This window comes from Amblyomma americanum, chromosome 5 (assembly GCF_052857255.1).
Source record: "Amblyomma americanum isolate KBUSLIRL-KWMA chromosome 5, ASM5285725v1, whole genome shotgun sequence".
NCBI classification, from domain to species: domain Eukaryota; kingdom Metazoa; phylum Arthropoda; class Arachnida; order Ixodida; family Ixodidae; genus Amblyomma; species Amblyomma americanum.
In genome coordinates, this window is record NC_135501.1 from 150,353,329 (window position 1) to 150,425,417 (window position 72,089).

At 48.9% G+C, this 72,089-nt stretch overlaps 1 pseudogene; it reads right to left on the reverse strand.

The window, feature by feature from the left end:
* Positions 1-31,549: 31,549 nt before the first annotated feature.
* On the reverse strand, positions 31,550-38,831 carry LOC144134259 (uncharacterized; annotated as a pseudogene).
* Between the last annotated feature and the right edge of the window lie 33,258 nt (positions 38,832-72,089).

Here is a 72,089-nt window from a genome sequence, read left to right on the forward strand (position 1 = left end):
GCAGGAATACTGCTTTGAAGTTGAGCACAAGTCAGGAAAGACACATCTGAATGCTGATGCACTCAGCCGCACAGCTGCCGTGGCAGCTATAGATGAGTTTGTCCCCGTAGTCGACCCCGCCGAATTACGCACAGAGCAGTGCAAAGATCCTGACCTGAAGCGAATAATCGAAAGCTTAGAGGGCGCACCGTCTCACCCCGAACAGCTAGGTTATTTCATTGGCAAAGACGGCACCCTGTGTCGGCGCACGAGGCCAACCAGGAAAGGGAGACCAGAGAAAACCGCTTGGGAGAGAGTCGTCATACCTCGGTCGTGGACAGAAAGGGTTCTTCGCGCGTTTCACGATGCGCCATGCGCCGGTCATTTTGGCGTAGCGAAGACACGCAGGCGTGTGGAGCGTTTGTACTTTTGGAGTGGCATGCGACAGGATGTTAGAGACTACTGTGCGAAATGTCATTCCTGTCTCGAAAGAAAAACACCTAAGGGACGAAGACCAGCTCCAATTCAGCCGTTCCCTGAGGTTTCGGCTCCCTTCGAGCGGACAGGTATGGACATAATGGGCCCATTGCCCACGACCACTTCCGGAAACAAGTACATTTTAGTATTTGTCGATCACCTTTCAAAATACGCGGAAGCGGCAGCACTCCCAGATCAGAAGGCAGACACGGCTGCAAGAGCATTTGTCGAACAGATCGTGCTCCGACATGGACCCCCGAGGCAACTCTTGACAGATCAGGGAACGAACTTCGTGTCGCAGCTAATGAGGAGAGTTTGCGAGCTGCTTAAGATCGCTAATAAGCAGACAACACCGTACCATCCGGCTTGCAACGGCGCGGTGGAGCGACTGAACCAAACCGTGGCCGAGTTCCTGTCGCATTTTGTTTCGCGCGACCAGCGGGACTAGGACTTGTGGCTCCCGTATGCAATGTTTGCCTACAATTCCGCAGCACACGAGAGCACGGGCGAATCGCCATTCTTTCTTCTCTACGGCCGAAACCCGGACCAGCCTAGTGAAGTGCCAGAGGGCCCCCGTCGTGTCCCATACGCTTCACTGGACGACTATAAGGTTGAGCTAGAATCGCGCTTGCAAGTGGCGAGGGACATCGCAAAGGAGTCCTTAAAGAAAGCGGCGAAGCGCAGGAAGGAGGTGCACGATCGCAGTGCTAGAGACGCGCCGTTTGATGTGGGGGATAGCGTGTACATTGAAAACTGCCAAAGGCAGATTGGGCTAGCTCGTAAGTTCCAGACGAAGTGGAGAGGACCGTGCGAGGTTGTCGAGAAGCTTTCTCCGGTAAACTTCAGAGTCCGAGACGTGAACCGGCGCTTGATAAGGATACACGCAAATCGCCTCAAGTCGGCACCGGTTCAGTTTTCACGAAATGAGGAAAGGGAAAGCGCGGATTTGGATGGGGACAGAAGTGAAGCGGAGCGCGCAGATAGTTCGCAAGAAACGCCCTCTCCTGCATTTGTTCGGCAGGCGCCGGAGGTGACGGCCGGAATGCCACCGGATTTACTTCATGCATTGCTAGAAGAAGCGCGCGAGGTTGCCGCGCAGATAACGCCAGGAGAGGCTCCTGCCACGAGCCCTCGCGAGTCCCAAAGCAGACAAAGGGTCACAGACTTACTTAGTATGACTCATGAAGGCCGATATCCGCTGCGAAATCGGAAAGCTAAGTCGGACTAATGGCGTAAACAGAGCGGAGTTGTGAACTGGTTAGAATTGTGTAATGCCGCAGCTCATAACATTGCTATGTCTTTAAACCTTTCTGTCATTAACTAACACCTTCACAGGAGAGCATGCGGAGCGCATGCAGAACCTGCCCTACTTCCTTTCGTTATCTATATTTTTGTCTGTGCCGTGATCGTGCTAGAAGTGGGAGCTCCTTTGTAACTGTGGTAAATTTATTTCGTCCAGTTTGGACTAGAAAGGAGAGGCTTGGGTGCTGAGTTTCATGTTTATCTGTAAAAGAAGATCAGTGCTGCCCCTGGAGACACCAGTTATGACAGCGGAGGCATATGGTGTTGTGCAGTGGTGTTGAGTGCAGCGAAAAGTGTCTTGTCGGACGCACTGTGCGAGGCGATTCAGAAAGACAAGGAGAGCTGCATGGACTCAAATGTTCGGAGAACATTCTTCTGGAGGGTGAGCGAGTGTGACGTTCCTTGTGCGTGCTACGAGGTTCCGCGTTCGACGGCGCGGCGTAGACGGAGACCCAGATGACAGCGGCATCATCAATTACCCAGCCATGCTCGTTGAGAGTGACGACCAGAACGAAGGGGTTTAAGCCCAACCGGACCCAACCGGATCCGCCGCCGCCGCCGCGGGGAAACGGGCTTTATCCTCCCCAATTGCCGTGGCGGTTCCAGGGGCGGCCCTCCCGAGCACATCCCAGGACAAGGGAACTGTCAGCGGGCCAGAGCGCGCCTTACCTTGAGGAGCGAGTGTCAGTTGATGGATGGAGAATGGAGGCCGGTGACCCGCGGGAACTGTCAGCGGGCCAGAGCGCGCCTTACCACAGCCGACGCTATGCGCTACCTCGAAGACAACCTTCTTTCCCTCGGACTCAGCACGTGAGGGGGGCGAGACCATAAGTGCGGTGGTATGTTTGTGCGCCCAAGTGAAAGCCCTAGCCCCCCTCCTTCCCCTCCGGCGTGGGCGTCCTCACCCTAGGGAGTGTGGAGAAGAGGATATAAAAATCGACAAGCAGTACGGAAGGGGGACGCTCAGGACGACATCGTTCGCCAAGAGAGCCTTCAGCGCCGAAGCCCGACGGCGTGCAGCTTCTGCCAGCAACCGCTCGAGCCCAACTCCGGAGCCACTCCATCGCCCCCATGAAGTCGTCGGCACGTAAGCTCGGACGCCCCAGCCTCTGAATCTTAATCATGTATAATTATTGAATATATCTGTTTGTTTAAACTGAGCCATACGGTGTCTCTTTGCCTCTCCGTCCCGTGTGGACCTGCGCATTATGGGGGTCATCACATATTTTACTCTTCTGTTCTCTACTGTTTTCAAAGTACTGCAGATAATTTTCTTTTGCAGGATTTCAGCGCGTTATAATCAACGCAGTGCATAAAGAATGCACTGCATTTCGGAGTGCCTTGCCACTCGCTCGCTTTCATTCATTCCAATCGTCGCGCTCATCTTTCGTGCCGTTGTTTAGAACGGCGAGCAAGGTCGCTTGGTGGGTGAAGTGCTTCAACCACTTCTGGCTAGTGCCTGATGCATCTGCTGCTTTTGATGTCGGCTGTAGAACGTTGCTGGCTGTTATGACGTTGTGAAATTCAGACATAAAATCTCGCAACAGTAGCGTTTGATTGTCGTCGGTGTTAAATCACCCGTCAGTAAGGACGGGAGAGTCGAAACAACCCGTGATGCCCGTGCGGCTTAGCTGAAGTGCAGTGAAGTCTGTCGATAGTTAGTCACGAGGAAGTCACACACACGTTGACGTCGTGAAAGCAACGCGACAGCGCGAGAACTTCACTGGTGAGGAGCATCCTGGATGAGAAGGTGCACGTCGCAAGATGATGGATGCGTTGCGAGCTGGAATTACGGAGGGAAAAGTTCGCAACTGGCGTGGTTACTTTGCGAAGCTTACAGCAAAGTTCGGCACTAATCCGCCAAACGGAGACAACATAGACACACACGTCTGTAACTTTGGCTACAAATGAATGGACTATTAGAGTTCGAGAAGAGTGCAGCTCTTGCCGCTGGAAATGCGGCCGTTGGTTTTCCTCCAGAGCAATGGGAATTAAAGCGACGACGTATATGAAATTGAAAACGGCGACGGGAAGACGAGCCAAGATGGCAACCAGAATCTACGGGCGCGGCGTTGCCAGACCTCCAAGCAGCTTCGCATATCTTTTACTGTAAACTATTGTCATTACTTATTAACAGCAATTTTTTCTCATTGAATTTAATTAAACTCGAGATTTTTAGGAAAGTAACTAGTAATGTAATTTTTTCTCAAGAGTAATTTTGTAGTTTTTGCTTGGGAGGTCGAAACTGATTCCACGAGATGCTCTTTTCGTTCGCTGCTGGAAGAATTCCTCGATGATTGGCAGTCGCGTTTCCGGAAGCCGTGAACACATAACCAAGCCTAGGGTTAATTCTCCAAATGAAGCGCCCTTCGTTGACAAAATAAGACCAGCTCTAGTGCCATCCAGAAAAGGGGCGAGGGTGTAGGAGTCAGAAGGGCTTTTCGGCCCTAGTACACATGTTAAGTGTCCGAGGAGGACGCGTTTTCAGTTAACCAATGCACAGCGTCTGCAACGAAGCCAGCTCCCTCGGAGCCGTCTGGGCCGTAAATAGTTCCAGGACATAGCGGGACCACAGGCCGCCATACAATGTCTTGCCACGCAACATTGGACGAGGGAACTTCTGAATCATTACCCTGTCTATACCTTATACAGTCTTTATCCTATAACAGCCGCGACGGCTCATAGGCTATGGCGTTCGGCTACGGAGCCCATATTCGTGGGAATTCGTGGGACCGAACCTCGGTTGCGGCGGCTGCATTTCGATGGGGACAAAATGAAGTCACGCACATGGGTGATCCGCCGAGCCCGGGAGGAGGGCAACGATATACGAGGGCAGCTTTGCATTAATATAAGAATGTATATGTGCCCCTATCGGCGTAGGCATGCAGGGCAGCCAGCCGTATCACGGCGTCCGAGGTTGCAGGGCAAGGGTGAGACGATTGGGCAGTTTGCTCACTATCCGTTGGGCAGGTGTGATGACGACGCAAGGTCTCGCGACCTAGGTGGCGCACCTGTCTCCTAGGTTGCTCTCTGGGCACCACCTGCCGGACTCGTACGACACCATATTTTGTGGACAACGCTAGGTCTTAACGCTACCTCGTTAAATCTACAGAGCGCGAAGCATAACAGCCTCCTTAAGCCTTGTCATGGAGCCAACCGCTCCGCGGGGGATGCAGACCGCTTTGGAGCTAAGCGAATCAGTTCGGCGGGGCCACGATGTCTGCCTCCCCGTCGGCGCTCGGGGATAGTCGGAGCGTGCTGGGCGCACCACAGAAGCGGGAGTGGACCAGGGCATTACTGGGCATCCTACGCCGAGTTTTATAAACCTATGTAGAGCAAGGGTGAAAAACCCGTGGGGAGAGTCGCACGGTGAGGGGGACCGGCGTCCCTCACCTAGCGAGGACCTTTCTCGAGCTGCCAGGATGCTTTTTTCACCCGCACCAAACTCCAGTGTTATGTCCTGGTAGAGACTGTATCGAAATTGTTTTCGCAAAGCACGGTATGCCCTTCCTTCAGACAGCCTTCTTTCCCGTCACTGACCGCACAACGATGATGAGAATTGAACCACCAGTCGCAACAGCCTCTATTACAGTCGGATACAACTCAAGCACAAAGCGGCCTTTCCGCAACGAAGGACGCACTTCCACTATTCCGGGCGACTATTCCCTTTTAACCGGCCCTGCCTGCATTGTCACGCTAAATATAGCAGGGTCATGGGAATTGGGCGACGCCATTGGTTGGAAAGGGGTCCTTTGTCGGGGAAAAGTCGCTTTGTTCTTGAGTTGTATTGAAATATAGTTTGCGTGTTTACGTTCTTCTACTGAAGTGTACCTCGACGACATTCTTGAACTGGTTACGGCTGGAGTTGCTTTCCTTGCGACACAAGCGGGAAGAGGCGCGGCAAGCCGCTGCCGGCACAGATTGCGGCAGCGAGCTCCACGCCGGCATCGTTCTGATGCCCAACCATACACCATGAGCGCTAGCTTGAACATGAAGAGGATAAACAAAACAGGAATGCAAGAAAGCAAAAACATTAAGTTATGCAGAAGAAATATAGGCTCGGTTCATAAAAACTTCCTCGCTATGGCTTTTGCAGCGTACAACATAAAATCTAGACACTATGCTCCTTTAGCTGAAATATGCCAATTTTTCTGTTTCCATTTTCATTGGCTTGACGTTTCATCTGACGCTCGGTTTACAGAGTGATCAAAATTAAGCTTTAAATATTTCCTAAGGTTAGGCGTTCAAAATAAGTTATGCGACCACGGTGGTGCATTGTTACAGATGAATTATGACACTTTTAGCATACCGTGTACAGCGTTACCGTTACCAGAGTAACGGGATCCCGCCCACTGCCAGTGAGAACGCGCCGATTGGTCCCCATGCGGGAGGCATGCGTGCAGGTGCTGGGTACCTGGCGCCATCTGTCGCCGCCGAGGCGATCTGCAAATGAGGATTGGCGGTGGGCGGTGGGGTCTACGGTAACGCTATCGGTAACACGGCACACGGTAACAGTTAGGAGAGCATGTTTCAATTTAATCTAAGTTGGAGTCGAATTTCTTGATAATTCATCTGGCTAGAATTCTGTTAGCACGCCGCGTGTTCCGCCATTCGCCTACAAATGTATTTTCAGCTCGATTCGCGTAATTGCACATGCAAGGCGGTGACGATCGGCGCCGAACCCCTATCGGCATGACGCGTAGTTTCCTGTTCAAACAGCCCGTAACGATGGGCGAAAGCGATAACTGTTTCAGTTTCAGTTTCGGCTATCGAAAGAGAAGAAACGCCCGAAGCGACAGCTGCATCAAGCTTGAGAGATGTTTCGCGTCGACGGCCGCTGCCTTGCATGTGGAATTACGCGAAATTAGTGGAAAGTTTGGTTGCAACTAGCTCAAAACGCGTGCTCTGGAAGAATTCTACCAAATGGTGTATAGAATAGAAATGTGACCGCCTCTATGTTTCGAGTAAAAACATTGACGCTAGCCAGAATGGCGAAAAGTTGATTAATTAATATACGTGGGGGAACTTGGTGCCTGACGGTGACAACTATCATCCCATTTTGTGTTCCCGGCCGCATATCTAATTGCGCAGAGGAGCATTTCACGTCTTAATCAGGGCATAATTTCATTAAATGAGTAAAATTTTAATGTTGATCGCCGTCTATATGTTTGCACTAGGGAGAAAAGTTGCACCAAGGGTAGAGACAGTAGTGCACGTCTTCCCTCCACTCCCGAACACGCATGAAGTCATTCACAACCGCTTAACCACGCGACACAAAAAAAGTCGAGTTTTCTCTTATAATGCTTGCGTGAGTGGAAACTCGTCCTAATTGCGATCAGCACGTTAACAGAGCTTCATTAACAGCCTGGTCGAGGTTTTAGGCGCCGTGCATGTTGCGTGTGCGCTTGTAATTTGGGCGGCTACTGGGAAGAGCAACGCCGCAAACGTACGAAACGGATCACTACAGCATCACGAAGAGATCAACTAGAAACTACCGCTCGTCCATCACGTGACTTGTGACACCATGTGATATGGCTGTGTGTGGAACTAATTTCCCATGATCCTCCACGATTGTCACGTGAGGCGCAGAGAGTAGCGTCGAAATCTTTGTTCCCTCCCGAAGGCGGGTGTATGTCGCCGTGTGACTCGACCTGCTGCGCACTCTCCGACCGTGAAACCAGCATCAGTAGCCGTGAGTTCATTTCTTTTCGATTCAGTTGCATGCTACGCTATGTATTTTCGACACAGTGTTGGATAGTCTGACCTACTGCGAACGAATCAGTTGGATTGAAAAGGATTGGCTCGTAGAACACTGCATAGCCCTCATTGCCTGCAGTCACGGTTGCACCTACCCTCGACCCCCTCGCAAGAATGCTCGCCGCTTGCGGGGTGCTCCGATCGGCCGTCGTCCGTCTGATGAGCTGCCGAGGGAGGCGGCTGCGTCCTCGTTCCCTCTGCTGCGTAGCTGCCGCTGCTCTGATCGTGAGCTGCTCCGCGTTCGCGTCGGGTGTGCGCGGCCCGCCGAGAGGCGGCTTCCCCCCTTCGTGCTGCAGCGAACCCTTTCCGTGCGCACTGTTTATATTAATAAATATGACACGCTATATCTGCGTGCATTGTGCCGTGATTGCGACGCTCTACTCAAGAGTTTCCGTGAGTTTCTCTTACTCAGGGACGGCGCCCGCTCAGCATGCGTCGTCCATGCACTTGACTCTCCGTTGCGCACACCGTGTCCAGTACTGTTCGTGTTTGAAAGCCTCTTCGCGTGCGTCTTCTTGATGAAGCGGTCTCAGTTGTCATATCTCTCTATCCTCCTCCACTGCCGTGCATCACCGCACGTTCCTTCTCTTACCTAATAACCCCGTGTGTCGGGAAGGCTACCTGCATTTTAAAGTTCTTGCTGGATAGTTGGTCCATTTTCGAGAGAAATCAAGGCAGCGCAGTTACGACGAGGAGAAGAGGCGGTGAAACGAACGTGCCCGTGGTGTTGTATTCGTTTCTATGCTTCTTGTCCTCGTACTACTTGAGCATAGATAAAATTCCTCGAGAAAGGCTGACTTACGTGCAGACAGCGGAAGGGAAACGAGGAGCTCATACGACTTACTTACTAAGAAAGCGAGCACTCACGAAAGCAAGGAGAATAATGGAATCTTGTATTGTTTTTTATTTATGGTTTTGATCAATGTGAAATTAGTAGGTGTGTGCGAATAATTGAAAATTTTGAGTATCGATTTGATTATCCTTCTATTCGGTTATTTGAACGAATCAAACGGTATATTTAAAAATTAATTGAAACAAATCGAATATGTTCTTAACTCTTCGAATAGTTTTCCAACAGTGGCAGGAGGTTCGAATAAGGGCGGCCGTATTTTTATTCGACGACACGGCCTAGACCGACTCAGCGGACCATCCTTCCGTAAAAACTATGGCGGAGCGCCTCGACGCAGTCCATTTTTGTTGTGGCGTTCATGATGCTTGTGCAAGGCCTCTCGGCGATCCTTCCGTAAAAACTATGGCGGAGCGCCTCGACGCAGTTCATTTTTGTTGTGGCGTTCATGATGCTTGTGCAAGGCCTCTCAGACTGGACGACGCGGAAAGGTTGAGGCAAATTCAGAAAAACCTTGGCTTGAAGCTCGATCTCGGAGGCCATGGCTCATACGTAAGTGCCACTAGTCTCAGTTCTTGCGGTGCGGCTCTAGGGCCGCCGGGTACTCACCGGTTTTCTAATGGGTACAAGGGTTCCTCCGGGCTGGTGCTCGGCTCTTCTGGAGTGCAATGCTTAAGAAAAGTGTCCTTGACCAAACCAAGCAAATGGTAGATTTCCTATGACTTGGTTGTCTTAGATTTAATATAATAGCGACTTCGCGCTGCGATCTGTTACTTGAGATGAGTGTTGCATCTTTTAGCAGCAATAAAGCCCTAACTTCATAGCTTTTAAACAGATGGCACCGTACACGAGCAGTGCCACAAGTGTCGCTTCAATGTTTCGAACGATTGCTCGTTCTGTGCGAATATTCGCACAAGCAGCGAATTTTAGTTCTAATATTCGATTCGGTATTTAGCTAAAATATTCGTGCTCCTTTCAAAATGGTTCGTTTTGGAAAGAGCACTATTCGCACAGCCCTAGAGATTAGTAGTTTATTATTTTATCGCTTGAAGGTAGTTGATAAGGAAGTAGACGAAGAAACGACCACATGCTGCCGGTAGGATCCTAACCCACGACCTCCGAATTTCGCGTCCGGTCCTCTACCAACTGAGCTACGGCAGCGGCCGTTCAGTCTTTTACTTTTGTTACTATTTATTTGGGTGTAACCTGAGGCTGAGAGTGTTCACCAGTGCCACCCACGTACATGCCAATTTTCTCGCGTTAACACTGCGTTGGTCGCTGAGTGTTTTCTTTTATTTTTTTGATAAATCTAGAATCCTTGTTTCAAAGCAGAGACCAATACGCCATTAGCATTCAGGGAGAATAATAGAGCGCTCATACCGCACTTACTTTTGGAAATACTCATTTTTGTTCACTTACAATAACAAGATGAAAGAAACATTATTCCTCCCATTGCTACTGGTGCCTGATATTCGACATGCCTGTAAAATTCGTACAGAATTGCTCGCGCTCCTAACAACAGATTTCAAGCCTCAGCCTAGGTTAGTAACAACATTCTAAAGAAATATTTTATTTCATTACTTCGTTCTTTTGTTGTGGTGTTAATCTAATCATGTGAGTAACCTGTCAGATGTACGCGGTGTTTTCAGATCAGTAATGTAACCTACGTATTTGTGTGCCAATAATGCTTTTTTAAGTGTCTGACTAAATTCGCTCTTTATTAGCTTTCCGTTCTCGGTGTATACTTACTTACTGTTCCAGAATGTTGCTATTCTCCTGTTTTCGCTTGGTATCCTTGGTTCGCAAGTGCCCGTCCTGTTACAAATGCCTAGTGAATCGACAGTATGTCGCTACCAGTGAGAGAAAGGAATTGCACTGCGCGGTACACCTCGCGGGCTTGCGACCCGAACTTTTCGCACATGCTAATGACTTTTTTCCTGTCCTGGTTTTACTATGCCAAACCCTAGAAAATTGAAAAGAATTTTCTGACGCACTAAATCACCGACCTTGAATTGAAAAGAGAAGATAAGAAATTCTAACAAAACATATCACACCACACATTTCACTCGAATCGTAGGACGCGCGCATCACTGTCCCCCTTTTAACTCAATCACAGATGTATCCATGACACAGCGCCACATGCCTTGGTGATCCGACGACCTTCGGACATGACTAGACGACTTCATATTGCTTTCTGTTTTAAGCGGATCTAACTGGGAACAAAAGCTTTCAATTAAGCTGGGTTGCCTCGTGCCAACAAATATTTCAATGATCTTTCTGAACAATTCACTTTCACATACAACCGCCATTCACTTCACGATAAACTGGTAAAGCATTTCAATGGTTACAGAGTGTACTTCTTTATTGTTTCTGACCAGCTGTTGCGCCTTAGTGGCTTTGGCGTTCTGCTTTCGAGGCATTGGTCGCGGGTTCGGTCTTGGCCGTGGCAGCCGTATTTCGATGAAGGCGAAATACAAACACACCCGTGTGCTGTGCGATGTCAGAGCATGTTAAAGGGACACTGAGAAGAACTCTATCATTTTTTTTGTTAGCAAAATCTGATAGTTCGGCATTTCATGACTTTGTTGCCGCTTGACCGGGCGCGAAAGATGCAGTTATTTCAAAGAAATTTGATTCGAAGATGAAAAAGTTTTTCCCGCCGCTCTGATTCAAACTCGGGGAACTCTTATGGCGCCACGGCAACTCTTAGGACGTCTCAGAACGGAGTGACGTCAACGTGACGTAAACGCAGACTCCGTGATTTCTGACCGCTAGCGGTGCGGTGCGCAAACCTTCTTTTGCCAGCCTCAGAGATTCGTGGTTCCATGAAGTAAGGAAAATTCCTCCAAGGTGGCGCCTCTTGTCCTAGGAAGTCATCACGCTTGTACTTGCGAGATTGGCCTGTGGCGGCGACACCTGTATTTTGGTTCTTGCTATTTTCTACATTACAAGAGCTTTGTTTTCAGTAAGAGTGGCGTTTTTGTGATCAGGAGCTGCTATTCTATCGATGCAAGCCTACTTCGATTTCTCCTCAGTGTCCCTTTAAAAGAAGTCCAGGTGGTCTTGATTAATCGGGAATCATCCACTACTGCTTCCCTTCATAGCCCGTGTGACACTTCGGGACGTCAAACGCCACAATTTACAATTTACGTTTGTTCATGTTTTCGGTCTATTTTATTTTCGTTTTTTGCCTTTTCTTAGCGTTACTCTGCGACAACGTGTGTTCGTGCGAGTTAAAAAAACCTTATCTCTTCTATGCAATTCGCATATATTTATTTCAAACTAATTCTTTCCTTACCGTGCGAAAAACGGACCTATTTCCTGAGCTTTCATTACATTCTGTTGATTCAAGAGCTTAAATATCAGAGGGCTTAAAGTTTAATCCAAAATATCAAAATCATGATATGAAGATAATCATTGTGGTAGAGCATCCTCCTCGCATTCGGGAGGTGCTGGGTTCGATCCCCAGTGCCGCCGGGTACCCACCGGTTTTAATGGGCACAAGATTTCCCTCGGCCTGGTGCTCGGCTCTTCTGGGTGAGATGCTTGGGAAAAGGGTCTTGACCACCGTTGCTCTGATGGATCAGCGATAAGTTCCGCCGTCAACAACGTTAAATTCGCCTCGTGCGGCAGAAGCCCATTTGTGGCCCTTTTCAATCCTAAATATCAAAATGAAGACAATAAACACCCTCACATAATAAGAGCTTGTTAAAGTGTTTTATTTTTATTAATGAAAGTTTTAAATAAAGTTTGAACAGAACCTGGAAAGATATGCTTGTGTCCAAAACGAAAAAGAAACTTAAAGAAGTTGTAAAATAAGAATATCTTCCTATGGCATAGACAGTACTTTTGAAAAAGAAATCAATTCTAACTCGTAGTTCTCTATCAAGAACACAATCACTTTAGACCCTATATTTCGCCCTTCAGAGGGAGAAATAGTCGGCCGAACCCTTCCAAGCGTAGGTGGTATCAAGTCCGGTCCGAATAATGTGAAAATCCTACCGATGCGAAAATACATCGCTAATGTCAGTACCTTTTTTCAAAAACTCCCCCAAATCCGGCACCGTGGATCAGTGGTTATGGCGCTCGACTGCTGACACAAAAGGCGTGGGTTTGATCCCGGATGCTGCCCCGAAAGTCCTGAGTTATATACCGTGCGCGGCGGTCGGGATCGAACGCAGGACTTTCGGTTCAGCAGTCGGGCAGCATAACCACTGATCCACAGTGGCGGTTTTACCGGATGTTTTGAAAAGCCTACTGACAGCGGTCGAATTTCGATGGAGGCGAAATTCTAGAGGCCCGTGTACTGTGTGATGTCAATGCACGTTAAAGAATCCCAGGCGGTCGAAGTTATCCGGAGTCCCCCACTACGGCGTCCCTCATAGCCTGAGCCGCTTTGGGACTTTAAACCCTCTAAAAACCAAACCAAAAAATTCCGCTGAGTACAGCGAAACGGGCCAAATTAAGAAACTAAGCACGTTGCTGCCAGCGATGTTCTGGGACGCTCCTCGCGTCTTCGTTTCCCTCTGAACTAAGATCGGATGATGAGGAAGCATCCTGATAGCGGTATCCTGCCGAGATCGTCGACAGTCTACCGTGGACGCAGCTGAGTCACTAGGCTTGCCCCGTTTCAGGTCATGTGCCACTCAAGCGGAGGTGGTCATTGTTAACCTACACGATCCTCAGTTTTCACAAGCGGTGCAGAAATCGTGGGTGCGCGGGAAACAGAACAACCAATAGAAAAAAAAACCTTAGTTTTCAAGCTTCAAGGCTTATGAGTTTGAGGCTGGTGGCTGTTTTAAATAAACTTCATATGTTACGGTTCAGAGGCTCTTTGCTGTTACTGTTAACTTCGCGCACTTTAGCGTGTACTCCCAGACACCCTTGGAGCGCGTCGGGCTAGCGGTCTCGGTCTCAAAGGTACCCTCGACTCAGCATGACAATCTCAGTCTGAAACCAGCTACCAAGTGAAAAGGGGTGATCGTTTGGTGCGCAGCATTCGCAGGTTGCAAGCCAGATAAAGGATCGAAGTGAAAGGTTCACATACAAAAAAAAAAAACTTCATCAAGCAGAGACGACACAGAGAAATTTTTACTAACCCGTAAGGACGTGTACGTTTACTAGGTGGTCTACAATACAATGCAATACATGCAGAGTAACACAACAGAGGAGTACAATATAACAGAGATTTTGTACCTAAACTGCACCATGCAACAAACGAGAGAGACGAAACAAAACAACGCAATTTGTTCACAGGGCACTGCGACAGTCCGATAACAGGAGGACCACGATGAAGCCGTCCCGAAGACTGGCGCGCCCTGCTTCGCTGGTCCGCGGCTGGGCGAACGGTGTTCACCCGGGAGTCGTGCGGGAGCGCTTCACTGGAGCTTAATATTGCCATAGTGGTCTACTTGGCGATCAAAAAAGCATTTGGTGCTGTCACCTATGCATTTCTTTTTGAGAAGCTGTGCGCATATAGTTTCAGAGTTCAAATATATTACACATATTGTTTCAGAGGTCAAATATATAAGCAGCTAAAAAGTTACTTGTCAGACCGCGAGCAACTGACGACACTAAACGATTTCCTATCTAGTTCTGTCTTAAAACGTGTACCGCATGGCTCAGTCCTCGGGCCCATCTTATTCATCCTTTACATAAATGGCTCTCCTGTGCCAAAGCGCTCGGAAGCTTTAATGTGAACCGGTGACACGATTCGTTCACACAAACGAATGAAGCATTCTCGGTGAACACGTTTCCATTACCACAAATGAAAACTAGGGCAGCAACAAGGCACAGTTTTCACTTACCTGTATGCCACAACGTACATGGGAAAAGGTGGTTACAGTTGAGCGGTGCTCTCATATGGAGCGAATTGCTTAAACATGTCAAGCAATCTTCGAGGTTTATTGCTGCTCTAGGGGTTTATGCAAAATAACTAACGAAGGCTCTTTGTCTTCAATGAGGTCTGGTTGGTTACTCTGCGGTGCTCCAACATGTATACATATTTTTCCGTGTATTGATGTATTTTTCCTTCGGGTGAAAGTCCCTAACCTTTGTTGTGTACTGTACTGTTAAATCTTATCAATATTGTTACGAAAAGGCATCCACACGCACTTGTGCAGCGTAGAGATGCACTGTACGACCTGGGGCATTGCGAACGCTCACACACACACAGCGTCGTCGTCTCCAAGAGCACCGATAGCCACTTCTTTTTGAGCAGATAACACTACCCCCGCGGCGAAGTCACTGTCTCGGTGAAGGCGAGGTGGAGTGGGAATGGTATGTCTTAAGGCGGGCAACGCGCAGAATTTGGAAGAAGGTGCAGCGGAGAGGCTCTTATGATGGAGCAGGGCAATCTCGTATGTCACATCGGTCATCTGGCGTAAATCACGGTAAGGGCCCGTGTAACGAGGCACAAGTTTTGCGCACCAGCCCACACGACGGGACGAGAGCCAGAGGAGGACAAGGGAGCCGGGTGGACAGTGCACACCACGGTGGATACTGTCGTAGCGGCGTTTTTGTGGCCCCTGAGAGGCACACAGTCACTGACGAGCAATCTGGCTGGTGGCGATGGCTCGGGCGATGGCATCACGAGCATAAGTAGTGAAGGAGTCGACGGCGGCGCGCAGTAACTTATCGAAGGGTATTAATGGTTCTCGTCCAAAAAGAAGTTAGAAGGGCGTGTACCCAGTGGTATCATGACGAGAGGAGTTATGAGGTGATCTTCAGAAACATACATAGAGAGCATGTCAGTAAGCGTGCTGTTGAGACGTTCCGTAAGGCCGGTCGTCTGAGGGTCGAACTGAGCACGAATGAAGAATTTCGTCAATCACTCTGGAGATGAAGCAGCGGCCACGGTCGGTGAGTAGTTCGTTGTCGGGGCGTGCCGTGGTGTAGGAGGACGTCGCGTAGAAGGAAGTCAGCTACGTCACTAGCGCAGCTGGTCGGGAGGGCGCGCCTGATCGCGTACCGCGTGGCATAGTCGGTGGCGACGGCGATCCATTTGTTACCCAGTGTGGACACTGGGAACGGGCCAAGCAAGTGAAGGCCAACACGAGAAAACGGCTCGGCTGGGTTGGCTATCGGCTGCAAGTGGCCGGAAGGCAGAGCCGAGGGCTTCTTTCTGCGTTAACAGCGCTCGCAAGCGGCCACATAGCGTTGGACAGAGCGGTGGAGGCGAGGCCAGAAGGAACTCCGACGCAGGCGGGCGTACACCAAGGTGACCAGCCGCCGGAGCATAGTGGAATTATTCGACGGCGTTAGAACGCAGGTGCTGAGGTATCATAAGCAAGAGCACAGCGCCATCAGGGCGCATACTACGGCGCTAGAGTGTGCTCCCTTCAGTGACGAACATGGCAAGGGAAGGGCCAGGGCGGTCGGCGTTGCGACGGCCGATGATGGAGCGTAAGGTGAGATCCAGGCGCTGTTTGTCAGCAGTGTGTGAGAAGGCAGATATAGACAAGACAGGCGTCACAGTCTCTGGAGGAAGGAAGATCAAAGGGATTACTGGACAGGCAGTCTGCATCGTGACGAAGCGGCCCGGATTTTTGCACGACAGGAAATATGTGCTCTTGCTTTCAGCGCCCAAGGCGGCCAGTAGAGTCCTAGAGGGAAGAGAGCCAGTACAAAGCGTGGTGGTCGGTTACAACAGTGAACAGTGGGCCAAACAAGTAAGGGCGTAATTTCGCTTTTTCCCAACCGACGGCCAGTCACCCCCGCTCTGTGATAGAGTGATTCTCCGGTGAAGAAAGTGGGCGGCTGGCATAGGCGATCACGCAGTGGTGGCCGCGTTGCCGCTGATCAGCGATAGCGCCAATCCCGTGGCCGCTGGCGTCTGTGCGGAGTTCTATAGGGGCGGAACGGTCGAAGTGAGCCAAAACAGGTGGGTTGGGGAGGACAGCAATTAGGCTTGAGAAAGTGTCAGCGTGCTGAGTGCCCCTATAGAAAGGAACGTCTTCAGCAGATTGGTGAGAGGGCGGGCGACTTCAGCGAAATTCGGGACAAAACGGTGAAAATAGGAACACAGCCCGATGAAACTGCGCACGTCACTCAACGAGCGGAAAGTGGGAAATGCACTGACGGGACGGACTTTGGCGGGGTGGGGCTGAACGCCAGCAACATTAACCAAGTGGTCGAGATCTTTAAGTTCGTGGTGAACAAAACTGCTTTTCTTTGAGTTAAACTGAAGGCCTGCGTGGCGTAAGAGCGCAAGGGTGGACGAAAATCGATGCAGGTGGCTGTAAAATGTGGGCGAGAAAACATTCACATCGTCCAAGTAGCATAGACAAGCTGTCCACTTAAAGCCGCGCAACAGCAAGTCCATCATGCGTTCAAATGTGGCAGGGGCGTTACAAAGGCCAAAGAGATTAGTTTAAATTGGTAGCGACCGTCTGGGCCGGCGAAAGCGATCGTCTCATGGTCCCCTTCGCCGACAGAAATTTGACAGTAGCCGCTGCGAGGCCTGGTGATGCGCACAACGAGGTGCGGGAGAATGGCATTACTGTGTAGAACATCGTCGGTAATGGGTCAAGCAACGTAGTCTCCGTCAGGAAGAGGTGGAAAAGGCAGCATAGGGAGGTAGTCAGCAGAGTCAGGGGGCAGGCAAGTGCAGTCCGAGGAGCAAAGGCGGGTAAGGCTGGATAAGGCGTCAGAACATACGGGCAAGTCAAGTCGAAGACTGCCGCTAGAGGAGTCGATAAGGGCGTAGTGGGCTGTTACGAAGCCCAGAGCGAGGACCACGTCGTGAGGGCACTGGTGAAGGACAGTGAAGTGAACCGGAATGTTATGTCCGGCAAAGGATACTCGGGCAGTACACATTCCAGTAACGGAACATTCCAGTAACGGCAGCAGTACTGTATCCGGAGTACCCTGGTGCGAATCCAACCGCTGCGCCCGCGTTTCGATTGAGGCGAAACACAAAGGCGCCCGTGTGCTGTGCGATGTCAGTACGTTAAAGATCCCAGGTGGTCGAAATTATTCCGGATCCCTCCACTACGGCACCCTTTTTTTTCCTTTTCTCAGTCCCTCCTTTATCCCTTCCCTTACGGCGGTTCAGGTGTCCGCCCAGATGTGACACAGATACTGCGCCATTTCCTTTCTCCAAAAACCAATTTTCCAACTTTTCCAGTACTGCCATCGGCGACGCGAACTGTTTGCGAAGCGGGAGCGGTCATCACTTTCATGGGGCGGCGGCGAAAAGATGCGCTAAGGACGGATGGATACTTGAGCCCCAGTGGTAATGAAGGCTGGGACAGGAACATCATCCACAAAGACGGCAAAGAGAACAGGGACTAGCATTGGTTACAACAGGATTTTTTGACCGCGGCATCAATGCTGCGTCAGCTCTGGGAGCTGCGTCGGCTAGGCGGAAGATGGGGAGGAGCTGCGGCGAGGAAGGGTGGAACGGGAACGGCGGGTTTGCGGAGAGGGTGAGCGGCTGGGCCCATCATCAGGCGGTGTGGTCTCGGCGCGGGGTGACTCAGCCGGACGAGAAGCGGCAGGGTCCGTAGTTGGCACGACGGTCAACGTAGGAGAAAGAACGGGGAGGAGAGTATCAACGGCTACCGCAGTGACGAGAGATGTGACCGGCCCGCGAGCACGTGAACCAGATGGCCCGAACGTCAGGGCTACGCCACTCCGCAGGATTACGGTAGCGGTAACGGGCCATGAAGGTGATGGTGGGCGTAGCCGTAGCGACCACAGGAGGGACGGGGCTCGAACCCAGGTTTTCCATTGTGCGGCTAAAGAGAGCGCCAATGTTTGCAACCTTCTGTCGAACGTCGACCTGAATCGTGTTGTCCGCGGAAGGCGGTGTCGGGGCAATGAGAGCCAGGGCCTCTAATTCACAGCGCACGATCCAAGCCTAGTCCTTGGTGCTAGAATGCTGCCATAAATTCTGTAGATCCTCGCACGAGGAACTTGCAGCTGTGTTTAGTACAAAAGCCCAAAACGGTGCACAGTTCGGTGGTGTTTGGCCTGCTCGAATCGCCGGCACACCTGTAGCACGGAATCAACCGTGGAGCAGTCCTTACAGAGGAGAGGGTTGAAGGCGTCGTCAGCAATTGCTTTTAGTATGTGCCGCACCTTATCTGCCTCGGACATTTCTTGATCAGCTTTTCGGCACAGGGCCAAGACATCCTGAATACAGGAAAGGTAAGATTCCGTAGAGGTTTGGGCGTTAGCAGGAATTTCTTAGCAGCGAGCTGCCGTCCAACGGCCTTCCCAAACAAGTCTCGGATCTTCTGTTAGCATGGGATGTAGTATCTTGGTGGTTTCGGAACCATTCGCGTGCGGTTCCGGCAAGGTAAGAAAAAAACTACGGGGACACTTTGTGGGCCTAAAGTGTGCATCGCGAAAGCCTTCCTGATTACTGGCACCTCGACTGCCTGTTGCTACACGGTTGCTAGACAACTGTGCGTGCGCCGCGCGCCACAGCTGCCACTCAGGCGAGCAGCGCGACTGACGGCACTATGGCTATGCGCAGGTGCGCATGCGCCGCCTGCTGCTGGGGGTGGGAGGAGGATGCGTGCCGGTGAGGGAAAGGGTAGCAGCTGACACTGCGCCAAGGTGAGCAGGACGGACACCAACACCGCGAGTATAGCGCGCTTACAGGCTTTCGCTTTAATTTCACATTCGCAAGCATGAGCGTAGCGTCCCACTTGCTTATGCTTGCAGAGACGCTCAGAAAGCGAGAGTCCAGTCCTCGATATCCACGTCGTTGGTGCCGCAAAAGGTGCCCGAGTCGCGAGAGTGGGCCAGGCCACAATGACAGTCGGTAATGTTGGCGTGGATGGAGCTGCTTCGGTAGTCATCGCGATGGTACCACGGTGACGACGACTACGTAGATCCAGCTTGTGGGCGTGCCGGGTTGTGTCATTACCCGGCACCTGTGCCTAATGTTACGGGAATGTCTCCACAAACAACTGTGGAGCGCAGAGAGGTTCTCTACAACCTGGGGCTTTATGAACGCACACGCACTTAGCGTCGTTGTTTCCAAGAGCACCAACAGTCACTTGTTTGTCAGCGGGTCACGCTATTAAGGTATCCAAAACTCAGCTGATATCCTTCTGTAACCCATTAAAGAAAGGGACGCTGGGCCGTTGTGTACTTTTACATACATGTGACTGTGCCCCGTGCTCTTGTGCACCGCTGGTTTGTGCTTTCCGTGTAAAATATCTTGGTTTAGTGTTTGATAGTGGTTTACCATGAATTCTCACCTTAATGTCTGTCAGAAATTACGGGCTGTTTCCTGTCTTTTGTTGAGTGTTAGATACTATATGGAATTTTTCGCTAGAAAAACTATCATACACGCCCTGAGTTATATTATTTTAAGATATGGCAAAACAGTTTACGGGCACTGTGCACTTAATTGGCAAGAAAGACAACTCCATCTTGCGCTCAATCGTACAAAAAAAGAGTGCTTATGAGTTACAGCCTTCAAAGGATTGTGCTGTTCTTTTTGTCTTCTAAGACCCCCAAAATTTATTTCTCTTATATTTGAAACAGTTTTGCTGAAAGATTTGCGGTCAACTGTGCATAAAGTTCAGTAGATTCCCAGTATATGCCCCAGGCCGCAAAATAGGAATACCATTCCGCGCTGTCCCACTCGTTATGGTAAAAAAACTTAAGTTTCTATATATGTGCCTGCATTATTAACTGCGCTGCCTTCAAGTGCATCGTGTCTAAATAGGAATTATAAACTAAAGGAACCACTGCGCTCATCTGTTTTCACCTGACTATGAATTTTACGTTAGAAGTTTTGCTATGCAGCAATTTCTCGCCTTTCTCGTCTCGTTAACCCCTTTATGGTCACATTGTCCTCTTCTTCTAATCTCCTGTAGGTGTTGACATACTGTCGGTTTTTAGAGTGTTTGAAGCATCCGGCTATTTTTCGAATTAACTGGCAATATTGGCGAGTTAAACTCTGTTGTTTGTTTTACTTTTTGTTTGCTTTTTGTTATTTACTTATTTTTCCTTTTTTATGTATATATAAAGCACTGCACGCGAATTTTCGCTGCTTGCCAGGCTTTGGTAGACCTGAACTTGCAGAGTGTTTTTTAATACAAAATAAACTGATTGATTGAGTAACATGTTCAGAAACGGCGCTAAAGCCTCTGAAATTCGTGTTCGCATATATCGTTAGTGGTCTAGCTGTGGCCAGTGGTTGCAGTAGGGAAAGAGTTCAGCTGTTTTTGCAATTTCATATCTTTTTATATGCGCCTTAATCGATGTCATTGCGAACCTACAAAGTATAAGTAAATAACAGATAAATGTTTTTTTATAGACAAACAGGTTTTGATCAACGCGAGACAAGCGCGCACGACAAGGCAAGACACATTAAACCTGTGTGGGCTTCAACTGACTGATCAACGTTGCAGTTAGCCATCATGTTAAGAAACCACTTCTTCAGTGTGACTGCGATTACACGCCTCGCTCTTGGGGTTCTCGTAGGATATATTGATTGAAATACTAAGAGGGCACGTTAAGAAAGCTGGGGATCTGAGTATGCCAATCTGCGTGACGACCGCAGTGGTGGCCTAGCGGTTTGTGCATCCGCCTCGGATGGATGCGGGAGTTGCGGGGTTCGATCCCCAGTGCCACCGGGCGCCCACCGGTGATACCATGGGTACAAGCTTTGCCCTGCCTGGTCCTCGGCTTTAGAGAGAAATGCTTGGGAAATGGTTCTTTGATCCCACCTTGACTTGAAGAATAAACCTTGTGCCATGGCGCTGTTTGCTCACAGGGGCCATTCGCCATAAAAAAAATTCATAATGATCATCATCAATCTGCGTGACAAGAATATTTCTTTTTTTTTTGTGCAGCTCCGTGTCACGAGCTATCTGCCTGCCTTGGAAAAGACGCCACGGAAAGAGACTCAAGTTCCAGGCATGGTCGTTAAGCGGAGTACAGTCCAGGTTCTTCCCTCTGAGCTGTGTATCTCTTGCACTCGTAGTGGCCAGAGATCCGTCTGCCAGTTGCTGGGGCGCCTGGAAGCCTTCAACGCCGTCCTGTGCCACTTGGGCCTCCAACTGCGGGAGGATGAAGTCAACTTTGGCGACGTGCGACTGGTGGCGCTCGAACCCTTTCCGCATGAACACCACTTGCAAATGCTGCATTCCGCACGCGTTGCTATTCATCTCCTGCATAGGCTGTTCACGCACCATAGATGCCTCGTGTGTGTCGAGCTGACCTGCAACGTCGCCAGATGTGAGCTCCTGGCAGAGGCCCTGACACGCAGCCACGGTGTGAAAAAGTTGCTCATCCTCTGCTGCGAAGCAGTTGTCAGCAAGGAGGAAGAGTGCATTCATGAACGGGTGCTCCAACTCATCAAGAGAATGACGCAGATCGAAGAGCTTCTCTTTCTAAAATGGCCCATGAGATATGACTATTTGTTTGTCAGAACATTTCCTCTCGGCTGCGCGGCTGCCAGGCTAGTAACCATTGACGTGGCACACTTGGAATTGAATGAGAAAGCAGCTATGGAATTCATCGCACAGCTCAGCCGGAGCAACACCGTGACTAGCCTCTCAGTTTCGAAAGGCGTCTTCCGGCTGGATTGTTTTGCCGATTACTTGCAGAACAATCCGACGATCAAGTCTCTTGCTCTCAGATCACGATTTGCATCAGAGACAGCCATTTTGCGAAACCTTGTCAGTGCCATCTCTACAATGACAATGTTAGAGGAATTGACTGTTGTGACATGGTACCTTGGAGCTGAAGATATTGATATTTTCGCTCAAGTGGTCGCCCGGAACAGAACCCTAAGGGAGCTGAGCTTGACTTGTCCGATGGAGCCGCTGGAAGACCAATTAGCACTATGTGCCAGTTTGGTGAGAGGCAACCAGCAAAAAACAGTGATTTCATGGCTGCCTGCTTTGAAAAACAACTCAGTCCTTGAGTCGCTGACCGTCGACTTTCTCGAGTTGCAAGATGCAGACTGCCACGCTTTTTTCCGTGCCTTGATGCACAATACCAGCCTCACTCGAGTCACCGTTCTCAACCTTCCCTTGGCATGTGACCTGAAGGAAATTTGCGGGACGATTCGAGAGTGTGGTCTCTCGCAAAAGGTGGTCATCAAGAACCACTATGTGGATTACATCACACTCGGGGATATTCCCGTCTGCCCGGAAGTTACGGCCGTATCTTGGGATACATTTCGCGGGAACGGCGACCCTTGCGCTACGTTAGAGATCCTCGGGTCCTGCGGGCACATTAGGTCAGCCTTCTTCATGATAGATTCAGGATATATGCAGGAAGTTCACTCCTACCTCTCTGCGTTCATATCAGGAGCTGCCAATCTTAAAGAGCTTTGGCTCCGGTTGGTGGGATATAGTCACAATGAAGCGAATTCGATTCTTTCGAAAGCCCAAAGTTCAGTTGTCGAAGCAGTTTCGTTGAACGCCAACCTCAACGCTGTAACCCTGGTAGGCTTTGATTTTTCCAATGCCGACTGTGCGTTACTCGCTGAATTCGCAGTGCGTGGTGCATATCTCCATCACGTGAAAGTAGATTGTGAAAACAACACTAATCTTGGCTTCTTGCAGCACCTGGCACCAGTCGTCACTGGTAGTTACAACCTCAATCGAGTCCACGTGCCCTATTGTGATGAAGCCAAAGAAGAACACTTTACAGTGCAGGAGGTAACGAGGCGCAACTCCAGCCTCCTCAACCGGTCAACCAGATTCGTGCTGGGCGACATGACAAGCCATTGCGCGCGTGCCCTGGAGTTTGTGTCCGATCATCCGAAGCTCGCAGAAATGGTAGCAGATAGGGCTGCTGTGAAGTGTGACGAAGCTAAAGCAATGATAAGGCGGGCGTTGTACACCATCACCGACATGAATGGCTTCTTGAGGGCGGCCTGCGTCGTTAAGCACAGGGTCGAATGCTGCGCCCGCCGTGACGGCCAGATGCAGCTGGACGAACTGAATGACGATTGCTGGTTGCATGTGAGGAAGTACATCATGGTGGCGGATGTCCAGGAACCTTCGCTTCTGCATCACTAATACAGAGTTGAAAATACGCACAAAAGTACCCGAGTCCTACTGCTTTGCATTAGCTTCTGATATCTGCACAATTGTATTGTACTAATGTCTTGCTACCCTTGCACAAAGTCAGTTGCGTGCCCGAAATTAAAGCGTGTTTTGTATCTGGCCGTTGTCACTTTCTGAAACTACCGGCTGAAATCCAATCGCTGTTTGGGACAAGTGGCCATTGACTTCATTGGCCCCTTGAATTTGCAAGAATACGTGCAGTTGTGCAACTAATGCAGCACTGTATTTTTTTCGCTGCACAGAACGTAAAATTCTCACAGCATTATTGAAGCAACATTTCGCAATGTCGGCCTTGAAGTAAAGTGTCAGTTATCAGTGTCAGTTGCTGAGTCACGAGATGAATTGCAAAGCATGATCAGTGATTTAGACAGGCAGTGCAAAACGGTGGGTCTAAAAATTAACTTGGAGAAAAGCAAAGTGAAGTTCAACAGCCTAGCAAGGGAACAGCAGTTCACATTTGAAAACGAAGGGCTGGAAGTGGTAAAGGAATAAGTCTACTTAGTGCAGGTAGCGACAGCTAATCCGGGTCATGAGAGGGAAATAACTAGAAGGATAAGAATGGGGTGGAGCGCATATGGCAGGTTCACTCACATCATGAATAGCAGTTTAGCAATATCCCTCACTGTGGTACAGCTGTATCTTAGCGGTGCTCACCTGCGGGGCAGACACGTCGAGGCTAATGAAAATCGTTCAACTTAAAGACAACGCAGCGAGCCATGGAAAGAAGAATGATATGTGTAACGTTAAGAGCTGAAGCGGGGAGAGTGGGCGAGGGAACAAACGCTGTTTAATGAACTCGTAGTCGAAATCAAGAAATGGGTTTGGGCAGGGCATGTGATGCGAAGGGAAGACAACCGCTTGTCCTTAAGGGTAACGGAGTGGATTCCAAGAGAAGGCAAGCGCAGCAGGGGGCGGCAGAAGGTTAGGTGGGCGGATGAGATTAAGAAGTTCGCAGGGATACGGTGGGCGCAGCTGGCAAAGGACCGGGCTAATTGGACAGACATGGGCGATGCCTTCGCCCGGCAGTGGGTGTAGTCAGACTGATGATGATGATGTCAGTTGGTTGTAGTCAGACTGATGATGATGATGTCAGTTGTAGAAAGCCTAGAACTCAGTCTGTAATGTCACTACCTTTTAGAGCTTGCCTTCTGTTGAGAGAACGCGAAACTACACGGAGCTTACCCTTAGATAAGCGGGAGGTACAACTCATCTTGACGCGATAGCGCTAAGGAGCTCGTGTCGCAGAAAATCCGGCGACGTCGGCGGCTTCGTTAACCGTGAGAGAAAAATCCCCAGAGAAGCAACCAAGGAAGAAGGTAAGTGGGCGACCTAGGTTTCGTTACCTTGTGGCGTCATCAGTACCTGCCCACCGCATTGTGAGCTAACTGTGCACCGTGTCAGGCGGCAGTCAATGGTTGGTCACGAGCCAGGTGGCGCTGAAGCAAAAAGACGTTGACGCTGTTGGCGCTGCTGGGATTCAGGCAGCAACATCCCATCGCTGCCACCAGTTGTTGGGATTCAGGTAGTATGACTGGGCCGGAGAAGAGACGAGGACGATCGGAGGAAGAAAACTCGGAAAACTTTATACAAAGACTATCTACATAATGTACAAGTAAGGGCAACTGAGAGTGCCTCTCAGTAAAGGGAGGTTTTAGCAGTCGGGAGTCTCTCCCAGCAAAGGGTACCTCTCAAGAGGGGGGCTCTCTTCTGGTACCAAACCAGCAGCTCGCTAAATACTCTTCGTATTCCCCAGATGCCTAGCTGGGGAATACAGTTCGAAGAATGATGTCCAATCACACGATGGCACTGATGGTACCACCCACGGCAGGCGGTCCTGATGTTCTCTCGCAGCTCGGTCGAGGGAAAGGGAACAGGACCCGGTCACGTCCACGCGGCCTCCAGGTGGGCGCGCCCTTGTCCGGACCGCGCCCATGTGGAGCCGGAAGGCGCCTGCGTGACACAGGAATGCAGGCTGTCTCCCAGCTGGGGTTGAAGGATCTACTCATGACCGGAACGCGGAACCTTTGTCGAAGGCGTGGCACTCGGGCAATTGTTCAACCCCAGCGTGACTGAAGAGGGCAACACTGATCTTGCATTTCGTCGTCTGAGGACCGGAAAGAACACGTGGGGACGCTATTACCGTCGCTGCTTCCCGCATTCCAGCCACGTCTCCCCCAGAGTGCTCACCCACCCTCGCGGTGGTCCTCAGGGAATCCTCCCCATGTCCAAATTCGAAGAACTCAACAGCGGCAAGGAAGCGCGAGCACAACAGCACCCCCGCCGCCAGATATTGCGCCCGGAAGATGAACTGCTCGCACGTAGCTCGGCTGACTGGGCGTGCCAGGAACCAGATGCTCTCTAGGAGTCTTCGGATGACCTTCAGTGCCGAAGCTCGGCATCGTTTCCCCTCGTCAGATGGCCGTTTCGGGAAATTCTCTGCAATGCTAGCCAAAAGGGATCACAGTTGCCAAACCACACCCGACAAAAGCAAGTGCTCTCAGAACCCACTCATCCCGCCAGACCAAAACTCGGGGCCAAAACTACACTTAGCAAAAACTTCAAAACTTGAAGAGATCAAATGTTTTGCCTGAATAAACACATGGTGTCTCTCGGCGAGCAGTTTAGACAGGGCACCTGTCCAAGGCGTGTGCTCCCGCTCGAGGCGCACTTGGAAGGGGAAAAAAATCGCTAAATGAAATCAGGTTGGTGCTTGGAGGGCACGCGGTACGGGAATAGGTGACTGGATTTGACCGACGTGACGTTCAATTTTGCCCGCCCCAATACCTCAGAGTCAAGGCACGTTACACCACTCGCTCTTACTTTGGCCGAAATAAGGAAAACGTACTCCTAGGTATGTTACCTGATGATGAACAAAATTACTGCAAAGAAAGTGGGAGATATACGCTCTTCATTAGGAAGAGAATATGAAATAAATCTCCAAAACTAAAATTTTGGTGGACATCCCCTTTTGGTAAAATCTTTACCAGCTAAAAGGCTCACTTAGGCCGTCGGCATTTGTGTGGAGCTTGCCTTTCTTGTGGCGAACCTCGAAGCTGTGGGGCTGGACTGCCAGGCTCCACCTCAGTAGACGACCATTTTTGGGCGACATATTGTGCAGCCAAGTCAAAAGGCAATGGTCCGTTTCTACTGTGAAACGGGACCCGGAGACGTACCATGTCAGTTTGTCTATAGCCCAAACGAGGCATGCGCATTGTTTTTCAGACGTGCTATACGCCTCTTCCCGCGTGCTGAGCTTGCGGCTCAAGTAAAGGACGGGCCGTGCGTGCCTGCCATCGTTTTTCTGAAAAAGAATAGCGCAACACCCGCGGCCGCTGGCATCACAATGTATGATAAAGGGTTTCGAGAAATCTGGCGCTGCCAGTATTGGGCGCTCGCTTAGGGCCGTTTTCAGACTCTGAAATGCCTTCTCTTTCTTTTGGTCCCAAGGAAGATTTGTAGGCTCACCTTTTCTCAGCGCGTCGGTCAGGGGGCTGGCTAAATCAGAGTAGCCCTTTACATAATGCTGATAATAGCCTGCTAGGCCAAGAAAAAACCTGAGCACACGCCTTGGACAGGTGCCCTGTCTAAACTCCTCGTCGGGAGACACCATGTGTTCATTTAGGCAAAGCATTTTATCTCCAAGTTTTAGTTGAAGTTTTTTTTTTGCTAAGTGCAGTTTTGGCCCTGAGTTTTGGTCTGGCGGGATGAGTGGGTTCTGAGGGCACTTGCTTTTGTCGGGTGTGGTTTGGCCTCGTCCAACCACGTGCCCAAGATAGTTCACTTCGGCGCACCCCAGGTGGCATTTTACCGTTAAACAAGCATCAAGCAGTCGGCTCAACAAAATACGCAGGAGTTCAATGTGCTCCTCCCAGTTTTTTGAGAAAACGGCCACGTCGTCAAGGTAGGGGAGAGCGAAATCTGCAAGTCCCCGCAGCACTTGGTCCATTCACTTTGAAAAACAGTACGGAGCATTTTTCAAGCCGAAGCTCCACATTACAGTGCGGAATGTGTCCGGGGGGGGGGGGGGGACACGAATGCTGCGTACCTGCTGGCACGCTCAGTGAGTGGCACCTGCCAGTAACCACGAACTAATACCAGTGTGGATATATATTCTGATTTAGCGACTGTTTCAACCCTCTTCTCGATGTTCGGAATGGGGTAGGTCCGGTCCACTGTGATTGAGTTCAGTCTCCGGTAGTCCACGCAAGGTCTCGGATCTTTGCCTGGGATCTCTACAATAATAATTGGTGACTCGCATCTGCTCTGAAGCCTATGGACACATTGCTCCTCTCTGAGGATTTGATCCTCGGCGCTTGGCCAGATAGTTTTAGAACTGTAAAGGCAACGCGAGCGCTCTTACGCTTTTTGAGCGACACGGACCTTGTCTCGCGTTTGTGATGTCAGAAAGTGTGCCTTGTTTTTTTAAGTAGTTTTTCATCTGCCTCCTCCCATCATCATCGTCCCCCATCGTGACCTTCTTTTATCTCCTCTTCCCGTCCCCCAGAGCAGAGTAGCAGGCCAGATATTTATTTTTCAGGCCAACCTCTCTGCCTTTCCTATTAATAAACCCTCTCTCTCTCTCGTTGCAGAGTGCTGCTGGAATGCAGCCTTCCCAATCTCCCTTATGCTCAAAACACAGAGACCTAAGTATCCACTTTAGCACTGAGTGCATACGCTCGACTGGATTTGACTGAGGGTGGTGAATGGAACTGCGGCTTATTTAATCCCACACCGTTCAAAGAACGTTGTTGTCAAGCAGCTTGTGAACACGCTCCCGTTATCGCTTTGTATCTCTGCAGGGAACCCCACGCGAGAGAAAATTGACAAAAAGGCGTCAACAACACATGCGGAACTTAGCTCCTTCAAGGGAATGGCCTCGGGAAATTTGGTTTCCACGCAGTGAGGTCAGAATGTAGCGACAACCAGAGATTGACGCTGGCAGTGGGCCGACAGTATCTATTACAAGACGCCGAAGGGGCTCTGTAATGATGGGAACTAGTATCATGGGCGCTTTCCATTTATCCGTCGACTTTCCGACCCGCTGGCAGGTGTCGCAAGACCTAACAAACTGTTGCACATCTTTCCAGCAGCGAGGCCAGTAATATTCGAGGGCTAACCTAGCTTTTGTTTTCTTTATGCCCAGGTGGCCCGCCCATGCATTTCTGTGTGCGACCTCTAGAAGCTGCCGCCGGCACTTCTCAGGCACCAGGAGTTGCTCATATGTGCGTCCCTTTGAGTCGCAGTATTTCCCGTACTGAAGGACTGATTTTTCATGAAAGCTGATGTTCTTTCTGGCGACTCCCTCTCTCACATTATTGCTTGGAGCTCTTAACGATGGGTCGCTTTTCTGCTCTGCAATGAGTGCTTTCCTATCAACCTTAGTCAACTTCTCCCAACAAGTCAAAGCAGGTGTTAATGTTGAATCCTTCGCGTTGGTTCCTGTTGCCCCATTCTCTACGGAATTGGCAGTTCCTTGAATTTCATGAGCTACCGCTGGTTCGGGAACACATTCATGGTCATGCTCATGCGGTTCAGATTGATTAGTTTTCCTGCAAGAATCCCCGGCTGGCCGGGAGAATGGTTCGGTACCTGCTCATTTATCGGAGCGCACTCGAGTTTCTTTACGAGCTCTAGCGCTCGAAAACGTGTTAGCCCCATGCAAGCCAAGCCAGAGGTGAAAGAGAGACCTTTCTCTTTCAGCAGCTGCTCGGATTTCTTCGAAAACAGGTAGGGCAAGTGTGTCGGCAAGTTTGCGCTAACTGCCGCTTCTGTGTCTAGCCTGCCAAAAGTCCCCTCTAGAGTCACCTTCGCTATAGGCAAGCATGCACTCTCTTCTTCGGCGACCTGCTTAATCCAGGCGCATTCGCCGGTGTAGTCCATGGAGGAAACACAGGTCGGGTGAGCAACATCCATGGTAGCCGCTGAATCCCGCAGTGCTCTGAATTTATTGCCATTTATCACCACGTTCCGCATGTATAGCTCCAGAAATTTAAGGCTTTCCTCCGACTTTTTTTTTCGCTCTCAGCGCAACACGAACGGGACTACGTTCGTGTTGCGCTGAGAGCGAAAATGAACACTTACCAACACGCCCAAATTTCCGCCTTGCTTTCCTCCGACTCTCGCATGCACGCGAACACCATCTTTTGCTGTTTGAAGTTCAATGAGATGTGACCCTCCTTGTTGCAATTATAGCAGACAATGGGCATTCGCGCTTCAAACGCACGAGCTCCAGGTGCCTGCTGTTTCGGCGAATCGGCAGATTTGGGTGACTCAATCTTTTTTTTCGCTACCTCCCCCTTTTGACCCCGCATCCTCTGCTCGGTGATCCCGGCGTGCTGGTGGCACCCTTCGGTCGGGGATTCTCTATAAATAGGTTGCTCCCTTTCCTAACCTGTTATCGTACCCTGCCTTGCTTTGGAGGTTTCGGCGAACGTAATACTCGTCTGCGAGCTGTGCCGCTTTGTCTAGGTGTACATCTGTTAGCCTATCATGCGGCCATATCCCGAGATCTTCTGGAATCGCGCTATAGTACTGCTCTAGTGCGATGCACTCCAGTACCTTGTCATGACTTCCGTGCACCTCAGCGGTCTTAAGCCACTCGTTTAAGCTGACTTTAAGCCGGTACGCGAAGTCAGTATGCGACTCTCCGCCTTTCTTTGCCTGCCTGAATCGCTACCTAAAGGCTTCAGCAGAAAGCCGGTACTTCCTAAGCAGTGCGCTCTTTACCTTCTCGTAGTCATCACACTCTTCCCGTGAGAGGCGAGCCACCACTTCGGCCGCCTCGCACGGAAGGAGAGGAAGTAACTTTTCCGACCAAGCGCTCTTGTCGATGTGCACCTTCCCGCATGCACGTTCGAAATTTACGAAAAGGAGTGCAATATCGCCTCCCGCGCGGTATGGTGAGACGAGATCCTGCAATATCTGCCTCCCTTGCTTCTGTACGAAAGCTACAGGGCTAAGACGCGCCATATTCCCTCCGTTCGACGCGATTTCGAGCTCCTTCATTTTTCGAAGACGTTCTCTCGCTTTTTCCTCTGCCTCACGGACCTCCCGTCTCTCTTGAGCCAACCGAAGCTCTTCTTTTTCTTTCTGCTCGAACGACACCCGTCTTTCTTGAGCCAACCGAAGCTCTTCTTTTTCTTTCTTGCGTCCAACAATCGTTTCCAAAGCCTCGTCGACCTCCTCAGTATACCAGAAGAGTGCATGGTGGTCAGTAAAGATGTCGATGGGGCGGCCATAAAGGTAAGGAAGAAACATTGTGAGTGCTGCAGACTATGGAGAGGCACTCCTTTCCCGTAACGGCGTAATTAGATTCGGCTTTCGTGAGCGTACAACTGGCGTAAGCAACAACGTATTCAGAAAAGCCGGCCTTACGCTGTGCAAGGACGGTTCTGAGGCCTACGCCCCTGGCGTCGGTGTGCAGCTCGGTTGGCGCACTGGGGTCGTGATGGCGCAGGATCGGTGGTGAAGTCAGAAGACGACGGAGGATAGCGAAAGCGGCGTCGCAGGGTGACTTCCAAGCAGACAGATCGTCGGGCCCATTCAGGAGCTTCGTAAGCGGGGCGATGATAGAGGCGAAGTTGCGCACAAAGCGGCGAAAATATCAGCATAGGCCCACGAAGCTTCGGAGCTCCTTAACAGAAGTCGGTTTGGGAAAGTTTGTGACAGCACGAAGCTTCTTCGGATCGGGGAGGATGCCATCTTTGGAGACGACATGGCCGAGTATGGTCAGTTGGCAAGCACCAAATCGACATTTCTTGAGGTTGAGTTGGAGGCCAGCGTCGGTGAGACAGCGCAGAATCTTGTGCAAGCGCTCGAGATGTGTCGGAAAATCAGGCGAAAAAACGACAACATCGTCTAAATAGCATAGGCAAATGTGCCATTTGAGGCCACGCAAGATGTTGTCCATCATGCGCTCAAACTTTGCGGGAGCGTTCTGTAAGGCCGAATGGCATCACGTTAAATTCATAGAGGCCGTCAGAGGTGACAAAAGCTGTTTTCGGGTGGTCAGATTCAGCCATGGGGACTTGCCAATAGCCGGAACGGAGAATAAGGGAAGAGAACTCGGCTCCTTGTAAACAGTCGAGGGCGTCATCGGTACGGGGTAGTGGGTAAACGTATTTGCGCGTAATTTTGTTTAGGCGACATAATCAACACAAAACCGAATCGAACCATCCTTCTTTTTGACGAGCACGACGGGCGACGACCACGGACCAGAAGAGGACTGGATAACGCCGCGGTGCAGCATGTCGTCAGCCTGTTCAGCGATGACGCGGCGCTCTGGAGGCGACACACGGTAGGGGCGCTGGTGGAGAGGGGTGTGAGGGCCTGTATCAATGCGGTGAACGACGGTGGTCGCGCGGCCCAAAGAAGTTGTCTGGTGATCGAAGGAAGAGTGGAACTTGTGAAGCAGGGTAAGGAGCTTCTCGCGGTGAGCTGGGTCGAGGTCGCTAGCCACTGAACAGTGAAACATTTCCGGGGAGAGCGGGTCGGAGACAGCACTAGGTGGTGTGAGGGCGGCGACGGAGGTACCACCACAAAGAGTTTCATCGTCGAAGGGCATGAGCAGGTCTAGCTGTTCAATATATATATATATATATATATATATATATATATATATATATATATATATATATATATATATATATTCAAGAGCGGTTTATTGTAGAGGTGAAAGGGCTGGCGGCGTAACCGTTGCACAAACTGGCCCGGCAGTAGCGGCCCCAGAACAGACTTCCAGAGCGAACTCGAGCTCTCCAACGCGCGCGGCAGCCGGTCGCCGAGGCCGGCCGAACGTCTTCATCGTCGTCGATGATGGCGCACTGTCGTCTTCATTGCACATGGCATATTTACAGTAGCATAGCAGGCGACAGGGGGGGGGGGGGCAGTATAGGGAAAGGGGGCCTGCATGCGCATTAGCCCAGCCCCCCATTTTTCTTAATCCGGCCCTGGCGGGAGCTGCTCCATTGTGGCAGAGGTCCTTGAAATAAAGTGCGTGTGGTCCGGTGCAATAAGTCGGAAGACGTCAGTCAAAAGAATCTGTTTCTACCTTGAGCGTAGGGTCCCACTTCAGCGACAAGTACGTACTGTCGTCCTGCAGAAGGTCAGTCATTTTCTCAACTTAGTCGTTAAGATGAAGGTAGCGTTGCCTTTGTCAGCGGGAAGTATAATAATGTCCGTGTTTTTACGCAGACTCTTAATTGATAGCATCACGTACGCTCCTCGGAAAGAAGGTGAGTCGGAGAATGTCGCGGAAGCTTGGCAAGGATGCTGACTGCACGAGTTCGGGCCTCCTCTCGGCGGTTATCTACTTGGCCTATAGCGCGTTCGACAGCACAGACCATTTTTTTTGCGTCCGGCGCAGGTGTCGTGTTAAATTTCAACGAGTTCAAGTACGGCGAGTTCTGCTCGAGTAGGCCTGTATGAAGACAGGTTGTGGACTATCGAAGTGGACGGGCCTGGCGCACACACTTTTTCGCGAGGCAGCAGCCTTGATAACTTCTTTTTATGGGACAACTGCCGCCGCGGTGGCTGAGTGGTTATGGCGCTCGCCTGCTGGCCCGAAATACGTGGGTTCGATCCCGGCCGCGACGGCCGAATTTCGATGGAGGCGAAATTCTAGAGGCCCGTTTACTGTGCGATGTCAGTGCACGTTAAAGAACCCCAGGTGGTCGAAATTTCCGGAGCCCTTCACTACGGCGTCTCTCATAGCCTGAGTCGCTTTGGGACGTTAAACCCCCATAAATCAAACCATACCATCTTTTTATGGGACAACTCTCGTTGGCGGGACTAGAGGCTCACCTTGTAGTTAGCATGTAACTGGATGCTGGCGAGGTCGTCAGGACACTGCTGCTCGAGGCGGCGACGAGCAAAGAAGACTTCGTTCTGCAGGAGCCTGATGGAGGCTTTGCAATCTAGGATCCTGGCTTGAAGCAGTTGCCGTTCCGCTCTTGATACCACGCTGTGGCCAAAGGCCGTGTCAACAGGTCGCAGCAGACGGAGAGATCTCGGAATGAGGCTCCTAGCCTTTCATATGGGGTTAAAATCCAGGTGGACTTTGAAAGTAGAGAGTCGCATGGACAGCGAAATGTACTGCCCGACTTCAAAAAAAAAACGTCTTAAGTTGTTAAAACGTTCGTAAACAAACATGGCGGCGCACTGCACGGCCGCTTCGGACCAAACGCAGCACCACCGCTGCGTTATCATTCTAGAACTCTCACTCATACTTCGAGGTTTGAGTAACAAGTACAGTGTTCTAGAAGGTGTAGTGGCAAAAGCGGCGCGCTTCCCGTGAGGCTTTAGAAGCGGTTGCCGCGGCGGTGTGGCGCTGGCGTTGACTCCTGGAGCAGAAGCGAGCGCGCGGTGCGTGGCTAAGGGGGGCCGATCGGAGAGTCGCGCTGTTTGTTGTGGCATTATCGCGTAAGTATCCCCTTTTTTTATGCATCACCGCTTGGCTACTGATGTAAAGGCACAAAAGAAATGACAGGCTTTTAGAAGGAAATCAGGGAGTTGCAAGCGTGTTTAATTTCGGCAAAAAATGCCAACTGCTTACCTCTGTTCTTCCAAGGTTTCATTTTTCTTATTTTCAGGAAGGTCAGGCTGAATGTGTTCCCGACGAAATGGGATAGTAATTGCTATGGGTCCGGAGATGACCTCGACGGTTTCACCTCACGGCACTCGTTATGATAACAACACATCGCAATATTAATTTGTCCATATTCTTCCTTTTGTTTCTGTGCAATAAAAATTCACAGGCGTACTGAGCCTGGTTTTTTACAGTGGCGGAACAAGAACAATTAATAGCCGGATATAATGTAGTTGCATGACATCACAGCACTGAACAAGTTGATTGCAGCTAGTTGAGAAAGACGAAAATGAATTTAGTGAAAATGTACAACTAAGACGCTCCTCGATCAGACACGACGATTTTGCAAATCTATGCAGTTGCTGCTTTCTGTGCATCAGAACTGCACTCCAAACGCAAAGGAATGCCTACATATATTCAGACGTGAAAGCAATATGCTCACTACAAAACTTAAACAAGCACGAGAAAAGAAATCATGAAAACAGAATACCTTTCCGCAATAAAAGATTACAAAGACATGTATATTTACAGCAACATTAAATAATCGAATCTTAAATACAATAAAAATGCACGCATGAGAAATCGTATTACAAAAGCACGAACAGATGTATTATATATACAGTCCTCTACATGTTAAATAGTTACATACTGTGACAACCTAGAAGTAAACACACTTTGAAAATAATGACATTCATATGAAAAATATATAGGAAACGAAATAAAAATGTGGAAAGTGCGACTTACGTGGTGCGACTAAGTTTAAGATATTTCGCGGCTTCGCGCTTCTGCACCCTGGCACGGTTCAACGACTTCACAAAAAAGTGCAACCTTGTTGTCACATAAAATGCCATCATCTCAGCACTCAGTAACTAAGAGGGATCAGGGCAGCCAATATTCTCTTTGTGCTTGCAACGAAAAAGTGCGATAATATCCATCACACTTTCGTGGTGAAGCTCATGCACGCTGAAACAGCTGGCGAAAAGATTCTCCAGCTTTTCCAGAAACATAAAAATAAAACCGGACGGATATAAAAGGCCTCCTTTGTCCTTTAGGCGTGTAAAATGTGATGCGCGAAGGTTTAGTTTGTCAGTTTCGTGAGCAAGTAGGAGCTTTCTGCATGCATCACATGGTGATTTAGCCAAGAACTTTCGTGCTACATATCCAGCAATATAAAAAATAAATCACTCCTTGCGGATACACATGCCATGTGGTCGGAAGCTGGATCTTTCAGTTCTTTTACAGCAAGCTCAGCACTGCACAGATCACCATCAGCAATCAATTTATCAATGCGTGATTGCTTGGTGTTTTTTGCCGCTGGAACAGCATCAGCACTAAGTAAAGAATCCAAAACACCTGGCTCTGCGTTGCCATGAGAAACTGACTTGGCAAGGTTATAAAAGCTTAGGCACGACACAGTTATTAAAAACTGCTCTGGGGTTGGGTGCGTGTTGCAACCTGACTGCCTGGCGATGCCAAACAAGTTCTCCACTGGATCCTGGCTGAGTCTTGACGTCATAATGAATTTATACCCAACGCTACGTGCCAGTTAGTCCATCAGGGACAGTGTGCTGCCGATAGTGACCCTAAGTCCAACTGCTGTAGAGTTGGGCAAGAAACCACCACGCTCGCGGGCGTGAACTTCCCACTCGCAAATGTAAGCCAAAAATGAGAGCAACTTGTCCTTAGAAGGGGAATCCGGACGCAGAGCTTCAGCGGGATATCGAGACGTCATAATTTCAATGAGGTCCCTCATCATTCTGGAAGAGCCAAAACATAATATTAGAAAATGACGCGGAACATACTTAGGGAGAATAGTACCCGCAGTCGTACTTTTTTCTTACCCAAAAAAAGTCAGGACAGGCTGAATGCTTCCACAGTGGTGCTCAATCTCGCTCCTGTACAGCTGGAGGCCATTAAGAACGCTGTCACCAAAGAGCTGAAACGCATATGTTACTCTCATTTTTTTCGAAGTTGTTCGGCTGTGTGTGGCGTGCAGTGATGTCTGGCATGGCCTGGAGCGTCACGTTGGAGCCATCTAGTTTTAAGGCTTCTCGAACTGGATAGATAGACACCTGAAACAAATAAAATAACAAAAAAATTCTGCTCGCTATACTGTATTGAGATAAACAAAGCGAGCAAGAATCCGATGTGGCATTGCAACAGACAACGTGCAGCATTTTAAACAGTTAAATAGCACGCGCGTTCTTTCACCGACAACGAAAGTATCAAATTTTCTCTAAGCAATAAATATTTTATTAGTGGAATGCTTGAATATGCTTGAGCACTTATATGTCCGGCTGGTGTATTGAAGCCTGAGTGCAGAAGTCCATTTCTTACGCATTTAACCAGATGCGGAAAGTCAGAGACGAAATGAAGAACCCGCTTTCCATCAACGGGATGCTGTGCTTTGCATTTTGTGCTCGACGCAGTTGCCTGAATGCCCATTACTGTCCACATCTTGCGATTCCAAGTTGCTCCATCAGTGGTAATGAAGTCAACAAACAGGCCAGCATTTTCTGCCAGTATTACTGCTTACAGCATGACTTTTGTCAAAAGATCTCCTTTCATGTTTCCCCGAGTAGCAAAACGTGCAAGTATCTGTGTCCACTTGCCAGCAAATGGCACAAACATTATAATCATCCCGTGGTCAGCCACATTGTGCATTTCACTTCTGGGAGTAAATTTTGACATGTCCACAAAGCCTTTAATATGTCCTGAAGAGGAGACGCAAATATTTTCTGATAATTTCATTTCCTCCACAATGAGTCCACCATGTCTCTTGCAGATATCCATGGTGGAAGTCTCTTGCTTCAGAATGTTCAGGACATTTTCGTTAAAGCCAAATCCTGTCCTGTATGACTTGAGGTACCTCTGCAATGTCACCCTGATTGGCAAAGTGAGGATGTTTTGCCTGCGCATGTGCTCATAGAGCCGCGGACCTTTTATTCGCATAATAATGCATTCAAGGATCCACGCATTTGAGTAGATCATCCCTCTCCTGCTTTTTCTTTTCGATGCTTTAAACATGTGCAAAGCTGCTTCTTGCTGCTTTGTGGTCAGCGATTCAATTCTACGCTGGAATGTCGCTTCTATTGTTTTGGGGTTTTCTTCTTTCATTGCAGTTATCTTACTTGCATGGTTCCTCAAACGTAGACTGAGCCGTTTTGTTTTCTGACTGGTAATTCTCAGTCGCTGGGACAAATTCCTTTTCACGGTCTTGGTATTCAACTTTGACTTTCTGGTGACAAGTGCCTTTCTTAGGTATCTGCAGCTAACACAGATCCCGCCTGCAAAACAAAAGCGAAATACACAAAGTTGGTTGCTGATCCATGTACTAAATATGAAAACAGGGCCGGTATATATAACGAGTCTTTCCAGATTTCATTCCAGTTTTGAATTTGCCGCCCCCCACCATTGCTTGAAGCGGCGTTATTGAGCCAATAACGAAATGCGGATGCAGAAGCACTTACCATCAGCTGTGACTGCACCAAGGCAGAACTTTCTAAAGACTTTGCTGTTGAGAAGATTCAGCGTGTTTTTCATCTTGAAGGTCAGCATCTCATTCACTTCGTGATACGTCTCTGCACTCATAGCACCTGCGCAAATCCGTGCACAGTCAGCTTCTTTTAGAATATCTCCTGCCTCCACTACGGCACCTCTTCCTTCCTTCTTTCACTCCCTCCTCTATCCCTTCCCTTACGGCCCGGTTCAGGTGTCCAACGATATATGAGACAGATACTGCGCCATTTCCTTTCCCCAGAAACCAATTATTATTATTATTATTATTATTATCCTCGCTTCAGCCAGTGGTGAAGGGCGGGAAATTTAAAAAAATGGAATGAAATTCATTAAATAATACGCCGATATAGCACGTCTTCGATCTGCTCAAAAAAAAACAACTGAAACGTGCGTTTTATGATACTAGAAGCACTTACCATCAGCTCTGACTGCACCAAGGCAGAACTTTCTAAAGACTTTGCTGTTGAGAAAATTCAGCGTGTTTTTCATCTTGAAGGTCAGCATCTCATTCACTTCGTGATACGTCTCTGCACTCATAGCACCTGCGCAAATCCGTGCACAGTCAGCTTCTTTTAGAATATCTCCTGCCTCATGAAGGTAGGTAATTCGTCTGCATTCCTTTTCTTTTCCATTGAAATAGCATTTGGCCACAATTCCACTTGCCCCATCCGAGCCACTTTTTCATGGAATACAGTAAACGGTGTCTTGGTGGCGTGTGTTGCATATAGCATAGTATCAAGATCCGGTGTGTTCAGCCTCGTCCACAACTTCGGTACTGTTACATTCTCAGCGATGAAATGAAGATCGCCTGATTGCACGACTTGCTCATCGTGTTTGAAGTCACCGATCGAGTTGGAGCTCCTGTCCGAGTTTTCGTTTTCGTGCTCATCACAACGAGACAGCCGAGATTTCTTTCTGGGTCCTGCTGCAGCGACCTCACGGCGCTTTATTTCTGCCCTCGGTTTAGAAGAAGGCTTCGAGAGGTACTTAGGCAGACCTGGTAGCAGTGTTGGCACCGCATCTGGAGCTAGGGCAGGCTTGCCTCGAGGAAGCCGGATTTATATTTGCCGTTAATCACATGTATGTAATCCCGAAGGATGAAATGCTCTTCGAAGTGTCTCTCGCAGATCGCAGACGTTTCAGCAAGAGGCTTGTCGTCGCGCTTCAAATTTCGCTCCCAAACCTTTCGACGTTCCGCATCTTTGGGTGCTGCAAATACAGAAAGCTTCCGTCCGTTTTCCACTCGATACCCGGGATATCCAGTTTTGCAACCCGGTGCAAAACAGTGGGTATCTGCTTTTTTCCTTTTTTCCATCGCAGAAAACGCAAAACCGAAGCACTACAACCGAAGCACGTGCACGAACAGCAACCAACGGTACCACCAAAGTACGTCACTCTGCCTTATGTCCGAGATGCCAGCGAAACCACCGCCCGAATCCTGAGAAAAGAGGTCGCCAGGTTGCGCACAAGCCCACAAACACTGTTGCGCTTTGCCTACATGTTCCCAAAGACCGGTCAATCTAGCCACCTTAGACCGGTCACGAGGGAAAGAGCCTTGCGGCGACTGCGACGTAAGCTACACCGTCGAAAAAAAAAACCTGAAAGAAAGAATTCGGCAACATAAAAACGACGTCCGCAACTTCGCAAGAGAGCGCAGTCCTGTGTACCCGGACATTCCGAAGACTCAAACCACAGAATCAACTTCGACGAAACCTCGTACGTGCGTGCCGTCTTCTGAACCAAAAAAAAAAAATCTCGAAAACGGCTATTCCCAGAATCCTTGCACATTCCTGCGACATCGAGCGCACAAAAGGAAACATGCCCGCAGTATATGCGCAGGGAGCTTAATTCGCTCTGCAGCTCAAAGCAGACAAGTCGCCATTGACAGCCATTGACCGCGTCAATCCGACAACGTCCCATATGTTCTACACACCGTAATGTGAATCGCAGCCATAACCCCCACCCTGCCCGCTTCTTTCGCATCACCGCTTTTCTTTTTTCGGCCTCCTGCTGCTCCCATCCATGCATACTTAGAGACGCTAACTACTGCCCCCATTCACCCCGGAAGAAGGAGCCCAGCTGGCTCCGCAACGTTGGGTTTTAAAATTAGTTTTTGGTTGAAAATGTGCCTGAGTTTACTACAAAGCACTAGCGTGGCCGAATAACGAACGAGAAGCCCACTATTCCACAGAACACGCGATGCAAAACACGCCTTGTTCCAGCGATGAGAAGACAGCACGGGAGAGACACAACACAGACACACTGACGAGTGCTGGCTTTCAACTGAGCATTTATTTCCAAGTAGCGAAGCAGGAGGAACAGGGAAGGCTAGAAAAAAAAAGATTGCACAAACAAGACGAACTCACCACAATTTGAAAGCTGATAAAAAAATTCGAGGGGCAAAAGCACTGAAGTACGGGATATCTTCCTGCTGCATTGCTCTTCACGCCTCATTCTCTTGTCCCTTTTCCACTTCTCGGTTCATTCTTTTTCCTCTTCTTCACACCCTTTCTTTCTTGTTCTGCCGCCGCTTTCTCGCTGTTCCTATGTGATTTCGCAACCCCTCCCCCGCTTCATTCCACCCATCTTCTTCCCCTTCGCCCCTCTGCTACCCCTCACTTTTGTGTCAACTTTTGCAGTCGTTGGCCGCCGAGCTTACTATGCACTGCACTTTCTCTGTCCCATACGCTTTTTCACTCTCTGTGCCTTTGGTCAGCAATGTTTCCTCAGGGTGTCTCGTTCAGCGTGCGTGTTCGCAGGTGACTTTTAATGGAGCGGGGCCACATGTCTGAGGGGCGCTCTCCGAGTTTTGTTGTCTTTGCACATTTTTGCGTCCCCCAAGAAATATTCTTATCTGCTGTTCTTATCCCAACTACTCCAAGCAGCCGAAATCGCCACTTTTTTCCAACGGCAACGCTCAAACCCGCTCAATACAGCGACGCGACGAAGCAGACGGCTCGCTTTTCTCCTCCAGTATTCGATGGCAGCGCCCCGAGCGGCCGACCGCTTTTTTTGCTTCAGCTCCTCCCGCCGAAACCCGCTTCGCTCTTGCCACTACAACCTTCTAGAGCACTGTAACCTGACTAACAGTCTTAACCACCTCCGCCTTCCCCCCTATCCCCCACGCCTTTCGCATCACAGGTTTCGTCCCTTTGACCCACTCCTTCCCTCCATACTTTTGAAGACGCTAGCTACCGCCCTCAGTCAGCCCTGTTGAAGGAGCCGAATCGGCTTCGAAACGTTGGGTTAAAATAAAAGTTTTTGGTGGAAGATGTTCAGTTTATTATAAACGAGTCATTAGAGTTGTAAAATACCATTTCTGAAAATTAAAAGTCAGCGCGGCCGACGGCGAAAGTTGGTGAGGCGCGATCCGCCCATCCGCTCAGGCTAAGATCCATGCAGGTGCGCAGGTTTTGGCGGCAAGCTTTTTCAGCTGCAGTGCGACGCTTCGTCCGGATTCGAAGAAATTCGTGATCGGTGCGTGCACGCGGCTCGGGCGATATCTAGTGGTGCTGACGACGCGCTCCAACGCAGAATGATTTCGCATAATTTCTCGCGTTTCGGACGTGGGGCGTTCAGATACTTTATCAGAGAGGTAAAGGATAGCACGATCTGCGATGAGGGGTACCGTTATCCGCCTCCGTGGTTCGCCACGTGCTGCGCATGCGCAAATCGTCCGGGAGGCGCCATGTGCCGGCTGCAAAAAGCGATTGGAAGATTGGTGGCTCAGAAGCAGAGATGTGACTTGTTAGAAGTGTAGGACTGAAAACGTATTTAGAGAAAATGGCAAATTTTAGGGTCAATTTACAACACAGTTCAGTGAAAATAAAGAAAAACCGAGTGGTGGAAACTGCCACCACCCCGTTTCAAAGGGAAAGTCCTTGCCTCCCTCCGCCTGCCCACTCCATCCATCCATCCATCCATCCATCCATCCATCCATCCATCCATCCATCCATCCATCCATCCATCCATCCATCCATCCATCCATCCATCCATCCATCCACATCACATCACAACACACACACAGTACGCCCGCCTGCCGCGTCGGCACCAATCAGCGCGTGCGCACTGGCGATGAGTGGTAGCGGATCGCGGATTACGCTTTGCTATGACCGCCGCCACCAGTGGGCGTACCTGCCGCGTTCGGATAAATGAACCAGCGCGGACCGCCCGTGCTTGGTGGCGGTAGCAGTGCACGCTATGCTAAATGCCTTATTTTCCACTCTGAAATAGAACGCATATATTTTTTTTCTGTCCTAAGACCAGTCGAGGGGGAATAGGGAAGAAGCGTTAACATCTGCATTATCGCCGCTCCACTGGGCATCCTTCCCGCGAAATTCACACCTACTTAGGAGGGAGCCAGAAGCGTCTGCGACACAGGCCAATGCTGCAATTGCGTGGCTCGAGCATTTTTTCCTATATAACGCCATCATCTTGATGTTGTACGCCTAAAATTATTTAAACCCTTGTATACTTTCGCTATGAATATCACGCTGCAAAGGGCGTGTCCTCAAGCTGGCTTCTAGTGCCAGCGCCTCGTCCGCAGGCGCTTGTTCTATTCGATACGCAGCACTATAGCTGCAATGGCATATTAAATGCCGTGTTGACCTCTTTCGTACTAACCCACTGTTCATTATATGTATCAGCAGCGCGAACACAAAAAAGGAAGAAGAAGGAGAAGATAGTACAGCGCTCTGTACTATCTTCTCCTTCTTCTCCCTTTTTTGTGTTCGCGCTGCTGATTCATATGGATCGCAACCAACTAGCCCGGCAGATGGTGTTGTTCATTATAAATGTGCACAATTGCACGGAGTTGCTGCATTTGTGCTTCACCATTCGTTTTAAGACACATCGTGGTCGGAAATGCATGAGAGGTGAGGACTCTTGGAGACCGGTGCATGTGCTCTACACTTTACAGAACGGGGCGAGGTCCCTTTAAGCACCGGTGTTCCTCGGCATCCTCACAACACCGTGTGCCGATGATTGCGTTTGCTTATTTGTTGAAATAACCCGCAGGCTACACTTTGTACTGTATAATATCTCGATCAAGCATAAGATTGAAAACAAAGATCCAGCCAAGCTGCTGCGGGGTGGCTGAGTGGTTATGGTGCTCGTAGCTGCAGACCCCAAAAACGCGGGCCCAATCCCGGGTCTCTGATCGAAATATCTTCAATATTTTAAGTATATATTTTGGTGTTTTGATTATAATAATAATAATAATTGGTTTTTTGGGGGAAAGGAAATGGCGCAGTATCTGTCTCATATATCGTTGGACACCTGAACCGCGCCGTAAGGGAAGGGATAAAGGAGGGAGTGAAAGAAGAAAGGAGGAAGAGGTGCCGTAGTGGAGGGCTCCGGAATAATTTCGACCACCTGGGGATCTTTAACGTGCACTGACATCGCACAGCACACGGGCGCCTTAGCGTTTTTCCTCCAAAAAACGCAGCCGCCACGGTCGGGTTCGAACCCGGAAACTCCGGACCAGTAGTCGAGTACCCTAACCACTGAGCCACCGCGACGGGGCGTGTTTTGATTATAGATTTTAGTATTTTGTATAAAGATTCTAAGCATTCTCAGTAGGTTTTAAAGGGGCTGCGAAACACTGCTTGAACGGATGCCGGTTACACTTAAGATGGATTCTTTATGTCACACAGACGCTGACTCAAAATGAATTACGAGAATCGATGCATGGGAACGGGATTTATTCAATGAAGAAATTTCAAAGTACAAGCAAACAAAATGCTGCCCTCAACTCCTATTTTCGCACAGCTTCCCATACCCATTTCACTCTCCCAATGACGGCACTGAGGGCGACCAATCAAAACAGCCTATCTTAGCACGTGGCGGAAGTTTGTACTCCATGGTTGCCTGTTCTCAGTAACTCGTTCATGCCAAGGCTGGTAGCGCCGTTTGAATGGTTACAACAACCATGTGAACTCCCAGCTGACCCAGCGATGTCTCATCGTCACGTCGGTGACACAGAAGGGAACACTGATCAGTGACGTTCCCTTACTTATGGATCCGAACTCGAGCGCGAGATACTGCGACGGTGTGACAGCCTGCGCAAGATATCAGACACATTTAGCATAGCGTGTACTGCTACTGTTTACCGCGTGCCATCGTACGTCGCTCCCAGCGCGCTGGTTGGTCTCCGCGAACAAGGAGCGCGCGCTGTTGACGGGAACGTGGCGCCGCCATCTGGCGCCACCACCCGGTGATCCTCCACAAGCTGACGATGCGCACTGCCTGCTAAATGTGAAACGAACGCATCCTTCCTTTGGACCAAAACTAACGCTTATAGAGTGCAATGGTTCGATCGGATCGATTCCGCAAAGCCGCTCTCAGATACATAGAGAGTAGCCATAAGTGTTGAGTGCTAGGTCGTAGGATGTTTACCGAGAGGCGCAAAGTCCTTCAATGGAAAAAAGTTGCCAGAGCCTCTGGTGGTCTATTATTCTTTTACTTGCTTTACAGTGCTTTTATCAAGGGCAAACAAGTTGGTTTTGTTAATGTAATATAAAACAAAAAACTTGATAAAACATATTTGTGGTTATTAACTCAATTTGAAGTACATTTACTCTTTGTCCAATCACCAAGCTCCCACTAAGTGATGTCATATCCGCTGCTTAAAACCGCCACTGTGTGGTGACACCGTCAGCGCCACGAATTTGTTTTTGCGAGCTATTTAAAATATTAAAAACCGCAGTATACGTGGTACTACCGATGCAAATAGCATCACTATAACTCATTCTATGCAACCAACACGCAAAACAATCCACTGAAATTGTGTTTCGGGGCCCCTTTCAGAGGATACTCAACATCATTTTAAACCAGCCAGAAGACGCGACACAAAGGAAGAAGCAAACAAGACGAGGCTGGACTAACAACTGAAGTTTTATTGAAAGGAAGAAAACAACGAAGACTCGCACTGAGATGCGTGCGCACATAAGCCGTATCAGTGAAAGGGCACACAAAAAAATTTTTCAATGTCAGGGTCTTACTAACAAGTTATCTAAAAAGGCAAATTCCTTAGCGTGAAGGTTTACCGACGGCTTAGCCACACACGTGTCCTTAGCCTTAGCAATGTAGAAGGCTTCAACTATCTCGCGACAGATTTGTTTTTCATTTCTATAAACTACAGTAGTGTCGCTGAATTCAGGCGTGCAAAGAGACAGATCATCGTCCGATTTGCATTCTCGAGATTGCACGTGCAACGCCAGATTAGAGTTCGCCTTCCCACCCAGAGAGTTATACCCCTGTCACACGGACACTGTAAAGGTACTTTGAACTAATGCTCCATTACTCTAAGGACGAACGCGCGCTGCCACACGGACGCGCCAAAGGACACCTAGCTCAAAGGAGCTTCGAAACAAGGCAGCTCGAGTTCGTCCTTTGAGGCTTCAAGGGAATACTCTCTCTCCCAGCGAGTTAACAGCATAAATAAATTGAGAAAAGAAACGTTAAATTTTCATTTTATAAATTCACTTCATAAGATTAGTGGTGTTTTAAAATATAAGATCATTTGTTTTGTGGCAGTCTCACCACGCCATACTCTCGTTCCAGATATACGAGCCATTTGGGCTCAGTGTGGCCAGCACTGTGATGTTATGCTCTGTACTTGGAAAATTATGTCATTATTGCAGTTAAAATTGCATTGCTTTAACTAGAGTCTTGCGAAGGTCGTTCCGCGACCGTGTAGCACGGACGAACTCCCTTGAAGTAGTGCTCCTTTGGGAACGTAAAGGAGCATTAGTTCAAAGTGCCTTTAGAGTGCCCGTGTGACAGGGGTATTAGAATGCTCCGTCAGGCGCACATTTAGACATCTGCCCGTCTGCCCGTAGTAGCATCGACCACAAGGCAGCGGAACGCGATACACCACATTCTTTCTGCAAGGGGTGAGCCGTGTCTTATGTGACACTGTGCATCGGGAACGATCACTTGATGTTTTATCAAGCCTCCTTTTTACGCTGGCGCACAAGCCTCCTATCTTGTTTTTAGCTGTGAAGACAACGCCAACGTCATACTTCGCCGCAAGTTTCTTGAGTCGGTGTGAAACACCATGGAGGTAGGGTCTTCACAGCTAAAAACAAGATAGGAGGCTTGTGCGCCAGCGTAAAAAGGAGGCTTGATAAAACATCAAGTGATCGTTCCCGATGCACAGTGTCACATAAGACACGGCTCACCCCTTGCAGAAAGAATGTGGTGTATCGCGTTCCGCTGCCTTGTGGTCGATGCTACTACGGGCAGACGGGCAGATGTCTAAATGTGCGCCTGACGGAGCATTCTAACTCTCTGGGTGGGAAGGCGAACTCTAATCTGGCGTTGCACGTGCAATCTCGAGAATGCAAATCGGACGATGATCTGTCTCTTTGCACGCCTGACTTCAGCGACACTACTGTAGTTTATAGAAATGAAAAACAAATCTGTCGCGAGATAGTTGAAGCCTTCTACATTGCTAAGGCTAAGGACACGTGTGTGGCTAAGCGGTCGGTAAACCTTCACGCTAAGGAATTTGCCTTTTTAGATAACTTGTTAGTAAGACCCTGACATTGAAAAATTTTTTTGTGTGCCCTTTCACTGATACGGCTTATGTGCGCGCGCATCTCAGTGCGAGTCTTCGTTGTTTTCTTCCTTTCAATAAAACTTCAGTTGTTAGTCCAGCCTCGTCTTGTTTGCTTCTTCCTTTGTGTCGCGTCTTCTGGCTGGTTTAAAATGATTACTTACCAACTCGCCCAGTCCTCAACCTTGTTGAATACTCAACATGCAGTAGATATGTGAAGCCAATAAGAAGTCAGGAAAGCAGCACTCTTCCTTACTGCTCATTTAGGCATCCATATGTAAAAATCAATTTCAGCTTTATTTCAGCTGCCGCAGTGGCTCAGTGGATATGGTGCTCGGCTGCCGACCAGAATTACGCGGGTTCGATCCCGGCCGCAGCTGTCGAATTTCATCATCATCATCAGCCTGACTACACCCACTGCAGATCAAATGCCTCTCCCATGTCTCTCAATATAAACCTGTTCTTTGCCAGCTGTGCCCAACCTATGCCTGCAAACTTCCTACTCTAATCCGCCCACCTACCTTCTGCCGCCCCCTGCTACAAGCGCCTTCTCTTGGAATCCACTCCGTTGCCCTTAAGGACCAGCAGTTATCTTAATTGCCTTCACAGTACATGCCCTGCCCAAGCCCATTTCTTCCTCTTGATTTCGACTAGGATGTAATTAACACGCGTTTGTTCCCACACCCACTCTGCCCGCTTCCGGTCTCTTAACGTTACACCTTTCATTTTTCAATTTCAAGGGGGGCGAAATTTTAGAGGCCTGTGTTCTGTGCGATGTGAGTGCATGTTAAAGAACCCCAGGTGGTAGAAATTTCTGGCGGCCTTTACTACGACATCCCTTATAGCCTAAGTCACTTTGGGAAATTAAACCTCACAAGTTCGACTCCTCAAAATGTTTTGCCTCAAGTAACCCAAATAGCCCTTAAGAAGTGCCAAGGAACCCCCTTTCGCCTTTGATCGGTGTTGGCTGCGAAAGGAGCCTTTTGTGTTTTTTTGCTGTTTCGTTCACTTCTTTAAGTATTTGTTTTCTTGCTTTCAGAAACCAGCTTTAATTGAGTGCCCGTCTCACTCATGCTCAGACCTCTAACCCCAAGACAAGAAAGCAGAAAATTAGTCGCACAACCGCTTCCCCGCATTCGCGCTTTTTATAGTCCAGGCTGCACAAAGACGTGATGCCTCATCCGGCTTTTATTGGCGCTGTGGGATCACCGCGTTTTTTTTTTCATTCTTTCTAATTTCCACAAATACTAGCCTAACGCCTCAAAATGTCCTCATCGGAGGCAAAACCTCACCCCAGTGCGCTCAGCTGCTGACGCTGTCGAAACGCCCAGACAAACGTCCGATGAGGCATGCATGCTTTTTTTTTTGGTTTGGTTCTGCTAGCCTGGTGGTGCGGCCCACACTTTCAGTCGCCCCGCGCACGAGCGCACTTAGCATGCGTTGCCTTGTGCGCCATGCCCCTTACAACACCATCTTGCTGGTGGTGTCTTATACATACCTGCAGTAAATTCAAGATGATTCTTTGCGTTTCTTCAGAGTGGCACAGGAACTCTCCAAACGTGAATTCGATGGTGTTGAAGGAGCAGACGGTGCTGATGCCAGATGATAAAGACAAAGAGAAAATATATTTAAAAGATGTACATTGGCAAACTGCGTTACAAGTTGAGTCACACAGTCAAACTGCAACTTAAAAGAACAGATCTCACACAGAGAAACTAGACAAAACCTTACTCATCGACCCGAGGTTAGAGTCTAGGTCTGTACAATTACGTGCCACTGCACGGAGCCTCTAGCTCAACTAGACAAGACGGCTCTCCAATGGTTTTACATGCAATTTTTAATTTTTTGCAAAAAAAGCAGTTAGGGCGGTCATATATCGTGGCCCGCCCTAAGCCTCGATAACCAATGGAGGTAGCCACAGCCCCTGAAGGTTGGACCCAACTTCGAGGCCCGGGGCTTGGCTATAAAGAAAAAGAAACATATACAGGAAACATCTCGAAAACCCTCTCCCCGAGGGGAGTTCTCGGCGTTAGCGCTTGATGCTTTCCCTTTCCCTGCCGCACCCGCGCGTCGCCTCTCAAAGGATGAAGCGTTTTTTTTTAGCTAACTGGCGGGACCACTGACCCACTGGCTCGCCGCAGGAATGTCAGACGGCGGAGAACCGCAACGCTTCGATGCCATTGAGAATGCCAAAAAAAAAGAAAAAAGGGGCCCGTCGCGGAATGCGAGGTGGTCTGCATTCTGCCGCCGTGGGAATGCTGCCTATAAAAGGGGAAGAATCGTCACCAGAAATAAAAATTAAAGCAAATTTATCGCTCAAACGTTTTCTTATGGACGAGATAAGACAAAGCGAAAGACCGCTGGCTCTTTTATGCATGGCCTGTGAACGTGCTGAAAACTGCAGTAACAGCGACGAATCCAGTCCGAAGCGAGGCGTCCTGCATCGAAGGGCGCCGCCATGTTTGTCGCCGCGGGTACTCGCCTTCCTATTGGCTGACGAGATTCGGCGGATTTTTTTCCGGCGGCAGAATTCGGTCCTGGACCGATCGGCCTTTCCGCTGGGTATTTCGGCGGAATCTCTGCCGCGTCAGCGGATTCCGCTCGCTCTCGCCGCCGAATGTCCAAGTGTGAACGCGATATAAGACCAAGCGGCACCACGTGCTCGTTGTGTGCACCTCGCATGCTTTCCTGGTGCGCTTAACAAAGCCAGGTGTCTTCGGCCGTCACAGCGGTCAAGCAGCCAGTGCCTCTTTCCTGGTGCGCTTAACCAAGCCAGGTGTCTTCGGCCGTCACAGCGGTCAAGCAGCCAGTACCTCCTGCGCCTTTGCGATTGCTTGCGGGGGTAGAGGGGGGGGGGGGGAGGCACGCGGGTAGGGGGGGGGGGGGGGAGCGTTGACCCGAGGCCCGCAGTGACCGCAAGCTAAGGGAATAATAAAAAAATGTGCGCGTTGATGAAGCGCGGCCTTGCACCTGCCCTGACGCAGCTGCGCTCAGCAGTGTTTAACGCGCTGCCAAGTTCACCGGACTATCCACCGTGGCCAGCGCTCTCGTCAGAACATTAACGTGTGGTCGTTATTTGCATGTATCTTGGCCTGCTCCCAAGGTCTGCGCTGGGGGTGGCAGGAAACTGAGGAATGAGCCAAGAAAAGCCCACACTTCGAAATAAGTTTCAACGAATTGAGTACTGTGTTGTGCCTCCTTCGCACATGCCCGTCAAAAGTGCATGGGAAAAGAGGTATGGCCAATGTGCGTGCTCGCGGAAGCCACAAAAGTAGTCCGCGGAACCCCTGTGTTCCCAGGGGGTCCCCGTGGAGCCCAGTTTGAGAACCTCTGTTCTAACCTCACTAAGCCCTGTGACGTCCCACTTAATGCCCGCTAGTTTCTTGATCAACGCTGCTAGGCTAGCCTCACTGGATGCGGATTTAGTTTTAAACAACGCTATGTTCAATTTCAAATAATGCCCTGTCCACAGCCAGAGATTCCTAGCACCCTTCGCTGCGTCCAGGGTATGATTTCCACTTTGGTCACTTGATCCACAACCACTGTCATTGAAGGCTTTGAGTGATATGAGAAATGCCTGTAGGAGCTTTTTTTTTTTGGCATGCTCTGTCTGAAAGCTTGCGGCGTAGTAATTTCTACCGCTACCATTAACTATAATTGCTGATAATTGCACTGCTTGCTATTTCTTTTGAATTCAGGGACATTGTTCACTCTTCGTGGGATTCTGTGTTTCAGAGAGCCGAGGTCTGGACCACTTGCTCAGGCTGCAGCTTCGGCACCAGCTTAATTTCACGAAAGTACTTTGTAACCAGACTAAAAATTGGGCTTGGGGAGCATAACCTTTTCAAACTTCATGCACTTTCGATTAAAAACAAATATCTCTCGCCCTGAATAGCTTGCCCAAGCCTCAAAATAATAAATTCATTGAATTTTGAACAAACAGCACGTAGGTTAACTTTATACACGCCCATAACAAATTCCTCACGTGTCAAAATAGTTCGAAACTATTATTAACACACAAGAATTTATGAAATGAACACCACAGGGACTATAGAATCATTTAGCAGTCTGAAGATGCAGATGATGCAGGAAATCCAGAAAAAAAAACAAGATCTATTATAGTACCGGTAGGAAAATTTGTCAACAAGCAAATGACAGAGAACATGCTAACAAGCTTATTGTTTTGTGGAATATTTTTGCTGCGTCCTTTAGTAGGCATAAAACACTGCCCTGTTTGAAAGGTGAAGAGCGGCAAATTTCTTTGAAAGAACAAAATTAGTGGTGGCTTCTGCATAATGAGTTGGCTTTCCCGCACGGCGGCCGCCCAGCTGCTCCAATCCCTCCACCCCCTCCTGACAAAGTGGCTTAGCCCAGCTGCGCTCATGCGACGCTGCTCTCGCTCCCGAAGAGAGCCACCCGGCCACCCCTTAGCAAAAGTGGCTTTACTGCTCTTTCTCTCTCATCCATGTGCGTCTGCATGCGATCGCAACTGACTCATTGGTGCGATACCTTCCTTCTCGAAATTCCCCCTCCCCACATCCCCTTTCCCCCATCCCCGCTCCAAGCTGTGCCCCCGCGATATGGGTGGCAGATATCGAGCACATTGTCCCCCCACGTAGCCACAAGAAAATGATGAGAGCGGTCGCGTTGCTCCGTGCGCCCGCTGAACCGTCTTCCCTCTCTGCGTCAGTCGCCTCCCAGCCTCCCGTCCGCACAGACGCGTGCGCCGCTCCCTGGATTGCAAGCACGCTTTGCCAAGGTCGCCTCCTCCTGTGTCCGCGCTCGCTCGCGGGCATGCGCCCGTGAACACTCCTCGTTCCTCGAGTTTCGCCGTGTCCTGACAGTGCTCAGTGTGCCCCAGTGCTTCCTTCTGTGATCAAGCCGTTGCACCTCCGATGCCGCGCCTGAGTGCCGGATTCGTGCTCATCCTACCATGGCTCGCAGCGTGGATGCCACCGGTCTCCCACCCCCCTGGCCGAGGACTTCAGGACCCTGACAGACGTCGTAGCGTGAGTGTGGGCATTGACCCCCATTTCTTCCTGCGCCACCTGCGTCTCAGAGTACAGTACCTTAACGAGTACGAAGGACAGAGGGTTCTCGCCCAAGCATCATCTCTGAAATATCATAGCCCACAAAGTAGCAAAGCTCCTAAACCAGGTGACGATATCAAGTGGTTTTACAAGTGGTACCACTCCAAAGCGAGTGGTATTACAAGCGGTCCCACTTGCTTTCAAGGGGTGCCACTAGACTGCAAGAGGCCACAATCGATATATGAACATTTGCATATTCGGCAAACAAGGCAAGACTAAAACGATTCTTACTATAAGAACTATCAGCATCTTAACGTACTGAATTGCATTCATCGTTTGCTTAGTCACTGCGGTCGAAATGATGTGAAAAAATTAAAAAATGCTTTGTCACTGCGGTCGAAATGATACGAAAAAAATGATATGTGGATTAGCTCTAATGCAGGATATACAAAGCGAAATATGTCGGCGTTCACTGTTCGTTAGCGTTGACGATGTTCTAGACGGCGATTCCTTTGAGCAGAGGAAGGGCGCATACCTGGCTCCCTGTATATGCGGACGCCTCATTCGTGCTTGAAACACGTGGTAGTGTTGAGAGAAAGATGTGGCCTGAATGCATTAGCGCTCACAGTGTTGTGGCTGACATGCGGCACTGCAGCAATGGCTAGGCCGCAGCGTTCATTTGGTGATCGATCTCTCGCGATCAACCATGCCACGTCCCAGGGTGGCAGGGAGGGCGCACTGTCCTCCCTGTGCGGAACGCAATCAAAACAGGCTTTTGCAGTTGGACACCAAGGCCACGTACATGAAAGCGAGATTGAGGCCTCCACTGACCGACTGAGCCGGTTGTGCGCGTTTCCTTTCGTGAAAATGAACGGCCCGTGCAAAGTTGCCAACGCCAATGAACTGTATGAACGCCGCCGGCTCACTTGTTTTGTTTGGTTTTTGAGGAAAGGAAATGGCACAGTAACCGCCTCACATATCTCGGTGGACACCCGAACCGCTCCGTAAAGGAAGGTATAAAGGAGGGAGGGAAAGAAAGAGAAAATTGAAAGTTGGATTTTGAGGGAAGGCGCGGCGCTGCGCAGCGGGCGAGAGAAACATCCACGGCGAGGCGCGCTTTGTGACGTCATGTGCCTCCTCGGAGCACCGCCACGGCGAAATCGAAAGTTCGTGGCCAGTAAAGCTTTCACTTTAATAACTGCTCTCAATGGGCAAGTGCCACTGCTCCTAGTATGAGAGTGTTATAAGTGGAGTATATATATTGGAGCAACCGTAGTGTGTTCTGTGGATGTACAAACGAGCCAATTTTACTATGTTCAACTATAGTATATGTGTTTCTTGTGTGTGAGGTGTGCTTGTATGTGTGTGTGTGTCGATTTTCATGATGGCATACACAGTTCTGTGAAAACGTGGGTACCAAGGCTGAGCATTGCCCTGCAGTCCTCACATATCAGTTTTTGTTTTGCACCTTAAACTTGATTAACTTCAAAACGCAGCTGGAACCAACTGAAATATCCAACTGGTTCTAATTGGAATTTCCAATGATTTTTTTTGGACCTGGCCAGTAGTGCCAAATGGCCACTTTTGTCAAGTGGTCCCACTTGCTCAAGTGGCTCCACTTGCAAATAGTACCTGTTGCAAAACCACTTTGAAGTGGGCTGACTGAATTTTCACATGGTCAGGAATGCCAAGAGAGTGCACCCACCCCCGCTGCCTTGTCCCCAGTCCATTCCTCAGCTTCCCATTCCTCTGCACCTCAAAAGGCCTAGATGTATCAGAGAAACATCTTGCTTAAGCCCGAGGTGCACCATGGAACTAAGTCCCTTACATTCTTGTTCTAACTCGCTCGAGAGCTCTAGGATAAGAATCCTCCCGCTATTCCTCCCAAACTACTACACAAAGGAAAGAAAAGTCGCAATGCAAACAAAGAGTCTTGTAGCCAGTCCTCTCGCTTTGGGAAGGCCCGAGTTCCCACTGAGGATGTCAATGACCGTCCCAGTGCTATTAGTATACTTCTGGCACCAATCCCAGTTGTAGCCAGTCATCTCGGTCTGCGCAGGCTCCAGCTCTTCCCACTATGGACGTCAATGACTTACCGAGTGCTATGTCTACCGCCAAACCCAGTCGTGCCCTGTCACCCGCTTCTGAAGAAGCACGCAATGATTCTCATTCTCACAATCCAACCTCAGAGGATATTTCCTTTTACACCGCTGAGGGAAATACACCGGATCGTTTGGCCATATATGACTACACAGGCGAGGAAAACTCTTTGGAAGCTCATTTTCAGATACTCAGAACTAAGACTTCCGCCTCCCATGCAACCACAGATGTTTCTTCTTCGTGCCACACTGAGAGTTGCCGGATCAAAATGAAAAAGAAAAACGCCCCCGCCCTCTGAAAGTAAAATATGCTACTGTCCTTTTCAAACCAGCGAAGGGCTCGCAGTCCCTGAAAGAGGCTGTTAAAGAACATGTAAGTGCCTACCTCTATTCCCAACAAGGTGTTTCAGAGGTAAGAATCAACCATGGTTGGAACCTCATTTCCGCGGATGTTACTGATGATGAGTCTCTCCAGTACCTCCTGACTCTGACATCCCTTTGTGGCATACACGTGCACTCTTTTGAGGCCACAAACAGTGAAGGCTCAATGGGCATAATATACGGCCTTGATTCCCAGATCAATCTCCATGCTGTGGCAGAGTCAATTAAGGCTGATGCCGATGTCACTAGCATAAAGTGTAATGGGTGCACCGTAACTGCCCGATTTGCAACCGCCTCACCGCCAGAAGTTGTATTCATCTGGGGCATGCGATTCAATGTCAAACATTTCAGGAACAAGACCCTCCAATGCTATAAGTGTGCAGGCTACAATCATGTAGCAGCTTCCTGCAAAAACCATCCTCGTTGTGGCAAGTGTGGGGGCAAGCATATTTTAAAGCATTGTGAAGCCAGCACTGCCAAGTGTGTGCATTGTAGTGGACCACACCCAGCCAACCATCCTTCCTGCCCAATTTGGCAAAAGAGAGCCAGGGTACTGCAGCTCTCTGAAGTACTGCTAATACAAATGAACTTAGCTCCATCCTAGCGGCACATTGCAAACCAGTTTCCTCCCCACTCAGCTCGTGCTCTCCCAGCAACAAAACCCAATGATCCTCTTGCAAAGCTCTCATACCTGGAAGTGGCTAAGGAGTGCAGAGTCCCTCAGGTTATTGGCAAGCCACAAAGAAGCCGCTCACAGGTTGAGACAGTGAGCCGTTCACTGAAAGACAATGTAACTTCTGCACTCATGCTGGCAGTATGAGCTCTCATGGCACAGCTTCCAACCACCTCTCCCGAACGCTTAATTTGCTAATCTGCACTGCAATCGCAGAGCCCCACCACTCACCACTATGGCTAGACGAGCAGGCACCACTGCAGGCCTGTGCATCCTCCGGTGGAACACCAACTACCGGCGTCCTAGACTTTCAGAATTTTTAGGACTGCTAAAAACTAGCATGCAAGAATTTAATGTCCTTGTGGTGCGAGACGTTTGTATACCCATGCAGGATACCAGAATTCCAGGCTATGTGGGCTATGGAAGCCGCACAGAATGCAAAGAATACTCCTGCTCTCCTTGCAGATCTCCCAACCATGTCCATGCTGGACCACGTAGCACTATTTTCGTCCGCAGTAACCTCCCTCATATAGAAATAGACCTTGACAATTTTTTCAATGGCCCCCATGAGTGCTCCGTGGTGAGGGTCCACACAGGCTCAGTAGACACCATAGTCATCTCTACTTATGTAGTACCTTGCACCCCTTGGGACCCCTCTGTCATAGCCACCATTCAAGCAAGACTAAGGAAAGGCACTCTCATCTGTGGATATTTTATTGCCCACCACAGAACTTGGGGCTGCTCGTACACGGACAGAAGAGGCCGCCTGCTCTATGAGACAACTGCTGCTACCTGCCTCAATCTGCTACCATTCCCCAAACCTACATAAGGGGCAATACCTCTTCAACCATTGACCTCGCCTTCACTTCTGACACATGCTGCTACAAACTAGAACAACCTGCAGACAAATGAGGATCAGATCATTTTCCCATCTTCATCACCCCAGACTCAAAACGGCGTCCTCCAAACAAAGCGTACAAAGTCATCAACTGGGCAAATTTCAGAGAGCTATGCAGTCTTCCAGGGGCAACCTCTTGGAGCACATAAGGGAATGTGCATCCATAGCCACCACCCACTGCAGTTTTCCAGGAATGCTACTTGTCCCTGACATTTGCCTTCTCTCATTGAGAGCAGCAGGACGAAGAGCTGAGCGGAAGGCAATAAAAACAAAAAACCCAGCTGACTGGATTCCCTACAAGAAAATTAGCGCTGCGTGTCGCAGACATGCAAGATGAAGGAGTCATGGGCTGGAATCTGCAGGAGCCTGGACAGTGCCCGAAGCTCAGCTTCAGCCTGGAGACTTCTCAAATCCTTTCTGCAGTCCACTATTCCCTGCAACTATGTTCTTGGAATTGCCATAGCCCAAAACCTTACCATTGAAGGCCTCACACAGCACCTTGCAAACCACTTTGTCTCGCCCTGAACACCACATGGACCTGCCAGCAGTCCCTCTAGCTTAGGAGACAACGCCCCCTTCGCTTCCTTCAGCGATAACTCACAACGCACCAGTGCAGACACTGTGGCTAAAGCAATTCACGCCACCTATCACTCACCTATTGCACCCCATGAACGCCTCTGAATTCTCAATCAAGCAAAAAACGAAAACTGCCCCAGGAGCTCATGGCATTATGCACCAGGTGCTCTTTAACCTTGATCACCCTCAAAAACTTGCTCTACTCGAAAGACTGAATGAAATATGGAGATCTGGTGACGTGCCTGAGGCCTGCCGTACTGCAATTGTCGTACCCATTTGAAAGGGAAATAAATCCCCTCAGCAAGCCTCATCATACAGGCCTGTATCCCTCAGTTCTGTAGCCTGCAAGACCTTAGAGGCTATAGCACTGGAAAGGCTCAACTGGGCAGCCTCTAACACATCGTTTTCTTCCGAACAGCAGACTGGATTCCGACGTCACCGCAGTACCACTGACTCCATATCAGATGTTTCATCACTAGAAGAGGCTAAACCAGTTGGTCACATTGCCATTCTGGCACTACTTGACATTAAATCAGCCCTCGATAATCTCCCTCACAGATTCATATTATTAGCCCTTGACCAACATAGAATAGAAGGAAGCCTTCGGTTCTTTGTTGAGTCATTACGAAAAGAACGTTATGTCATAGTTGGTACAACCCTCAGCACACCAAGACCAGTCAGGAATGGAGTACCCTAGGGCTCTGTCCTAAGCCCTTTCGTTTCTAATCTCACTCTGGCCGGGCTCGTAAAAGCAATCCCAAGCAACGCTCTTTTCCCAGTTCATTGTACAATATATGCAGTTGACCTTGTCTAATGGATTCGTGGCCCTTCCAGACGACTAGTTTCCATCTGCAAAGCCCTACAGAGGGCCCTCTCTGCCGTTGAGACTTATATCGCATCAGGCGGACTCGACCTCTCCTCCTCAAAATCAGAAGCCCTCCTCATACATCCTAAAGGCCAATGACACAAGGCCACCACCTTAAAACTTTCTGGTACCCCTCTGCAATGGAAGACGTTAAATACCTTGGCCTAGTCATCGACTATAAATTCAGCTGGATTCCTGCTGAAAAGGCACTCGTCCCCAAAGTGACACGTGCAGGCAAAGCCATATACAAACTCCTTGCACAAGGAAACGGTTGCAGTCCAAGCGTTGCCGTGAAAATCTCTGAGGCAGCAGCAACCTCAGTTCTTTATGCCCTGCCACATGGGAACCTCTGACCCTCCAGACTACAACACATTGAAACCCTCCGCAGAAACTTCATTAGACAGTACTTAGGACTGCTAAAAATTTCTCAAATCCCTGCCACACTTGCAGAGGCTGGATTATGGCCACTGTCCCTCCTTCTCCTCCAATGAGCCCTACGCGTAATTGATCGCCTCAACCATGCCCCCGATGGAAGGGCCCTCCTCTCAAGAATCAAATCCAATCAGTCCTCAAGAGCTGGGAAGCTATGCACCACGCATACGAGGAGATCATTGCTAGTCCCTGCTTCCCCAGACCAGTTCTCCCTCCACCACCTACTCGGCCTACCTTGACCATTTCGACACAACTTGACGGGGTCAGAAAAAGACACTCTCGCACTCCCCACCATCAAGCAGGCAACCTATGCCCTACTTTAGGAAAAGATTAGAACAAACTCCTTATTTTCACAGATGGCTGTGCTCTTCCATAACCGGGCAAGCCACTGCGGCCTGCCTCATCCCCTCACTCGCCCTTTCACGCACTTTTCGCCTGGACTTCCCAGCCAGCTCCACCAAAGTAGAAATGGCAGCACGGCACCTTGCAGGTGACACACTTCAGTCCCTGCTCCCTACAATTCCTCTCGCTATAATTTGTGACTCGAAAGCAGTACTATTAAGCCTGAATAGACCCAAGACTATCCCATTTACAGCCCGTCTTTGAACGCAGACTTTTGTCTTTAGAGAACTGGGGTCTCGAACTCTCCCTTCACTGTATCCCATCACACCTGGGCATCCCGGGGAATGAAGAATTGGACACCTTGGCAAAGGGAGCCCATAATGACGACCCTCCCATATCACGCTACCTTTCTCCCTATGACTACTCCCACTACATCATACGAAGAGCCCTCACCAGACGTCATCCAGGCACCAGAATTTCTGCTGGTAACCCATTTAAGCCCTTCCCGAAACATGGTCTCACCAGGCGGGAATGTTCACTTCTTTTGAGACTAAGGATCGGCTGCTACTGGGCAGCATCCGGAAGGTACTCCAGAGGTCTCGTCCCATCTCCCAACTCCTCATTCTGTGTTGACATAGAAACGATTGATCACCTCCTTATCGCCTGCCCCACTTATGACACAGAGAGAATCGCGCTCTTTGATACATACCGCAAATTGGCTGTTTCTACCGACACAGAAACACAAATGCTGTATCCCAGCAAACAGCGGCTTCAGGCCCTGCAATGCCTTGGTAAATTTTCTTCACATCACGAGCCTGTCCATGGTGCTTTAGTCTACATCAGGCCTTCACTCTTGCCCCGAGTGCTTCTAGCCAAGTCCCAACCCTTCCTAACTACCCTTATTCCCAATTCCTCCTTCCGGGTGCTGTGCAGTGTTCACCTAGAGGAGCCATATACCGCATCTGTGTCGTAACCCCAATCATCCAACGAAGCCACCAAGCAAGCATTTGGTATATTTTTGGTGCTCCTGTTACCGGCCGCTGTACCTCGTGGCGCCAGCCGCCTGACGCCACGGCTGTGCTTACAGTGCCCTACGCGCCGCAGGGGACTGCGGTTTTTCAGCGTCCCTCGCCGCACTGCTACCTGTAGTTGTTTCCTGCGGTCTTCACCTGCTGCCACATGGACCAACCAGCCTGCTGACAGCCCCCGCTGCCCTGCAGTCCTTGCTGCTTGCCTTCAGCAAGCCCCTGATGCGCGCGCGCCGATCTCAGCACGCTGCCATTCATCCCCCACCAGTTTCGTAGGGCCGCCGACGGGTGCACAGGTCGGCGGCCGGTGTCTCTCAACTAGGCCCTTTGTCACACCCTGCGGGCATCCATAAAGGCCCTTGCTTCTATGCGCGCCGAAACCTGCTTCGCTACTTAGGATTACTCAACTGTCATCCAAGGATAACTTTCGCTGTATCTCATATTCTGCGCTCTTACAGCAGCTACTCTCCTGTGCCCCTGCATAGCAGCGGTTTACCCAGCAGACTTGCATCACCACCTTCGAAGGGATTGCCATTGTGCAGTGTTCGCGTGTGTCTGCTGCTTGGATATCTCGCTCTGGACTCTGGACGAACAATGACATTTTCGCACGCACCTCGTGTGCCTTGTTCTTCTTCCTGCGTTGTTGGCAATTCTCTCCTCCCAGGCTTCGTAATGCCCTTCTCTTCGTGCGCCACTGGCCCGCCATTCTCGTGCACCTTTCGTGCCCGCTCATCCCTTCTCGCAGCTTTTGCAAGCATTGCACTTTGGCTGGCAGCTACTTTTTATTCAAGTCTGCCATCTCTTCTACTTTTCTCCGCTCCTCTAAGGCGTTTTGTGCTCGTGTGGAGTGCTTTTCGGCGCATTCTCCGGGAATTCTCGTCTTGGCGTGTCCGCCGTGGGTTTGGCCGCAGTCATTGGTGCACACGAGGCTGGTGGACGCGCGCTTCGCTGTCTAAGGGCGGTAGTCTGCATTTACCCGTTCACGCATGGGCAGCCCCGGACTCCTCTGCTTCTGCCGCCACCGCTTCACTCCTTTTGTTGCCATTCTGGACTTGCCCTCCCGCTCCTTTCGCCGTGTAGCACTGCTGTTCGTGCTCTCTTTTGCTCAGGGCTGACCCAACTTCTATCGCACTAGGCGCCATCAGCCGCTTTGCGGCACCTTCTTAGCTGGCTTACCTCGTCACCAAAATTCACTGCGCGCAGTTTCTTTGACCGTCATCCGCTCATGCATTAATTTAAATTCTGCCTTCAATCATTTCGGTGCGAGTGTCTTCAACTCGCTTGTCTGCGCGCCACAGCGGCCTGCTTTCTCTCTCGTCCTTCAGACCTCATTTTTTTAATGCCTGAATTTCTTCTTTTTGCGTGCACTTCGTGCACGCTATTCCCGTTTCATGCCTATCTCTTCACATAACCCTTTCGTGGCTCTTTTATTTAATTCGCCACTTAAAATTTCACATACGTCTGCCTCCTGAAGGCTTCTATGCTTGAGCAATATGCCCGTTGGCACATTCTGTGGGTTGTTCTCGTGTAGCGTGTTCCATGGGGTTGGCCGCAGTCGTAGGCGTGCATGGGGCGGGTGGACTCGTGCTTCGCTATCTAAGGGCGGTAGTCTGTGATGTTGGGTTCACGACGGGGCCGCCCCGCTTCACCCCATCGGGCGCGCCTTGCTGTCTGTGCCCCCCTGCTCTTCTCGCCGTCGTGCGCTTTCGCTCACGTGCTTTTCTGCATGGGACCGACCTCACTTTCGTGCCCTCACACGCTCAGCCGCTCTGGGGCTCTCTCCAAGCTTGTTTTTTTTATTCGACCTACTACTCCGTGCGCAATTTATTGCCTGCTATTCGCTTCGGCAGAATCGCAATGCGAAGGGAGCCCTGACGTTCGTGTCTGCGGAATTGCTCACCTCTTCTCGGTTCATCCGATCACTGTGTGCTCAGCAGCCACACTGTCACCATCTTATCTACTCTTATCACCTCTATTTCACTCCCAATCGCCACCACGGCGCAGCGGCCATTTCTTCGCCAGAGCGATTGCTGCCGCGCTGCCCCTTTTTTCTCATCATCAATAATATCGCCTCTCTCTCTCATCTCCTACCTCCCTGGTGCAGATGCTGCTGCTGTGGTGGACCTACTGCCTGGTGATTGCGGAGAATCAGCAGCTGGATCCCACGATTCCCGGAATACGAGGAGCTCATTGACAACGGCAGCAGAATGCCCCCATTCCCTTCTCCTTGGATGCCATGAGTGATCCCATGAATTGGGTAACGTAAGCCACGTCCAGTATCCCCTCCTCAGAATATCCCAAAGTATCAACCACCACCACTATTCGGTTGCAAGATAGTGTGCCTTGTAGCATTGTGGGAACGAAGTGCTCATCCTCTCCGAAAGAGATGGCCGCCACAAACCGGCAGAAGCTGCCAATGTCCTCAGGGCTAGAGAATATCAGAAGAGTTCAATGCAGCGATAAGGTCTGATGTCGCCGCAGTGTACAGGGTCCTTAGAAACACGCCTAGTACGATGTTTAAACCTAAGGCCGACATTTCGGCTAAGACGGACAAGAGGCCTCTTGGTACCAGCGCCCACCGAATTTGAGCAGCTGCTTATAAAGACGTGGAGGCAGCATTGTATAAGTGGTTAATTGATGTTAGCTCACAAAACATACCTGTTTCTGGCGCAGTGATTGAGCAGAAAGTGAAGGATTTCGCTTCCATGCTCCACCGACCAGACTTTAAAGATGGCTCAGGTTGGCTGCAGCATTTCAAAGGGTGTCACAGCATTACCAGCTGGGCTGTCACCGATGAAAGCCTTGTGATATACGTTGGTGGTGTGCACAAGTGGACTGAAGAAAAATGGAGCAACATTATGACAAGGTACCAACCCTGTGATACACTCAACGCTGATCAGACTGCTTTGTTCTGGCAAGTGCTTACAAACAAAATGCTCACCTGTCATGATGACAAGTCCCAGGGTAGGAAAGACAGTAAGGCCTGAATGTCACTGTTGCTCCCCACCATTGTCAATGGGTCAACCAAGCTTGGACTGCTTGTGATTGGAAAGAGCAAATCACTGAGGGCCGTATAGAATGCGCTTTCTGTACATTCACTTGGGTACAGCTAAGGGCTGCTGGCCAACATTGCAAGGTGGCTGGCACAGATTGGGATTGGGGACTGTCGTGTGCATTGCTCTGGTTTCTGTTTGTTGAGGCCTGTTTCTCTAATGTTTACTAACCTACATGCAGCTCAAAAGCCTGGAAGCCAAACGTCACCCAGAACATCAGCAGCTGAATTCTCACGTAGAGGCAGTGCTGTTCTGGGAGCGGCTTGATATTCCACAACATGCACAGGAGTGAAGCGCTCACATGATGGGCATCAGCCTTGGCACCATGTGAGCGGTATATGGTATGCACTGCCATTCCACATCATGAGAAATTTGTTTTTTAGGTTTAATTGCTTTAGTTTCCATTGATTGTTTTCCTTCAAAATTTTTGTCTCTGCATGCTTGCACCCAGCTAACTCTGCCACGTTGAACAGTCAAGCCCACTCAGAAATGTCATCTTTGAAGGTACTGGATCTATCTGCATCGTAGCTCTGCGCTAAGTGAATTAATTATGCAGCAGACTCATTAATTTAAAGCTTTGGAGACTGGAGAGTTTTGTTTGAATTACTGTATCTACTAGTGTAACTTCCTCAAATTTTTTCCTAAATTTAAGGGTTTAAAAATGAAAAAGGGGCTGTGCAAATTACGCTTAGATTTCACGGAGATTTCACGAACACCTCCTAAGAAAACTGTACAAAGCAAAGGCCATAAGTGGCATTGTATGTGGCATGTGGCTGCATATTAGTTGACCCCACAACTCACACCCCTGTGTGGTAAAAAAAATTCTTATTCCAACTAAAAAAAATCGATGCATACTCTGCATAGCGGCGTTTCTGTGTGCTGGTTTAGTAATATGTGGTGATTTCTTTCTTATTCTTAAACATATGTATGCGGAGCTGCACCTCAATATTAGTTCCGTTTCCACGGCTTCACCACTGCAAAAGTGTTCACTTGTAGTTTGGCATCTTCACACTGGTAACTGGATATACTTCTTATAGCATGTCTGCATAATGTTATGGAATTTAGCAACTGCAAAACTGAGATGTGACTTTTTTTTTAACAACAAGTGGGCATGAAAAAGTATGCTTGGAAAACTAATCATGCGGCGATTTTTTCTGGCGTCAACAGCCTTGCAGCTCCAACAAACCTCCGCTTGATTGAATGCGCTGAAAATGGGACCGTGCATCCTCGCATAGCAACTGAGATCTTCGACTTTACAGAGTTGGTGCACGGCGGAAGTTCTAATGATCTGGCCAAATTTACATTGTTAATTATAGGACCGTAGAAATTCTTTGAATCATCTATGATTTCTAATTATCCAAGTTGCAATTATTGAAATTTTACTGTATATTACTTGGTGGCAAGTACCTGAAGCAAAAGGGTAAATAAATTGTGGGAAGGGCCGGGTGGAACCGGGGACATTCAGTGCAGTAAACAGGTACACTTCGCTTCAACAGCCACTAGTGGTGGACTTAGTCCTTGTCTATCAGATTTGGAAGCAAAAAAATATGCTGTGACTGGTTTATTTCTTCCACAAAGCTGTGAAAACTACCCTGTAAGTACTGGTAGGTGACAGTATACCCACTATGCAGCTCTTCAGAAGTGGTTGATGGCACTGGCTTTAGTATACACTGTTTTTATTGCTTGCATGTTATTGTTGTTACATTCAAATAGATGAGTGGCGGATTGGGCTAGCTGGTGCACGTTTGGCATTTTTTGAAAGCACTAAAGCAACACGGTCAAAGAAGGAACAGACAGGGATGAGCGCTACTTCCAACTTTTATTTCATGAAACCGAAACTTTAATTGTCAAGTCGACTGATGCATTTTTCGGTCACTTAATTTGATACAATCAATTATATGGTTCAGCAGCATCGAGAAAGCTACCGCGGTATCTTATTGCGAAGCGTAAATACGCTGAAAATGAACCTGTGGCCCCACAGAAACGACCGACATCGCTAGCACGCATGAAAAGAAACAAATTGTTACCACAAACACAAGGGCCCCAGGGGACTACAAATTTATCTCCCAGGAAAGCAGTCGATAATCTTTGCTTGCGTGCGCTTCGTAAGCAATGGCCACACGGATTTCTCATAAGTGAAATGTGTCCAGCGTGTCTTGTCGTGTGTTCTGGCCAACTGCCGCAGCAGGTCAAGGGCATCCATCACTTGGCCTGGTATTGGCACGAGGGCTTTGTGATAGTGTCGTCATCAGCTTCTTTGGCCACCTCTCCCTCCACACTGCCTACAAGCCGCAAGCTACATGCGTCATCCAAAACTTCCGTCGTGACTGCGTTTGCGTCAGCACTCATGTAGTCGTTGAAACTTATTTCTATGGACACTTCATTCACTGGTCGTTGACACTCCCAGGCATTTTCGTGCTGGTGCACGGCGCTCGCACAGTCCGGTGCAGCTTTGGCAGTATCAGAACCTAGCATGTCGAAGCCAGCAGCCCTGAAGCAGTTGACAATTACTGATTGCTTCATTGCTCTCCAAGCTGCCGCCACCATCTCAACTGCCATGAAAACGTCGACCTTCATCTCGCGCTTGAGCTCCAGGTTCAGAAGTCTGTTAAATGCTTGATGCCTGTATGCGCACTTGACGCTATGTTATTAATTCCTTGATCCAGAGGCTGAACTATGCACGTTGCATTTGGGGGGAAGTAGTGAAGCTCCATGCTGGTCAGCTCGACTTCTGGCACGTAGTCGGCCATGCAATTGTCCACCAACAGGCACACTTTTCTTTTCTGACGGTGCATTTCGCTGTCAAATTCCTGGAGCCATGTCGCAAAAAATGACACGTGACATCCAAGCTTTTGAGTTCGCAACATACATCACAGGAAGCTTTTTGTGCCTTTAAAACATCGCAGCCTCGCGCTCTCACCAATGACTGGTGGATGTCGTTTGTCATTGCCGTCCATGTTGATGCACAGCAAAAGGATCAGCCTCTGCTTGCTGTGTTTACCACTGTGGCACCCTTGCCCCTTCAGACTGAGCTTTCTTTTGGGCAGCATTTTGTAGAAGAGGCCGCTCTCATCGGCGTGATTCCGGTCATCCTACGTGAATAGTTTCATGCGAGGTGTTTTTGCGATCTCCCCAGCACCCTTTGAGATTTCATTTCACCCTTCGGGGAATAGCTGAAGTGGCAGAGATGTTGGTCATCATAAGTGGCCAGTGCTTGGATTGTAATGGTTGGTGGTGCCTGATCAATTGGTAAAACCACACATTCTAGCATAGGATATAGGAACCACTTAAAAAAAAGATTACTCGTGATTGCAGCAAAACTTTCACTTGGGTACAGCAAAGGGCTGCTGGCCAGCATTGCAAGGTGGTAGTGCAGAGTGGGCCTGGTGATTGTTTTCAGGGCTAGTTAACCTCCATAAGAAATTTTTACTAGTAGGAAGCTTTGTTTCAACTCTGTATGTAGGTTTACAATTCTGTTGGTGAGGTTATGGAACCATGTGGAACGATATGTTTTTTGATTACCCTTTTCTGATGTTTGTTTTTAAATACTTCGTGGAGATAGATGAATTTGAAGATTTGGGAAGCATCTCTGCAGCATCTTTTTCCTTGTATGGACACTCTTGCTCATGTGCATTGCGCCTGCTTTTGTTTCTTGAGGCCTGTTTCTCTAATCTTTACTAACCTACGTGCAGCTCAAAAGCCTGGAAGTCGAAGGTCTCCAAGAACATGCTGGATTCTTGGTGCACAGGCAGGCCTCCTCTGGGAAAGGCTCGACATTCCGCAGCATGAACAGGAAGAGTTCAAGCGCTCACACGGCGGCATCACCCTTGGCACGATACCAGTGGTATGTTAGGCACTGCCATTCAACATCATGCGACGTTTGTGCTTTTTTAGGTCAAATTTCTTCAGTTTCCATGCGTTGTTTTCCTTCAGAATTCTTGTTGATGCATGGCTGGCGCCTAGCTAGTTTTGCCAGTTTGGTCAGTCCAGCCCACTCCTTAGAGATGTCGTCTTTGAAGGCATGGCATCCATCTGCATCTTGAGCTCTGTGATAAGTCAATTCATTTTGCAGGAGACTCATTAAGTTCCGGAGACCACAGATTTCTTTTTAGTTACCATATTTACTCACGTAATTTGCACCATTTATCTTTCCTAAAATGAGAGCTTCAAAAACGGAAAAGTGGGTGTGGAAATTTCACGTAGATATCATGAATGAGTCCTAAAGAATTCTAAGCAAAGTCATAAATGGTGATATATATGGCATGTGGCTGCATGTTCTTTGACCCCGCAACTCGTACCCCTGGCTGGTCAAAAAAAAAGTTTATTGTATTGAAACTAAAACATCGACACGTACTCCTCATAGTAGCAATGTTTCAGTGCACTGATTAAGAAATATGTGGTGATCCCTTCTTTACGCAGTCTTTCGCAGATGTATGATGAGCTGCACCTACGAAGGGGTAGGGATTCAAAATTCGTCCCGTTTTCAGGGCTTCAGTAATGCCAGAGCATTCACTTGTGGTTTCTCGGGCCTCTGCTGTGGCTGATGTGAGACGAGTGCTCACAGACTGTAAAGAATCCTGGTACATTAAGGGGTATACTCTTTGTATCTTCCTCTGTCCTGCAAAGCCCACTTTATTAAAGAGCGAACTCAACTGTGAGGACCAGCTGGTTCGCAGGCGCACTGCCCCAGTTTTCATATTTCTGCTCACCCTCACATGTTTCTGAAATAGCTTTCCTTCATTTAACTAATAATGAATAATATTTTTGTAGTACGCTAACTGGCATCTTCAGACTGGATTTCCTAACTTGTCAGGAGTCTGAAATTCACGTTCTGAGAAAATAACAAAAACTAAGAATGTGACAGATATGCTCTAAATGACTTTAGGGTGCTGTTTCAAGAGAACAAAACAGCAGGTTTCTGTTTAGCATAATATATCCTCCAAATGAAACTCATATCTTCACAGTTTTATTAATGTGACTTTTAGCTAACAAACCAAACATGTCTATGCCAGCCATGTATGACATGCAAATGGGAACACGATACAGTGAAAGCTAATTAATTTGAACCTCGATAATTCGATTTTTCCGATAATTCGAACTACACTACTTGGTCCGGCCAAGCTCCATAAAGATCTGCATATAAAAAAGCCTGTTAATTCAAAAGCGAGTCGGTTCCGCTACGGATAATTCGAACTACGCGCCACCGCATCTGGGCGGCTTGGCACACAGCACGTGGCCAAAAAAAGCACCTCCACATAGATAGAGGCTGCGCACGACCTATAAACGGGGACAGAAGATGAAACCAGTAAAACCTTGGAAGAGTGGGTAAAGCCTAAATGACACCATCACCAGCGTGGCGGCCGGCGGCGCCGGAGGGTAGGCGTTGGCGGCTGCGGAGGCTGCTGCCTACCCTCATTTCTGCACAGCCTCCGAAACTCGCAACTAAATACTCGTTCATTCAAGCCCTGCTAATTAGGAAATACGGATAAGTGCTGTCGGCGCGGTCCCAGCCAACGCACACGAAAGGCTGACTTCGGACGGGCGCTACATATCACGCGTGAAAAACTTTTCTTTTTACGAGTGTCGTCCATCCTTCCACCCATCAGTCGCCAAAGGAAGCATACGTTCAGCCACGATCATGTTGCCAGCTTTTAGCATCGCCCGGCGGTCAGCCAACATTTTGTCAGCCGTTGGCCGGAAGCGGCCAGCGTGGGCAATTAGCGCGGATCAATCAGGGCACGACCGTGTCTGACTTCCGCTCGTTTCTACAACATGGCTGCGCCTGCCGAAGCGGCCTATCGCTTCACCACGAACTCGTCGTTGCCGCTACACTGTGCCTTATGTGCACGGCAAACAAAAGTCGCACGAAGCTTTCCCTTTGTCTCAAGATGCCCGCAGCACAAAAGTTTAGCGATGAAATGCGACAGATTTTCAGAATGATTCTCGATTTTCAAAGCTCCTAGGCTTAGCCACTACACGTTGGTTGACGTCAGGAAGTGCGGGAGGTTCAAACAGGTTTACTATTCTGGTTCAGTAAGTGGTCACTAAGAATAATTCGTCCTCTTTGTCATCATTGAATAAATAATAGCTTAACTGTAAATGTGGAGCTATTCTTTTCAGCATTTTACTAAGCATATGGAAACACGCCGTTTCTAACTCCTGGCAGCAGTGGTCTGGTAGCAGCCGCCCGTTTTCCGCCGCTTGTGCAGCATGGCGGCGGTGCGTCAATGCTTCGCCGCGTTCCTCAAAATCAGCTGCACTAGTTCGCTCCATGTGGGTCGCCCTTAAGGCAAACGTACTGAAAATGAGGCTTGCACAACCGGACAAGTGCTGGCACTCGCAAAGTTCACTTCTCCCCCTTGCTAGAGCTAACGTCAAAAGGGTAAACACACTATGATGTTATCGCTGTGCTGCATGTTGGTGCACTGCCAAGAAATGCTTTCTGGACCGTGTGACTGTGTGCAACGGAGGGAAGCGTTAACGACTGACAGTTTTTTTTCCAAATTCTTCGGCAAAAGTCCGTGGTGGGTGGGTTCATTATGCGAGTGGGTTCGTTACGAGAGTAAATACAGTACACATATTGTAATGCAAATGGTTCCTTCGAGGTCAGTTGATAATTCTAACATCGGATAATTCAAACTTTTTTCCCGGTCCCTTGAAGTTCTAATTAACAAGTTTTTACTGTACTTCTGCTACAAGACTTATTACAGGAAAGAGACACTGTTGTCGGAACTGCTCACAGATCCATCCTCGAGGTGCGTGAAATCTTGACCTGGAACTGCAAACAAACCACAGAATTAAAGTTTATACAGCATAGACCGTTTATAACTAGGACTATGCGAATATTGAAATTTTCGAATATGAATCAAATACAAATATAAAGAAAAAATGGCTTTGAATATCGAATCGAATATCTGGTCAGCAAAAAAATAAATTCAGAAAAGAAACAAGCAAACATTGTTGCTCCTATCATTTTTTTTTTCAAAATAGCGTATGGCCTTTGCAAATGAAATTTTTTTTTTCAAAATAGCGTATGGCCTTTGCAAATGAAATAAACAAAACTAGGCTGCCTGAGCACGGTGTAAATAAACATGCGCCGAAATGTATACTACTTAATTGAACAGCATCCAACCTGTAATGCGGTCAGGCAAAATGAAATCCATAACATTGCAAGACTGGAAACAAGAACAAAATGATGGCTAGTAAAACCTCATTAATTCAGAGTTCAAAAAACTGACAAATTGCCGGGTTATTTGAAGGTCGATTTATAAAATGCCCTGTGGCCCCGAAAAAAAAGCTACCAAAAATGCGGTAGTCGTATGAGGCAGCTCTATCCTGCAAACACCTGTAATCCCGTGATGAGCACAAGTTTTGGTGCGCTGGAAGAAATCACGAACGTGAGTGAGATGTGAACGCACGTTGACGGAATGGCGAGACTGCTTTTAAAAAAGAAAAGAATTACCATCGATGAGTCAGTCAGCGTCTGAAAGCGGCACGGTGCTAAGATTGCACTACTGGCGAATGCGCGGGCAGACAGTTGCCATTGCCACGGGCGAGTGGCGAAGCTCAGAAACCAAAACTACACGGCCAGGTTATTTTTAGGGCCTTCCGAACGTTTTGACGCGTGCCGTTATGCCCTCTTAAAAGGTGCATGGGTTACAGTGCACCACACAAAAGGCGGTATTTTTACAGGATCGCTTGCCCTGTTGTGACACCGCGACTCGCCTCTTCGGGAGCCTCACGCAAAATTCCGCAAGTAGGCTTTCCCGCATAGCGTAGATGACCAAAACAAGATGGCGGTGGTCACACTCAGAGTCAAGGTAGGGTCTCTAGAAATTAATTTCTGTCACTTTGCACTCAAGCTGCCCACATTTTTGTTTGCACCACCTACTGGCATCTTCTCATCTTTAACAGCTTCAGCTGCTCTTTCTTGGCTGCCCTCTCAACATTGATAGACTTCGTGTAGAAGCGCAGGCAGAGGAGAATATAGAATTTGATTATGACATTAACAATTTCATGTCCATGTTTCACACAGGCCAGAGACAGAAAACTTACATTTCTTATGTTTCACACAGGCCAGAGACAGAAAATTTACATGTCTTAAGAAATCAGCGAAGTCAATAATGCTTTTCTCGTGCAACTTGTTCAGACCAAAATAAGTGTGAAGCTGTCTTCAAGGACGGTGATAATTTTCTTCAAGGGGCCAGATGGATAGAGTAAGCCACCATTATCAAAGTTTGCAGTGAAAGCTGCAGCCCGATCATTTTCTGTAACCACTGCTTTTTCACTCGTCAAGGCTGACGCACATCTTGCACTGGCTTTTTTTTAGTGCTTTTCTAGCTATGTAGCCCAAGATATAATAAATGAACATCTTGTGGCTTTTCCCTATCACAGAGGCACTATGGTCAGACGTGGTACTTGTGCGTGGAGAACAAGAGACCAATGCAGTTTCTGCATCATTGACCTCTCCTTTATCAATAAGGCTGTCGAGAATAGCCAACATATTCTCGCTGCTTGGCTGTTTCTAAGGCACCGAAGCTAAGGAAGTGACAACTTCTGGTGCACAGTTTCCCGATGGTGGTCGTTGCACAAGATTGTAAAATGCGAGTGCATTAACACTAACCAAAAACTGAGCGGCATTTGGGTAGTCATTAGTTCCTGATGATTGCCGAACGATGCTGAATACGCTTTCAAGCCTGTCTTGGCTCAAGTTTGCAGTCATCAGATACTTAAAGCCAAGTGTGCCTAGATGTGCAACTAAACTGAGTGTGCTCTGAATTGAAACACTTAGTCCCTCTGCTGTGCTGTTACGCAGAAAACCACCTATTGTGGCCTTTGCATGGATTTCCCACTCTGTGAGGTGTTCAAGGCAAAGAACTCCTTTAGGAATTCAAAGTTTGGTGACTGCGGGTGTAACGCTGCTTTTGGCACACGCGCAGTCATTATCCTTATGAGCTTATTCACCCTTGTTACGAAAGATTCTGTTGCTTCCACAAAGTCATAATAGCGTCTTGACTGGATGCGATAAATAGAAAGGCCTCTAATTAGTTGGAATGCTGGAGCAACTCTCATTTTCTTGAAAGAATTGGGATTCAGGTGCATGCTGGTGATCTTTGGCATCGCTTTAAGGGAAACACTCTGGCTGTCCATTTTCCGAGCGTCTCGTATCAGTTGAACGTGCACCCGACACTCAGGTGTGTTAAACCCTTTGCCTACAAATGCATTTCGCACATTTTTAACTAGATGGGGGAAGTCCGAGATAAACTGCAGATGGCGCGTTAAGCTGACAGGATGTGGCGCCTTGCACCATGTGCCTGTGCTCGCACCTGCAAGGAAATGAGGCAGCGCTGTAAGCAAATGCTTTGAACAACCGTAACGTCGTAACCACCCTGATCTTAAGACAACAACGGTTTGGAATAGAATCCAGTTCAGCAGTTACCTCGAATGCCAAAACGCTTCCACATTGATCTATTCCAGCTTGCTCCGTCGCACGTGACATAGTCAACTAAGAATCGAGCCCTCTCACAGAGAATTGTCGCCTCAATGATGATCTTGGCTAAGATGTCTGCCTTGACATTGCCACATGATGCGAAAATCCCAAGGGCTTGTGTCCACTTGCCTGGAAAGATAAAACAGCAAATTTATTTTTTCCACAAACACAGCGTTTTAACAGTAACATGACAAATCCGACATATATGTTAGAAAAATAAATTACCATGGAAAGGCTGGAACAGAACTACCATGCCATGGTCAGAGAGTTGGTCTTTTTGGGAATCGGGCATGAACTGAGCAAGATCGACAAATCCTTCCAGCTCACCTGAAAAAATACAAGTAGTGTGCACAAAAACGCAGTTGACACATGTTTCATTTAAAGCTTACTTACAGGTGTAAGTAAGGTTTAAAAGCCACTCACTAGTTGATTTCATGTCAAGGTGTTCGGAGATCTTCATTTCATCAAAGACGATACCTCCTCTGCGTGAGAACTCATCCATATGTTGCGACTTCTCGGATAAAGCATTAAATATATTTGGGTTAAAACCAAATTCAGTCTTGAAGCTGTGGATGCACTTTTGTAAGCATGTTCTACCTGGAAGAGCCAGGATGTTGTGCCTTCGTATATGTTCATACAACTTAGGGCTCTTCATTCGCATCAGAATGCATTCAAGTAGCCATGCATTGGAATATGCCATCCCTTTCGTTGACTTGCGTTTGGCAGCCTCAAAACAAGTTCTGACAGCAAGCTGCTGCTTAGGAGGAAGGCCACTAACCCTTCTTTCAAACTGTGGCTGAAAGCTGTTCATTTTCATTTTTCATTTCATCTAGAGCCTTTCACAGCTTTGCCATCTTGTCTTTCATATGTCGCACTGCCCGAGATTTTAAAGTCGGTGTCTTCTTTAGGCACGGCACACTTGATTTCTTCCTCCTTGACAGGGTGTTTTGAGTTAGCTTTTGTAAGTATTTGCAAGCTATGCATGCTGTATCCGAAAGAATGGAACAGTTTACAGCAAAGTAACACCCATTTGAAGCAGTAAAGGATTGCTGATAGGCTTCAATCCGCAGCCAGGGCACAAACTGAGTTTTGCAATGTCCTGAAGAAGATTTATTGTCTCTTCTGTGGATTTGACGTCCGAATCCT